This window comes from Eucyclogobius newberryi, unplaced genomic scaffold (genome assembly GCF_026437365.1).
Source record: "Eucyclogobius newberryi isolate DKJ021-1_F unplaced genomic scaffold, fEucNew1.0.hap1 SCAF_13, whole genome shotgun sequence".
Taxonomy (NCBI): Eukaryota; Metazoa; Chordata; class Actinopteri; order Gobiiformes; family Gobiidae; genus Eucyclogobius; species Eucyclogobius newberryi.
In genome coordinates this window covers 33544837-33616925 of record NW_027315757.1, presented here as the reverse complement: position 1 = coordinate 33616925, position 72089 = coordinate 33544837, and the positions used below count along the sequence as shown (strand labels likewise).

At 43.3% G+C, this 72089-nt stretch overlaps 3 protein-coding genes across 5 annotated transcripts; 2 read left to right on the top strand and 1 right to left on the bottom strand.

Moving 5' to 3' along the window:
* Positions 1-1083: 1083 nt before the first annotated feature.
* LOC140358669 (ornithine decarboxylase-like) lies at positions 1084-6184 on the top strand. 2 transcript variants are annotated; one of them, XM_072443671.1, is made up of 8 exons: positions 1084-1250; positions 1327-1500; positions 1566-1738; positions 1812-2028; positions 2985-3068; positions 3133-3295; positions 5718-5836; positions 5896-6184. In XM_072443671.1, exons 1-8 carry the CDS (start codon positions 1248-1250, stop codon positions 6130-6132), a joined length of 1170 nt encoding a protein of 389 aa, XP_072299772.1. In that variant the 5' UTR covers positions 1084-1247; the 3' UTR covers positions 6133-6184. The 2 variants fall into 2 exon arrangements, with proteins under 2 accessions (XP_072299772.1, XP_072299771.1); XM_072443670.1 differs by lacking the exon at positions 1084-1250 and having other exon boundaries at positions 1287-1738.
* Positions 6185-28621: 22437 nt separating this feature from the next.
* tanc2a (tetratricopeptide repeat, ankyrin repeat and coiled-coil containing 2a) lies at positions 28622-58312 on the top strand. 2 transcript variants are annotated; one of them, XM_072443661.1, is made up of 28 exons: positions 28622-28690; positions 29379-29486; positions 35284-35423; positions 35652-35820; positions 36108-36413; positions 40526-40651; positions 40727-40966; positions 41054-41190; positions 41453-41684; positions 41755-41927; positions 42556-42636; positions 42839-43039; positions 43312-43446; positions 43535-43731; positions 45284-45392; positions 45469-45591; positions 48074-48211; positions 49159-49257; positions 49738-49929; positions 49998-50082; positions 50332-50465; positions 50561-50684; positions 52047-52222; positions 52505-52637; positions 52876-52967; positions 54602-54736; positions 54876-54976; positions 55598-58312. In XM_072443661.1, exons 1-28 carry the CDS (start codon positions 28630-28632, stop codon positions 57180-57182), a joined length of 5532 nt encoding a protein of 1843 aa, XP_072299762.1. In that variant the 5' UTR covers positions 28622-28629; the 3' UTR covers positions 57183-58312. The 2 variants fall into 2 exon arrangements, with proteins under 2 accessions (XP_072299762.1, XP_072299761.1); XM_072443660.1 differs by lacking the exons at positions 28622-28690; positions 29379-29486 and adding an exon at positions 30760-31301.
* Positions 58313-59734: 1422 nt separating this feature from the next.
* Positions 59735-64052, bottom strand: cyb561 (cytochrome b561). The gene is made up of 5 exons (XM_072443678.1): positions 63836-64052; positions 61022-61120; positions 60837-60940; positions 60608-60765; positions 59735-59967 (listed from the first exon to the last, which is right to left on the bottom strand). The coding sequence occupies exons 1-5, from the start codon at positions 64038-64040 to the stop codon at positions 59775-59777; spliced, it is 759 nt and encodes a 252-aa protein (XP_072299779.1). The 5' UTR covers positions 64041-64052; the 3' UTR covers positions 59735-59774.
* Positions 64053-72089: the final 8037 nt, after the last annotated feature.

The following is a 72089-nucleotide window of genomic DNA, read 5'->3' as shown; positions in this document are numbered from 1 at the left end:
GAAAAAACTTTGTTTTGGCTGTGGTTTTGTCTGAATTCAACTCTAAATTCAAGAACTGCAATCAAGACTGCAGTAAGGATAAAGCAAACTAATGACTCGATGGCCCATTACAATGAGGTTGAGCAACAGCACATGATGTTACACAGATCATTAGACAAAGAGGTGCTGTGATTTCTGCAAAGGATTAAACGAATTTCTGCAAGAAATAAAGAGTTGAACAGTTTGTTTTGTCTCAAAAGGTGGATCTTCATTTACTTGTGCACAGTAAATAATCACTGTCCCTCCAGAACAAAGACAATACACATCCTTTTAAAGGCATTGACCCAAACTGACCCAAACTGACACATATGAAAATCACAATCAAATCTGCTCCGGAAGAGATAGAACCATCAAGGTCTCAAGATTTGAGCATCTCATTCAGAGGTGACCCGTCCCGCATGTCCCGAGGCTTTATCAGGGACATATCTGACCAGCACGATACAGAGGCCGGACCATCTTTATCAGGGACACATATCATCAATTTATCTGTAAACCAATAATAACATGGATAGAATGCCATGTTGTTTTCCGGTGAGAGCTCGAAACCGGTCGGAGCGGTTGGAATCCCTCCAGCTCCACGGTGCAATCCGGGATGGATTCGCTGAGACACGTCCCTGTAAAACACAACACAGGAGAAGAAGAAAAGTCTTGGTTTAGTCTCATCGGCAACGCCAGTTTGTTCAGTTTGTTGGGTTAGTGAGTTCACGTTGCAGAGGAAAATCCCAGGTAAGGGTTCGTGTGCCACGCTTCCTCAGCCGCACGAGGAAGGATACAGAACTCACCACTGTGACTGTCCTCTAAAGTAGGACGGCAATCAGGGATGTGAAAAGAGAACAGCTCTGTCCTTTTGTTTATATTTTTCATTTTTTTATTATTCTTTTTAGGCTGTGATTTTATTGTCTAAAATTAGTTTGAATGAATTGTTGTGAGCCTGAGCCAGACACTCCTGCCTTCAGTGGGAGGGGTTGGCTTGCCAGGCTTGTTAGGTCCATTCTTCTGTCTGCGCTGCTACAGGAGCTCCTGGAATTCATCTCTTCAAAATGGAAAGTCATAGTACGTATTTGAAACTATTTCTTTATTTGAATTGTTCTTTTTTTTTTTTAAACGATGCTATTGTGTCTTTAGTATCAGAGTCTACAAGTAACATCGAAATCTTAGAAACCTCAATTCACAATTTCATTGATAAGAAAATAAAAGAATCTAATTCAATGGTAAGTCTCGACATTTTCTGGTATATTTATATGTAAATGTAATACATGAAAATGTTGTGCTATTTAATGCGTTCAGGGCAGTGAAGTTCCTTTCTTTGTGGTGAACTTGGACGATATCTCTGAGAAGTTCCTCAAATGGAAGACTTTTCTACCCAGAATAAAACCTTTCTATGCAGTGAAGTGCAACGACACAGCAGCAGTTATCAGGACACTGGTGGCACTGGGAGCAGGTTTCGACTGTGCCAGCAAAGTAAGTACTATAAAGTACTTCATATACTCCTCACTGTTCCTTTTAAAACACATGTTATGTGTCAGAGGGAGATTGAGATGGTCATGTCTTTGGGCGTGACCCCAGACAGAATCATTTACGCACATCCAACCAAACCCCAGTCCCACATCAGACACGCCTGTGCATCAGGAGTGGACATGATGACGTTTGACAGTGAAGAGGAACTCCTCAAGATCTCCACGTGTCACCCCAAAGCAAAGTGAAGCCAGGTTTTTAATCAACTATGTGTTGAAGTTTGTTAAAGTCGTGTGAAAATGGTATTGTTTCCTCAGACTGGTGCTGCGTATCTCAGTGGATGATTCCAAATCTATTTTGAGATTCGGCACAAAGTTTGGAGCAAAACTCCAGAGTGTTGGTGACCTGCTGAAGCGAGCTCAAGAGCTGCACCTGAACGTCACTGGAGTCAGTTTCCATGTTGGGAGTTTATGCACAGACAGTGTGGCATTCAAGACGGCCATAGCAGATACTCGACAGGTCTTTGATCAAGCTGTAAGTAATGCTAAATATTCATTGACAAGGTCAAAAGGTCAATCAATCAAACTTATTCTAAAGAACTTTTCAAGTTTTTGAGTGTAATAACCAATGACAGAGAAATAAGGGGATGGAGCAGTTTACAGTATACAGGATACAGTACTACACAGACATACAGTACTACACAGACATACAGCACTACACAGACAGCAGTACTGCACAGACAGCAGTACTGCACAGACATACAGTACTACACAGACATACAGTACTACACAGACATACAGTACTACACAGACAGCAGTACTGCACAGACAGCAGTACTGCACAGACAGCAGTACTGCACAGACAGCAGTACTGCACAGACAGCAGTACTGCACAGACAGCAGTACTGCACAGACATACAGTACTACACAGACATACAGTACTACACAGACATACAGTACTATACAGACATACAGTACTACACAGACATACAGTACTACACAGACAGCAGTACTGCACAGACAGCAGTACTGCACAGACAGCAGTACTGCACAGACAGCAGTACTGCACAGACATACAGTACTACACAGACATACAGTACTACACAGACATACAGTACTGCACAGACAGCAGTACTGCACAGACAGCAGTACTGCACAGACATACAGTACTACACAGACAGCAGTACTGCACAGACAGCAGTACTGCACAGACATACAGTACTACACAGACATACAGTACTATACAGACATACAGTACTACACAGACATACAGTACTACACAGACAGCAGTACTGCACAGACATACAGTACTGCACAGACAGCAGTACTATACAGACATACAGTACTGCACAGACAGCAGTACTGCACAGACAGCAGTACTGCACAGACAGCAGTACTGCACAGACAGCAGTACTGCACAGACATACAGTACTGCATCACAAACATTTAAAATTCTCTCCTTCCGGTTCCAAGTCTGTTCTGCTCTTTCAGAAAACACTGGGAATCGACATGAGGCTGCTGGATATTGGAGGCGGTTTTGTTGGAAGGACCGACTGGCTCATTTCATTTGAGCAAGTGAGCTACTTTACTCTGAGCTCTATTGTGATCCCCATGTTGATTTGTGTTTTATATGGACTAGATGGCAAAGGGAATAAATGAAGCACTGGATGAATTCTTCTCCAGTGACAGTGGAGTGAGGATTATGGCTGAACCTGGACGTTACTTTGTGGACACAGCCTGCACTCTGGCTGTGAACATATTCAGCAAAAAGGTTGTCCAGAGTGATCCAACTCAGAGTAACGGTAAAGTAAAGTACTCAATGCTGTGGGACAAGAGAAAACAGTCAGAGGCACTTTGATTACCATTATAAATGTGGGAATGTCATAAATGAAGAGCCTAAATATGAACTCATAGCACAGTGTTAAATAAATGATTGCCCTATTAAAACTTGTATAGAGCTATCATTTATTTAACACTGCGATGTCATTATTCGTTGTTAGAGTAAAATTAGCCTTCACACTCTATTTTGATTATTTCCCAGACTTTGAATATAAAAAGTCTACACACCTCTGTTAAAAGACCAGGTTTTGCAATGTAATTTTTATTTTATTTTTTAATCCTTTGGGGGAGTAAAATAAAATGGAGCTAACATAAAGATGTTGCATTGTGTGCACGCCCTCTTATAACTGGGGATGTGGTTGTGTTCAGAATCAACCGATCACTTTCAAACTCATGTTATAGAGGAGTCAATACACATCTGTCACCATTTAAATTGCCTCTGATTAACCATAAATGAAAGTCCCGCTTTTCCTGACATTTCCTCAGTTGCACCAAAGCTGTTCTTTTTCTTTTAGACTTAACAGCTGCTTTTGACACAATGTCTTAACTCGCTCAGGGAAACGGCACTGGAGTGGTTCAGGTCCTGGCTGACTATGTAAAGGTTGGGGACTCCTTTTCTTCACGGGCCCCTCTACATTGTGGAATCCCACAGGGCTCTATTCTCGGACCTACGATATTCTTTTTTCTTTGTATCTCCTGCCGCTTGGTCACATTTTTTGAAAACATGGGATATCATATCATGATTATGCAGATGATTCCCAAGTCTATCTGCCAGTAAAAAATAGTTCCCTGGCACCCGTCCTGACATGTTTGGATGATGTCAAGGTTTGGTTGGCTATGAATTTCCTTAAAGGAATAATAGAGGATTTTTAGCCGATTTGAGAACTCAAGCGACTGTTAGTGCCTTTTTTTTCAAATGCGCATGCGCAGACTCACCCCCCACCCTCCTGTTGTTTCCACCTTAAGGTGTCAGTCAGGAGAAGGTACAAAATGCTTTAGTTATATCAAGGAACACAGTGAAGACACTCATCATAAAGTGGAGAAGTTATGGCACAACTGACTTTATCAAGAACTGGACGTCCCTCAAAAACTTCATTTAAAACAAAAAATATGGGAAGGAATCAGGTCAGGGAAGCTGCCAAGAGGCCGACAGCAACATTAAAGAGCTGCAGGAATGTCTGGTAAGCACTGGCTGTGTAGTACACGAGACAACAACCTCCTGTATTCTTCATATGTTTGGGGTAGAATGGCAAGACAAAAGCCTTTTCTTACAAAGAAAAACATCCGAGCAGGCTAAACTTTGTACTAATGTGGGGAAAATGTGTTGTGGTCTGATGAAACCAAAGTTGAACTTTTTTAACTCCAAAAACAACACTGCACATCATTAAAAGAACACCGTAGCCACAGTGAAGCATGCTGGGAGCAGCATCATGGAGCTGTTTTACTTCAGCTGGAGCTGGGGCCTTTAAGGTGGAAGGAATTATGAACAGTTCCAAATACCAGTCAAAGTTGGCATGAAACTTTCAGGCTTCTGCTAAAGATGAAGAGGATCTTGATCTTTCAGCACAACTATGGGTCAAAACATACATACAAATCAGAAAAGAATGGCTTCACAAAGAAGACTCAAGTTGTGGAATGGCGCAGTGATCTGAACAGGGCTGTGCACAGGAGATGCCCTCGCCATGTGTGTCACAACTGTGTTCAAAATACTGTTGTTACTCGTAGGTACGGTGTATTCTATACTATGCCACATCACAAACTGTAATCATACTTTGTGTCTTCTCCCTTGTTATTTAAATAGTTCATTTGATTTATTTCATGTCACTGGTGCTAGTTTTAGTTTTCACTGAAAAATCAAGAAGGCAAGTTCCACTTAAAAAAGGATTGTGTAAAGTCTTCACATTTTTCCCTTTGTCTTTTAATAATCCTGAAGAGCATTAGAACAAACTCAACATAAGCCCTTACCTCTATAACAGGCATGTCCAAACTAGGGCCTGGGGGCCAAATGCGGCCCTCAAACCAATTTGTGTTGGTCCTCCAGCTTCCTGCTATGTCGGCCCAAACAACAAAAAGTAGTACTTTTTACTGTGAAATTGGGAAAATTCAGGAATATTGATGTTATACTAACCTAATATTAATATTTTAGGTCTAATTAAAGGTGTGTAGTACGTGGAGGCTCATTGCAATTACGTCAAATGCCAAATTTCGACATTGTCAAGTTGTTTGTGCCTCTGCCCCGTTTAAGTTTCAAAATGCAGCCCTTGGTGAAAAAGGTTTGGACGCCCCTGCTCTATAATGAATTTGCTTCATTCAATCTGTGGCAGATAAAGACAGCTTTGGGCAGCATGTCAGTCACTCTTTGACTATAAACCTTTTTCTTTTCAGAAAGCGGGAAATGCTTGGACAAAACAATAATGTACTACGTCAGTGATGGAGTCTATGGCACCATGGCTTCTACAATATATGACTCTCTCCAGTTCACATTTTCTCCATTTCTTCATAAGGTAACATACCAATGCTGCTGTGGATCTTATTTGAATACGTATGTTATGATTCCTTTTAGCGTGTGGAAGAGCCGACATACCAGTCCATCATCTGGGGTCCGACATGTGACAGTTTGGACAGATTGACTCGCGAATTCTGGATGCCCGAGTGTGATGTTGGAGAATGGCTTCTTGTCCGTGATATTGGAGCGTACTCACTCACTACTGCAAGTGACTTCAATGGATTTGAAAAGCCTCAGATTTACTTTGTGGCCACGGCCCAAACATGGGAAATCCTGTCGCAGCATTTTTTCTAAGAACAGACCAGCTTTTATCAGAATAAAGGCCTTAATCACTTAGATAATACAACGCTTTTGCTTTTTAGATAATGTACTTTTTCTTTGAGTCAGAGTCAGACAATGTGTAAGACAATAAATGACCTACTAAACATGGACCGGCCTCCTGCTGGTGCCAGAGTCAGGACTAAACATGGACCGGCCTCCTGCTGGTGCCAGAGTCAGGACTAAACATGGACCGGCCTCCTGCTGGTGCCAGAGTCAGGACTAAACATGGACCGGCCTCCTGCTGGTGCCAGAGTCAGGACTAAACATGGACCGGCCTCCTGCTGGTGCCAGAGTCAGGACTAAACATGGACCGGCCTCCTGCTGGTGCCAGAGTCAGGACTAAACATGGACCGGCCTCCTGCTGGTGCCAGAGTCAGGACTAAACATGGACCGGCCTCCTGCTGGTGCCAGAGTCAGGACTAAACATGGACCGGCCTCCTGCTGGTGCCAGAGTCAGGACTAAACATGGACCGGCCTCCTGCTGGTGCCAGAGTCAGGACTAAACATGGACCGGCCTCCTGCTGGTGCCAGAGTCAGGACTAAACATGGACCGGCCTCCTGCTGGTGCCAGAGTCAGGACTAAACATGGACCGGCCTCCTGCTGGTGCCAGAGTCAGGACTAAACATGGACCGGCCTCCTGCTGGTGCCAGAGTCAGGACTAAACATGGAGCGGCCTCCTGCTGGTGCCAGAGTCAGGACTAAACATGGCCTCCTGCTGGTGCCAGAGTCAGGACTAAACATGGAGCGGCCTCCTGCTGGTGCCAGAGTCAGGACTAAACATGGCCTCCTGCTGGTGCCAGAGTCAGGACTAAACATGGACCGGCCTCCTGCTGGTGCCAGAGTCAGGACTAAACATGGAGAAACTGTGTTTCAGTTTTATGCAGCTAAAATCTGGAACATTCTTCCTGAAGATGTGAAATAGGCCTTTACTCTGACAATGTTCAAATTTAAGCTAAAAACTGTTTTGTTTTGCTGTGTTTTAAACTGTTTTGTGATTTCTGTCATGTCTTGATTTTAAAGCATCTTTTTCCTCTTGTGTGAAGCACTTTGAATAGCTTGTGTACAAATTGCGCTCTACAAATAAACTTGCCTTGCCTCAGGTTGAAGTGCACTTCATTGTCCTCACAGGGACATTTGTCCTTCAGCTGCTGCAGATTCTCCTCCGGAAATCTATTTGACAGTAAAAGAAAAGACGCAAAGTCAAGTGAAATATGGTTAATGGTAAAACATGAACAAAACATGTTGAGAGTTGGTCAAACACAAGGATATAGCGAGGTTTGCAGTAGAAATGAATGTATTGTTGAGTAGTTTTGACAGTTAAAAGTGTAGTAAACAGTTATACTAAAGTGATGAGCTAGTAACACAGTGTTATACAGACAAAATGTAATTGTTCTTTATTTGTTCTCTTACGTTGAATGACACGGAGACGAAGCACTAAAACTCAGCCCTTAGTTCTGGCCTTCTCAATTCGACTGGAAGTGTTTTTGGTAAATTCACAGATGTGTGTGATGATGCAAAGCGTATTCATGATAAACTGCTTAATATGTTGCCTGGTGACGTCGGGTTTTCTGAGGCTTTCGGCTCCGTATAAGTTTCATAATGTGGCCCTCTGTGACCCTCTGTGACACCCTGTGCTAAAGCCAACCAACTCTTGCAGGAAGATTAATATAGTATTATATAATATTGTTACTTCATACATGGACAGAGCACTGGAACGGTAAAATCAGAAAATATGAAAGCGTTGCAATCGTATACTCTTCTTCTAGTTGTATTTGTATTTGACTTATTGGAAACTACAGAGCATCGAGCATCTCTCGTGGACTTGGTTATGTTTTTGGAACGTCACATAAAAATGTCATCTGATCCGCTATTATATATATCCAAGATGCAACATCTGCAACATCCGGCACAAGGAGCAGCAACAACAGCCCCAGGCCAACACTGGCAAACGCTGTGAGAAGCAACTGAAACAGACCTTTCAGCCCTTTCAGGTGCTGCAACAGATGTTTTATGCATATTTTGTTTATTGTAAGTTTATTGGAGAATTGTCCAAATGTTGGTGGAAAGTCTCACTGAGAGAACATTGAAATGCTGCTCTGGCTGTTTGGGTGCAGGGCATGTGAGGCCACACTGTGAAAACCCTGCCAGTGGTCAAATATGTGGCTCATTGCATCATACCCTATTTTATTCTGAAAGACAAAATACAAAATATTTAACCCACTTGGAGGAAGTACCCAACACTCAAACATGTGGCTGTACTGAAGCTGGAAACCAACTGTGCTTTCGCTCTATTTGCCCTTCAAGTCAAAGTAAACAAAGGTTCAGAAAGAATCCTTCTGAACACTTCTGTTTCACCCCGGCAGGACTGCACGCTTTCTGCTCAGAAGAACTCGTGCACAAGCTCAAGATCACTGGGATGAAAACACAGGAACGAGTGGTACCTGCTCTCTCATTAAATGGATTAGAAGTGTCAGGATTGGAAAGAAGCATTTGTCCAGCTGCCAGAAGCAAATACCTGTGAACATGGATTGTATTGTACAGAAATGGATTTGGAAAGACGGACATATCTCTCAAAGGTCGAAATTCCAAGCATACAGACGAATAACGACCCCAAAAGTACTGGAACCCTGGGGAGGTAATAAACAGCCAAGACAATGGGCCGTATGCAATCAAAACCGCTTTGGGCAACACCTCATTCAAGTTAATGTAGAAAAGAAATATCTTAAAGGCTCAACTTACAACCACAGGACAAAGTAGAAGAGTTAGGTCCACTTGAGGTTAAAATAAGTGAACTGATATCTGAGTAAAGTAAAAGAGGTTAAAACATAACAATGATGAGCTCCGTGTGCAACTGAACAAACAAACTCCATTGAGAAACCGATCATAAAACTCTCTATGTTTGTGGATTCTACTTGAAGAGTGGCTCCTCCAAGTAATAGTTTAAAGAATTTTTCAAAAGTGTGAATAAGTATGGGGAGGGTCTGCAGGAGCCCAAACCCCTGAGAGAGATATAGTGTTGGGAGCGGCCACGGGGGTCGCTATGGGCTTTAGGTGGGAACTTTGGTGCAGGGGACAGGTTCATGGATCTATTGGACATCTGGTTGCAAGACGGACAAGCACGGTTTGTTGACCTCTTACGGTGGAACTGTTTATGTAGTGAAAACGTTATGGTGATTCTGTTTTTTATTGTAGATATGAAATGAAGCACTGCTTGGACTGGTTTTGATACTTTGTCTTTAATAAAGGATGCCATAAACCTGGAACTGCCTCAGTGAAGTTTCTTGGATGTTATTCTTGGACACAAAACAGCAAGCTAGCTACTAACTGCAACGTAAGTAGCTCAAAAGATTAAAAAGGCAAAAATAAATTAGGATATTACATTTTTTAAATCCAAATAAAAAGAGGATTATTGTTCAATATTATAAAAAAATTCAATTCACTTTTTTATGAAGGTTATTTTGTGTTTTTCGTACATTTTTTTTTTTACATCTATTTTATTTTTTTGACATCGATTTTTTTTTTTTTTTACATCAAATTACATATTTTTTTTCATCACCTCTTTTTTTTTACATATAATTAAAAAAATGACATCGGATTTTCTTTACATCGAATTTATTCATTGTTTTTACATCGATTTTTTTTTTACATCAAATTAAAAAAACAAATTAATCGTATGTATATACAATGGATATTTTTACTAGATAATATAATATGTTTACAATAAAATTCGATGCAAAAAAACAATAAAAACACTAAACACCCTTCACACTTGTCCATCTTCCACATGACCACCAGATGTCGCCGCATCACCGCTTTTCACCCGCTTTGTCGCCGCTTCCGCCTCCAAACCACCGCGGAGACACTGACCACGCCCCTTCATGAATAATTCAACACCTCCTGTCGAGGCGAGCGCAGATCGGACCAGGCTCGTGTCACCGGGAGCTCCTCACGCAGCTCGTGCCGTTCTCACCGGGGGGAAAAACACACACAAGAACCGCGCTCACCGGAGATTCCCCCCGCGTTGGTCCGCGAGTGGGAACGACAACACCCCGTGATAAATGGAAGAAGGGAGGAGAGCGGATCCGTTTCTCTACCGCTCGCGGGGTTCCATCGGGAAGGGCGCACGCAGAGGGGCAGACATTCACCCGACCGTGACCCACCGCGTCTCCTCTCCCGTCGCACGACACCGAGGTACGTTCATTTCTTCTTAATTGATCGGTTCGTGTTGGAATTCTTCGTTTGTTTCCCAAAAGCGCGAATGCCGTGGCGGCGCGCGCGCGTTGCGGACGGACGCCGACGGACACGCCTCTGACCGTAAAGAAACGTGAAGTGACAAGACCGATCCGTAGTCAGTGTTATTACCGTAGTATTTTCCTTTTTCATACCGTGTTTGGACGTGTCGTCGCTAGCTAGCCGTCCACGCCGCAGCCTCCGTCCAATCAGCTGCAAGCGCGAGACGCCGCTGTAGTAACGGCTGTGGCAAAGAGACGATATGTTTATTGCATTTTATGAGTGTTAAAATGCATAAAATAGGATGCGGTTTGGAATGTGATGCTGTCTTTGCCTTGTGTTGTGAGTGTAAACACGCGCGGACCGTGGCACAGACGCTCGCGCGGATGGAGGCTTCTTCCGGGCTCGCGCGCCCTCTTCTTCTCCTCTTCTTCTCCTCTTTGAACGTGAGGAAGAGTGATGGCACTTTTCTCACCTCCTCTTGCACATTTACCTCACATTTCTCACACTTTTGGCTCGTGATTCAAAGTACTTGATCTGCTCGTCCCCTGGAGCTGCAGCTGCTGGTTCACGGTTGTTGTGGCAGGAAGCAGAAATCCTTTGTGTGTTGTATTAAAAGGATTAAGTCTTCATAAGGAATGTGTCATTAATCTACAGGAGATCTCCTTATTCTGTGGATCGATTTGTAAAAGGTAAGTGGTGTTTCAGGTGGTAATGCAACCTCAATATTCTAATGTAGCATTTCTAAGTAAGTAAGTACATTTTATTTGTATAGCACCTTTCACAGACAGAAGTCACAAAATCCCATTATTTATTTATTTATGACAGTTTGCAGACATATTTTAACATGTGTCTGCAGATGATGGAGGTTTAAGTCCTGCACAAAACGTAACTGGAACATAAAATGAACCTGAAGAGAGCTGAAATATCACCTGTGTCCTTGTTTGGGTGATTACACTGGACGTTTTTGACTCTTTTTGTTTTAGTTGGGCATTCAAAAAGAGTTTTACTTATAGACCATATACTCGATATTCTAATTTAGCATTTCTAAGTAAGTAAGTAAGTAAATTTTATTTGTATAGCACCTTTCACAGAGAGAAGTCACAAAGTGCTTCACAAAACACAGAATAAAACAATAAAAACACAAAAAAATTACAGTCAGCAATACATATACAACAATATACAATAAAATAGTGATGTTTCAGGTGGTAATTCAATCACCGGATCGTTCTAATGTTGACACAATTTGAATAGACAAGTTTATGATCCACGCACAACAAAAAGTAGACAAACCTCAGTTATTTGTTATCAAGGAAAGTCATGAATGATATGGATAAAAGTGAAAATCCCATTATTTATTTATTTATTTATGACAGTTTGCAGACATATTTTAACATGTGTCTGCAGATGATGGAGGTTTAAGTCCTGCACAAAACGTAACTGGAACATAAAATGAACCTGAAAAGAGCTGAAATATCACTGTGTCCTTGATTACACTGGACGTTTTTGACTCTTTTTGTTTTAGTTCAAAAAGAGTTTCACTTATAGACGATATACTCGATATTCTGATTCCTCCAGCGATATTACACATTTTCTGATACATTCTCCGCCTCTGTCTCTCATCTATTGTTTTATTTTCTGGAATCTCTTTTTTTCCCTCCTTTAGAATCTTCCTAGACATTTGTGGTGCAGATTGGTTTAATCCAACGTTAATCCGCCAATCCGATGTATTCTGGGTCTATCACCACGACAATTTAAAGACCTCCCACTATGTCCGTCATTAGTGTAATTAGATCATTCTATAAGTCAGTATCGTGCTAATTAAGACGATACCAAACATATGGACTCGGTTACTTTCTGCCATTACTGCTGCATCAAATACATTGTAACTTGTCTGGTGGAAGGTTGCATGTTCCACAGTATGGCATTCAATTCGTATCCATGGCGACGGTAAAGACGTAACATCTCCATCTCAAATCACATCACGGTGTTAAGGAGATGTTCAGTATCAGTCTTGGACCTCAGCGTTGCAAATGGACGGTTCATGCTGGAGATGGAGTGTTAGGGGTGTAAATCACAGGTTTCCCGTGATACGTTATCGATTCAAAAAGACTGAAGATGTTTCGCCAACTTAGAACAAAATGCAGCGAAACAAAAGTGCACAACAGGTCTACAATCGCTCTTTAACTCTCGCCGGTCGTTTGTTTGTTGCACGATGAATATTCCACATTTGAGATGAGATTTGAGGCAGTGGCATGAGGTGTCTGTGTCTTTTGGCCTAAATGTCTCACTCTCCTGGACAGTTTTATCTCTTTATTTTTCTAAGGAAGAAACATGTTTTATCCTCGACGGGTACATGACACTGACTCATAATGTGGGGGTTACAGCGGGTACATGACACTGACTCATAATGTGGGGGTTACAGCGGGTACATGACACTGACTCATAATGTGGGGTTACAGCGGGTACATGACACTGACTCATAATGTGGGGGTTACAGCGGGTACATGACACTGACTCATAATGTGGGGTTACAGCGGGTACATGACACTGACTCATAATGTGGGGGTTACAGCGGGTACATGACACTGACTCATAATGTGGGGGTTACAGCGGGTACATGACACTGACTCATAATGTGGGTGTTACAGCGGGTACATGACACTGACTCATAATGTGGGGGTTACAGCGGGTACATGACACTGACTCATAATGTGGGGGTTACAGCGGGTACATGACACTGACTCATAATGTGGGGGTTACAGCGGGTACATGACACTGACTCATAATGTGGGGGTTACAGCGGGTACATGACACTGACTCATAATGTGGTGGTTACAGCGGGTACATGACACTGACTCATAATGTGGGGGTTACAGCGGGTACATGACACTGACTCATAATGTGGGGGTTACAGCGGGTACATGACACTGACTCATAATGTGGGGTTACAGCGGGTACATGACACTGACTCATAATGTGGGGGTTACAGCGGGTACATGACACTGACTCATAATGTGGTGGTTACAGCGGGTACATGACACTGACTCATAATGTGGGGGTTACAGCGGGTACATGACACTGACTCATAATGTGGGGGTTACAGCGGGTACATGACACTGACTCATAATGTGGGGGTTACAGCGGGTACATGACACTGACTCATAATGTGGGGGTTACAGCGGGTACATGACACTGACTCATAATGTGGGGGTTACAGCGGGTACATGACACTGACTCATAATGTGGTGGTTAGAGCGGGTACATGACACTGACTCATAATGTGGGGGTTACAGCGGGTACATGACACTGACTCATAATGTGGGGGTTACAGCGGGTACATGACACTGACTCATAATGTGGGGGTTACAGCGGGTACATGACACTGACTCATAATGTGGGTGTTACAGCGGGTACATGACACTGACTCATAATGTGGGGGTTACAGCGGGTACATGACACTGACTCATAATGTGGGGGTTACAGCGGGTACATGACACTGACTCATAATGTGGGGGTTACAGCGGGTACATGACACTGACTCATAATGTGGGGGTTACAGCGGGTACATGACACTGACTCATAATGTGGGGGTTACAGCGGGTACATGACACTGACTCATAATGTGGGGGTTACAGCGGGTACATGACACTGACTCATAATGTGGGGGTTACAGCGGGTACATGACACTGACTCATAATGTGGGGCTACAGCGGGTACATGACACTGACTCATAATGTGGGGCTACAGCGGGTACATGACACTGACTCATAATGTGGGTGTTACAGCGGGTACATGACACTGACTCATAATGTGGGGGTTACAGCGGGTACATGACACTGACTCATAATGTGGGGGTTACAGCGGGTACATGACACTGACTCATAATGTGGGGGTTACAGCGGGTACATGACACTGACTCATAATGTGGGGCTACAGCGGGTACATGACACTGACTCATAATGTGGGGGTTACAGCGGGTACATGACACTGACTCATAATGTGGGGGTTACAGCGGGTACATGACACTGACTCATAATGTGGGGGTTACAGCGGGTACATGACACTGACTTATAATGTGGGGGTTACAGCGGGTACATGACACTGACTCATAATGTGGGGGTTACAGCGGGTACATGACACTGACTCATAATGTGGGTGTTACAGCGGGTACATGACACTGACTCATAATGTGGGGGTTACAGCGGGTACATGACACTGACTCATAATGTGGGGGTTACAGCGGGTACATGACACTGACTCATAATGTGGTGGTTACAGCGGGTACATGACACTGACTCATAATGTGGGGGTTACAGCGGGTACATGACACTGACTCATAATGTGGGGTTACAGCGGGTACATGACACTGACTCATAATGTGGGGGTTACAGCGGGTACATGACACTGACTCATAATGTGGTGGTTACAGCGGGTACATGACACTGACTCATAATGTGGGGGTTACAGCGGGTACATGACACTGACTCATAATGTGGGGCTACAGCGGGTACATGACACTGACTCATAATGTGGGTGTTACAGCGGGTACATGACACTGACTCATAATGTGGGTGTTACAGCGGGTACATGACACTGACTCATAATGTGGGGGTTACAGCGGGTACATGACACTGACTCATAATGTGGGGCTACAGCGGGTACATGACACTGACTCATAATGTGGGTGTTACAGCGGGTACATGACACTGACTCATAATGTGGGTGTTACAGCGGGTACATGACACTGACTCATAATGTGGGGGTTACAGCGGGTACATGACACTGACTCATAATGTGGGGTTACAGCGGGTACATGACACTGACTCATAATGTGGGGGTTACAGCGGGTACATGACACTGACTCATAATGTGGGGGTTACAGCGGGTACATGACACTGACTCATAATGTGGGGGTTACAGCGGGTACATGACACTGACTCATAATGTGGGTGTTACAGCGGGTACATGACACTGACTCATAATGTGGGGCTACAGCGGGTACATGACACTGACTCATAATGTGGGTGTTACAGCGGGTACATGACACTGACTCATAATGTGGGTGTTACAGCGGGTACATGACACTGACTCATAATGTGGGGGTTACAGCGGGTACATGACACTGACTCATAATGTGGGGGTTACAGCGGGTACATGACACTGACTCATAATGTGGGGGTTACAGCGGGTACATGACACTGACTCATAATGTGGGGGTTACAGCGGGTACATGACACTGACTCATAATGTGGGGGTTACAGCGGGTACATGACACTGACTCATAATGTGGTGGTTACAGCGGGTACATGACACTGACTCATAATGTGGGGGTTACAGCGGGTACATGACACTGACTCATAATGTGGGGGTTACAGCGGGTACATGACACTGACTCATAATGTGGGGGTTACAGCGGGTACATGACACTGACTCATAATGTGGGTGTTACAGCGGGTACATGACACTGACTCATAATGTGGGGGTTACAGCGGGTACATGACACTGACTCATAATGTGGGGGTTACAGCGGGTACATGACACTGACTCATAATGTGGGGGTTACAGCGGGTACATGACACTGACTCATAATGTGGGGGTTACAGCGGGTACATGACACTGACTCATAATGTGGGGGTTACAGCGGGTACATGACACTGACTCATAATGTGGGGGTTACAGCGGGTACATGACACTGACTCATAATGTGGGTGTTACAGCGGGTACATGACACTGACTCATAATGTGGGTGTTACAGCGGGTACATGACACTGACTCATAATGTGGGGGTTACAGCGGGTACATGACACTGACTCATAATGTGGGGTTACAGCGGGTACATGACACTGACTCAATGTGAGGTTACAGCGGGTACATGACACTGACTCAATGTGAGGTTACAGCGGGTACATGACACTGACTCATAATGTGGGGTTACAGCGGGTACATGACACTGACTCATAATGTGGGGGTTACAGCGGGTACATGACACTGACTCATAATGTGGTGGTTACAGCGGGTACATGACACTGACTCATAATGTGGGTGTTACAGCGGGTACATGACACTGACTCATAATGTGGGGGTTACAGCGGGTACATGACACTGACTCATAATGTGGTGGTTACAGCGGGTACATGACACTGACTCATAATGTGGGTGTTACAGCGGGTACATGACACTGACTCATAATGTGGGTGTTACAGCGGGTACATGACACTGACTCATAATGTGGGTGTTACAGCGGGTACATGACACTGACTCATAATGTGGGTGTTACAGCGGGTACATGACACTGACTCATAATGTGGGGGTTACAGCGGGTACATGACACTGACTCATAATGTGGTGGTTACAGCGGGTACATGACACTGACTCATAATGTGGGGTTACAGCGGGTACATGACACTGACTCATAATTTGGGGGTTACAGCGGGTACATGACACTGACTCATAATGTGGGGGTTACAGCGGGTACATGACACTGACTCATAATGTGGGGGTTACAGCGGGTACATGACACTGACTCATAATGTGGGGGTTACAGCGGGTACATGACACTGACTCATAATGTGGGGTTACAGCGGGTACATGACACTGACTCATAATTTGGGGGTTACAGCGGGTACATGACACTGACTCATAATGTGGGTGTTACAGCGGGTACATGACACTGACTCATAATGTGGGTGTTACAGCGGGTACATGACACTGACTCATAATGTGGGGGTTACAGCGGGTACATGACACTGACTCATAATGTGGGGTTACAGCGGGTACATGACACTGACTCATAATTTGGGGGTTACAGCGGGTACATGACACTGACTCATAATGTGGGTGTTACAGCGGGTACATGACACTGACTCATAATGTGGGGGTTACAGCGGGTACATGACACTGACTCATAATGTGGTGGTTACAGCGGGTACATGACACTGACTCATAATGTGGGGGTTACAGCGGGTACATGACACTGACTCATAATGTGGGGGTTACAGCGGGTACATGACACTGACTCATAATGTGGGTGTTACAGCGGGTACATGACACTGACTCATAATGTGGGGGTTACAGCGGGTACATGACACTGACTCATAATGTGGTGGTTACAGCGGGTACATGACACTGACTCATAATGTGGGTGTTACAGCGGGTACATGACACTGACTCATAATGTGGGGGTTACAGCGGGTACATGACACTGACTCATAATGTGGGGGTTACAGCGGGTACATGACACTGACTCATAATGTGGGGGTTACAGCGGGTACATGACACTGACTCATAATGTGGGGGTTACAGCGGGTACATGACACTGACTCATAATGTGGTGGTTACAGCGGGTACATGACACTGACTCATAATGTGGGGTTACAGCGGGTACATGACACTGACTCATAATTTGGGGGTTACAGCGGGTACATGACACTGACTCATAATGTGGGTGTTACAGCGGGTACATGACACTGACTCATAATGTGGGGGTTACAGCGGGTACATGACACTGACTCATAATGTGGGGGTTACAGCGGGTACATGACACTGACTCATAATGTGGGGTTACAGCGGGTACATGACACTGACTCATAATTTGGGGGTTACAGCGGGTACATGACACTGACTCATAATGTGGGTGTTACAGCGGGTACATGACACTGACTCATAATGTGGGTGTTACAGCGGGTACATGACACTGACTCATAATGTGGGGGTTACAGCGGGTACATGACACTGACTCATAATGTGGGGGTTACAGCGGGTACATGACACTGACTCATAATGTGGGGTTACAGCGGGTACATGACACTGACTCATAATTTGGGGGTTACAGCGGGTACATGACACTGACTCATAATGTGGGGGTTACAGCGGGTACATGACACTGACTCATAATGTGGGGGTTACAGCGGGTACATGACACTGACTCATAATGTGGTGGTTACAGCGGGTACATGACACTGACTCATAATGTGGGGGTTACAGCGGGTACATGACACTGACTCATAATGTGGGGTTACAGCGGGTACATGTCATTGTAGTTGTGTGTCAATAATTCTCAATTAGCAGCGTTAAATCCTAAGCTGTAGTATTTGTTGCTGCTCCTGTCGCTGCTCCTGTCGCCCTGCTCCGGTGTGGCAGGGGATACGAGCTCGGAGGCACAATTTGATTGATTGCCTGCTGACGTGAAGGAAGTAGCATTTATCGGCTAAGGGACCGTGTCAGTGCAGCTCTATCCTGGTATTTTCACTGTATTATGGCCGTCACATTGGTTCTTTTTAGACCAGCCCTATTTAGATCGATGGTTCCACCAAAGCGATTGTTGAAATGTTTGGAGAATAATAGTCTCAGTGACAATATGCAAAGTGCGATGAACAAATGTCAGAATTAGAATTAATAATCCTCAAGATTAAAGTCTTTTCATCACAAAAGCCGCCCATTATAAGAAAAAGGGTTATCAAAACAAAAGTTAAATATCAGTATCATTGTAAGAATAAAATAGAAATATATCAGCCTAAACCCCTCTATAATGTCAGTGGTTGAGTTGAATCTGAGTCTTTAGCTAAAGTGTTCTTGTGGTCCAAATCCATACAGTTTAACTCTTAAGTTTACAGTAGGTTTACACAGTGACTGGAGTAAAATGTGACTTTATCATTTGTGCCTTTGTTTGTTACTCCATGGGAAGTTTCTTTGGTGTCACTAGTTTCCTAAATGTGGGCCATGTCAGGCTGCATGAGCGATTACAGGAAGTTGGGATTGGATTCTCTGAGGAAGAGAGATAACAGTCTGAGGTTGAGCTGAATGCAAAGCCTCTGCAGGTCTACACACAGGCCTATACCTCTGTCTGACAATGTCCTCTTTATTGTTCCAACAACCTTTTGTGCAGGAAATCCCCATCAAGTATTAATGGAAAGGGAACTTAGGAAAACCAGGGAAGCTAGTGTATCCCAGCATGCTTTGGAACATTTGAATACTTACCAGGAAATATCCTGCCGGTATCCTCTAATGATAGAAGACTCTAGCTGCAGCTTATGGGAAAGTAGAGCTCCACTACTGCTCTGGTGGAGTTTATTATCAACTGCCTACCCTAACACTAATGTTAAAGATGCATTATGTACTTGTCAGCTCCACAGATCACAGATCTGACCCGTAACATGGCCAGGTGGCAGGTCACTTGCTCGTTTCCATGGACATGAGAGCTGGGACAATATATGGTTTTTCAATATAAATCGTATTACGGTTTTGTTGTTATACACGTTGGAAACAATGCACTGCAATGACATCTTGCACATTAGTAAAGCTTTCACAGTTTATACAATTATAGTGACATGAATTCTGCCGGGACTGGAGAGGAGAGAAGTATTTGATCTGCCAAACATGACATTATACAGTAAAAGTACTTTTTCAAGCTGGTGTTGGTGTTGGAATCATTCATTCTTTGGTGCTGATTGGTTTAAAAAAGGGAAGAAAGCTTCTATTACAAATCCAGCCCTTATTGTGCGTTTTCCAAATATCAGATATAGTTATTTGCTAACGGTTTAAAACTGGACATTTGCATTTAATTTGAATTCTTTCAAGTACTGCAGTTCCTTTAATAATATTGAATGGTAATACATATTCACATCAGGCTCTACACTATGTATTGTGAGTGGACATAAGTTTAATGCCACACTGCAGAACATTCATGCAAAGTTATACCATCTCTAACCAACTTAACAAGTCCCTCATGAAAACGCGGGTCAAGAGGCGAGCATGCAAATAATGAATAATAAGATTAAAACAATGTAGCTATTGTGCTTTAATAAATGTTCCCAGCATTTAGAACATAACATTTGGCACCGGCTCTAACGCCATTGGCTCCAAACCCCTAAATACTGCAAATACTGCGGCTGAGGCTCCACTCTTGTCAAACGAACACACTGCATGTGGAGCTGCTCATTTGAATTTATTTACATGTTTTTCATTTGCTTGAATTATATACAATAGTTTCCGTTTTGAAACAAGGAAATTAGGAAAGATGTTTAAAAAGCGTTTCCCTCCACACACTAACCAAAGCCTCTAAAGCCTCGTGACGGATGAGATGGAGAACATGCATCACAAACACATGAAGGACATAAATTTACAAGTCTAAACATGTTCAGTGTATCACAAAAGATTTATCTCTTGTTACTTTACAACGCTCACACAGAGGCTAAAATGTACCACCAAAGACCATTGGATATGTCGCAACCATACGATGTGACTTAGTGTTGCTTTTACCACAGCACAAGTGAAGAATGCAGCTTGTGCATTTCAAGAAAAATAGTATTTAGTAATGGACAATTGAGCTGAGCTTTGTGGTGGCTCCATATTTAGCCTGTTCCAGTCGCTGTCGTGGTGGATCCACACTGCAGACTTCAATAAAGAGTTAGGATATGAGCTTTGCTGTTGTTAAACATATCGATATTGTCCTGTAATGTTTTTGGCAGAAGTTCTCCACACGATATTGTGTATTAGGCTGAGCAAAATAATATGTCTGTTTGCCGTAACCCGACCGACCCGGTATAAAACTAGCCGACTGGGGAAAAAAATATCAGCATTTTGTTCAAAAAATGTCTCATTCTTTTATTTTTCAAATATTTCGCCGACTCACAGACCGGCCTTTCCTAAAGCGCCATGTGGAATAATTTTATAGCGCTGGTAAACCTTTCTTTCATCCCAAGGGATAAATAACGCAATGCGCAACACACATGCGATTTCATTTTCGGTCCTCCATATGCTTCTGTATTAAACAGACCTGCAGGAGGGAACTTATATTGTCTTTAAAATGTTGATTAGTTTCTGTCAGCGCCACTGGACTGGCCACCGCTCATGCCGTTCTGCGTCATGGTGTGGCTTCATTTAAATTTGACAAGCGCATTGCATTCTGTGTGGGAAACTCGCCCAGCAGCGTCATCACAACAAACATGGCGGCGCCCCTGTCCCCCGCATGTTCCCCCCGCTCGCCTTCGCTACCAAAATAAAGGATACCGGCGTACAAAATGACCCCTGGACTGTTGAAGCCTGACCCCTGGACTGTTGAAGCCTGACCCCTGAACTGTTGAAGCCTGACCCCTGGACTGTTGAAGCCTGACCCCTGGACTGTTGAAGCCTGACCCCTGGACTGTTGAAGCCTGACCCCTGAACTGTTGAAGCCTGACCCCTGGACTGTTGAAGCCTGACCCCTGGACTGTTGAAGCCTGACCCCTGAACTGTTGAAGCCTGACCCCTGGACTGCATATATATATATATATATATATATATATATATATATATATATATATATATATATATATATATATATATATATATCATTTGGTAGGCGAAACAAACTGTTTGCAAACATTTCAATAGATTAAGCTTGTATCCTAGTATCAGAGGGCGAGACAGTAAACATGACATGATTCACCGTGAATCAGCTCGTGTATGTCATCGATCCAAGATTGACAAAAGACAAAAAGTACAAGCCCAAATGAAGACCTACGTGGCTCAAAACCTGTTGACCTAATAATGTAAATAAAGGCCTTGTATTTATACTTCTACTTCAGTGTGGTTTTACAGTATTTTTACTTGCTTTCATAGCTTTTCATAGATCAAACAATAATCAACATTGAAGTGAGAGCGTAACGAATCTTCTTAAAGGTTGAATGGACGATTTTTTTGGCCCAAATCTGAGTCTCATTTCCTCGTGGCGTGGACTGCCGATTAGTCCTGCCATGCATCAATCATAAAACAAACCTACCGCTCACCTGCAGCCGTGTCAGGCTCGTCCCCACGTTTCCGTGTGTCTAAGCGCATTGATCTATCATAATATAGTTCCCTCAGTGTACGGGACAAAATGAAGACGGAGAAAGACAGTTCGAGCTGACGAGAGATGCGATTCGATCAGTCGCGCTAATAAACAAACTCACGTGTGTGTTGTATCGGTCCGCACGGGGGAGTGGCATGAGCACTTCCGCCTGAGTTCGCAAATCGCCGAAAAATCGTCCATTGCGCCTTTAAGTATTCATTCTCATAGTAAGGACATCCATTTGTGTTGTGTGCACTGGGCCACAGCTACGGAGCTAAAACCTTTCAATACAACAACAAACCAACAGACTCGTGCATCAAATGAGTCCTAATTAATCCAAGAGGCAATCTGTGTCAAGTTGTCTCATGTTCAGTGATGTGTGTAAGTCTAGAATTAGCATGTGGATGTGCTAAGCCTCAGCATCACGCCTGCTCGTCCTGTTGTTGTGTATTATATGATAAAGAGTTTGTGGGGTCAGATGGAGCGTAACCGAGAACAGATGGTGTACGTGTGTGTGTGTGTGTGTGTGTGTGTGTGTACGTGTGTGTGTGTGTGTGTGTGTGTACACGTGTGTGTGTACGTGTGTGTGTGTACATCCATGGATTGACACACATGAATGAGCGTCTCCCCACGTCAGTCCTGCTGACTCACATTTACTGGCGGCACTGCTCGCCTGACTCAGACATTTAGTTTGCCGCAAATTTTCATACTTCCTGTTTTCGTCAACAGCCGCCAGGAGTGGATCGCTGTTGTGCGTTTCCAGAAGTGTTGATAATCTGAACAATGTGAAGAGTCCGGAGCTGTTTTTTTACTCTTGACTATTGAATAAACTTGATCAAATAAAAGCTGTACTGTTAGTGCCACAGCTCGACTTAAAACAGCAGAGACACTTTCGGAAGCAAATCATTAGAAACGTCATATTGTGTTTAATGCAGTTCTTTTCCTCACCCACTCTTCCTATTGGTCAGTCTCTGCAAGGCTCTGTATGACTGACAGGCGGCTTTAGCCATCCACAGTGTAGCATGAACGTTTAGAAGCAGATTACTTTATTTACCTTTCCAAAGCGATTTAAAGTGTCCAACTGTACATCAATCATGATAAACTCATAATCGTGGTGCTGCCTGGTGGTCGAGTGGTTAAGGCACAGCACACGTGCCAGGCTCCTGGTGAGTTAGAATCCCGACACTGACTCTTTGCTGCATGTCCTCTCGTCTCTTTAACCCCCCTTCGCTCTCATCTGTCCTGTCCAATAACGCCAGAGGGACAAAAAATCTAAAAAAACAAAAAAAGACTATTGTGATTTTTTTTTTGTTGGCATATTGCCCAACACTAACGAGCTGTGCACGAGGAAACCTGACCCAATTGTAATTATTCACACCCAATTGCAAGAATGAAACCCTCATAATGCCTTTGCAGACGGCGCCCTAGTAGCTCTCTGGAATGGAGCTACTATTTTATACCTGTCTCATTCCCAGACACAAAGCGCTCAATCCAATGTCTGATTTACATTGAGGGCATCGTGTTCATGTTCATGTCACTGAAACACCACTGTTCACTGCAGTTTGTGCAGTTGGACATTACACAGACTCAATCCTCTCATTTCTGCTCACTTGTCATGGTGGATTAACACACTGACACACATCGTAAGCACAGCAACATGTCAACAAAAGCTCTTTGGGGGTCACTCTCTCAGACAAGGATTCATTTTTTCAATTTATCTTTGAACCAAAAAGGATGAAAAAAAAGTCTAGTATTTCCTTTAAGGTTCGATTTCCGGGGAGTTGGAAACAGGAGAGCTTTATGATGCTCCCCTTTTGTCCAGGATTGGTTTTATACAAGTTCACGGCGTTAAGGCATCGAGTTTATATTCAAAGTTGATGTGGACACAGGTCCAGGGCGTCCAGCACGTCCAGGGCGTCCAGCACGTCCAGCGTTTTTACGGTATGTCCAGCGCAGAAGTTCCACAAAGCTGAACTTGTGGCAGCTGATGCGATGCAGCGACCAGATTACATATTTAATTTTCACGAGAAGGACAAAAACAAACAGTGGTTAGAATAAGGCAGACGCAGCAAAGTTTGAGTCATTTTGAAAATATGTTAACTGTATATTTGAATAACCCAAAGGATACACAAAGGCATTGTGACCTTTCCCTTTACACCTAGCAAGCAAAAAAGTGATAGACACAAATTATATTGACCCAAAAAAGGGAAGTACTAAGTCTCTCTTTTGTTCTTGTGGTAAACCGTCACATTTTTAAACATGAACACAATCCGATCATCATCAGATTATGTTTGGCTGTAACAAACCTGACTATACTGACTTGACTGATCATTTATTTCTCTACTGAGCATTTAAAACAGAAAGCACAGCCCTGTCTTCAGCTAAAATGGCTAACCGTGTCAGAAAAGGCTTTTATTAAACCAGGCCACTGTGTCACCGTGACACAAAGACCGCCTTGTCCTGTCCATGGCCGTCTGATAAAACAGTCATTCATGTGTGACAAGCGACAAACAGTCCGGCCTTAAAACTGGATAATAACATCTTCTATAATCCTTTGTGCAGAAAGGATCAAACGTGGTGATTCAAACTTGCTTGCCGTCTTCAGCCACTTGCAAATGGCTTTGGTTGAACAGGCGTTTGTGAGTAATAGCTGCCGGTCAGTAGAGGGGGACAGAGGCTTCAAAGTGCTCCCAAAATGTTCATGAAGTCCAGTTTCTGTGAGACACGGGCACAGTATTCTCTACAGTTTAAGTATGCTGCAGTGATTTTCTGCTCTGCTGCACAGGAGTTTTTAATGTAATTAGACGGACAGAGGCGAGGGGAGGATTATAACACTTTTAGATAGAAAAGTATTGTCTAAAGAGCAAAAGTGTTGAAACTATTAACTTTTGAATAATACCGGTACATAAAAACACGTTTTTAAAAAAATGCTGTGATTTTATATTCAAATTGGTTAAAATGACACTTCTAGACTCACGTTGGGCGTGTCCTATTGCAGTACAAGTCATTCAACACCTTTACGTATTCACTGAGTGAGTTATCATTTTAAAGGCCTAACGTCTGCAAGAACATTGGTCTTTGCAAAGCTTCAAATGCATATCTCACAAGTATCATTTAGTTTGGTTTGTTTCTTTTTCTTTTTTGTTGCTAATGCTAAGCGCTGTTATTATATTTGTTGTTTCATGTTTTTACTTGGCGAGGCAGCGGTTCTATTGAAACAGATCCTGCACTTTATGAAGGAGAGACAGTTTCAGATAAAGTCAGCCCATGTTTGCATATGCATGTGACATTAGCATGTGCAAATGAGAAGGAAGTGACTGTCTGCACCATTTAATCTGCCATCTGCTCACTGCTGGACTCTTGTCGTAAACACATCTTTCACACAAAATTCACACCAAGTCCACCTCATATTGGGCAGGCACAATATGGCATTTTACATTTTAATTTTAGTCTTTATACCATTGTCAATATCAGCTCCTGCTCCATAATGTATGGCTATGTATTTGATTTGGCATCAAGTAAACTTAAGATAAATATTTATGCATAAATAGCTATTTTTAATGATTTAAAATACCAGGCTGGATCTGTACATTAGACTGGTTTCCCTGGTGTTGAGGTTAGGGACAGAATTATGGGAGTTGAAGTGGCTTTAAAATAACTTATATAGACTATTATATAGACAAGTATAATAGCCCTCTTATTCAATCACACATATGTAATACAGTGTAAAAATACTACAAAAACAATGTTGATGCACACGATCAAATCAATGGTGATTACGGTATGTAAAATACCTTTGTGTTGACCACAGTTTTATATTGCTATTTAACTTGTCAGAAAATGACTAGAAGGAATTAGTTGAATTGTTTCACGGATGTTGTGAAAATGTCTTCCCATTTGGGACCTACATATTTGTCCTACATGAGACACTCGACCCCTCGGGAGAATCCTGTGGCAGGTGAGGGTGGTTACCTTACTTTCTAATATCTATCCTCATTAATGGATTGCTAAGCAACAGCAGCTGGTTGCCTAGCAATGGCATCAGTACGTGTTGGGTGTGCACAAAAGTCATGCTGTAGTAATGAAGGCGAGGGGGGGCGAGGGGGGGGATGAGGGGGATGGGGCTCTTATCTGTGAGAGGAGCCATAATTCCACACAGGGACAAATTGTGCCAAGTCAGCTCATAAACGTGTGTGTGTGTGTGTGTGTGTGCGCGCGTGCGTGCGTGCGTGTGTGCGTGCGTGCGCCTCAGCTTGGACCAAGGAGACGCCGTGCTCGGATCTGACACGTCTTGTACTAATGGTCAAAGTGCGTGTGTGTGTGGCTACGTGAATGTTTCAGCACATGGTTTTGAGCTCTAAGTCAGTGGTTCTCAAGCTTTTCCAGTTGCCACCCCCATATTATTAACAATTGGCTTTTACGACCCCAAACAAAAAGAAAACGTCTACCCACAAAATGATAAAGTTGCCTGATATTAAAATGTTTAATTGTATAGAATAAGTCTATTTAGAATTATTTTATAGGCCAATAACTAGAACTCTACATAGTTCTGCCATTGAAATTGTGCGGGGGTCGCGACCTCCAGGTTGAGAATCACTGCTCTTAACCACAAACCACAATAGTTGTTTTGTGTTTGGCAAAATTGCAAATGCTGACATCATTTTGACTCTGGTGTCAGTTTTATTGCAGACTCACGTCTTCTTGCTTTAGTTTCAACTTGTCTTTGCAGGACCGACTTTATTTAGACATTTATCACATTTGAATTGAAAATATGTGTCAGTTATTACTGGTGAAGAACGCAAGGTTGATAAATGTATATAACATGTCACATTTTCTGGGACCCAACACTATTTTTCAGAATGGTTTTGCATTTCACTTAATATCAGGGTTCAAATGTTCCACACTTTGAGACCTCGCAGCAGCTGTGGCCTGGAGCTGCTGAAGACGACTCAACTCTTAGACAAACAGGACTTAAGTTCTTCCGCTCTCGTAAAACGCCTGCAGCCCTTGAGTTTACACTGTGTAATCATTGTATTTAATATGGTGCTGTTTTTGTTGACAAGAAGAGTCTGTCCTCTTCTCTAAAGATAAAGAATGTAAGTGAAATAATAACCAAATAACTCTAGTTCTGTCATTTTACTTATTCATTCAAAAGAATTGTTTTTGGTCTGGCTGTTCAAGCGTGAGAGTCGAAGGGTAAATGAAGTCTGATGAACCAATGAGTTTGTGCTTTGGCCCTGACGGGAAGAGTTCACTCCTTCAAAGGACGACGAGTCTGAAGGATTCGTTTTTGGAAAGATCTAGTGTTTGTGAAGAGAAGACGGATGTGTTCTTTGCCATATTTTAGTGGTATTTTGGAGCACGACTGCAGACCCCCAGTATAAGGCTGATTTACCAACGTGAATGTACACATAAAAATACCAAACAACCTGGGCAATATATTCTATCCTCCCCATAGTGTTTGGCTGAATTACAGGGCGTCATAAATAGTCCCCCAAACACAATTGAACTATTTTTTTAAATGTCTCTTTATTGCCATTTATTCTAGTTCGCTCCATATTTAAATACTAATTCATAAAATATTGAAATTTTCCTAAACTCTGCCTCTTCATTTTTCCATTAAATAAACAAGTGATATTATTTTTAAGTATTATGCATCTGGTGTAAATATAGATCTCTGGTTACAAACATTTGAGAGCAATCGTTCGATGTCAGACTAGTACAAACTGCACTTAAGACGAGCAGCAGCAGGAGCGGGTCAAACTTGTGAATTAAATCCCTTCTATAATAAACTGTAGTCATTCAATTGTATTGGATCAATACATCCTTATCCTTATCCCAGCCTTCATATATTTGGTTTAATCGATCATTATCATTAGATTATTTGGTGTTTATACATTTTTCCCCTTTTTATCTTGTTCTAAAATTATCTTAATATTTGCTGTAATGGCATGTTCAATGTCACTTTAATCCAATGCTTAAAACTACATATTTCAGGGCCACAAACTCATTCACGAGCTGGTTTTGGAATGAAATGGTAGAAAAATGCATGTTATCTTGAGCTTCTGTTGACTTTTAAATGAATGAAGCACCTCCATGAAGTGAGGCCTAATGTTTGACCAAAATGTTGCACAAAACTCAATGAGAAGGTCGGATTAAATTACTACAGTATTTATAATAACTACACATCACTTATGCCATAACTCTTTGGGTGTCACACGGGGGAAGAAATGTGACTACAATAGTTGCTTTGTGCACATTGTGTGATTGCATTTGATTGATGTCTTCACTGCTTCATGATGGCAGACTTCTGAGCCTCTGGATAAGAGTCAGATTCAGGCAAAGCCCCTGTCCATCACTTGTTCACATCCATGTGTGCAGCTAATCAGGAGGCTCTGTTTGTTGTTTTGTTCTGCAGAAGTGTCCAGTCATGTTCCGGAACAGTCTGAAGATGCTCCTCGGAGGCAAAGGTCGCAAGAACACAACCAGTGGTGAGTTCATGTAGTGCAGCGGCTTTACTGCCTGTTCTGGGCTGTCGTGTGTGGTGCATAAATGTATCATATTTCATGCTTTTTTATTGCTAATGTTTCTAATGCACTTTTTTGTACATCATAAATTTAAAGTTGCATTTTGGGAAAATCTTGTCCGACACAATTCACACACATGTAGATACAGCACAGTTGTCTTTTGTTGCATTTTCCCTTTGACATGATGTAATTTATATACAATTTGTGTAAATAGAGTGTTTATTTGACCGTTATTATTAGTATTATTTTGTCTTGCGCTAGCGGTTTTTATTTTATTTTTATCTTTATTTTTCCCCTCCATTCCTAATTAAGAAATGAGAGATTTTGTCTATAGGAGTTTTTGTTTATAAGAGTTCTTCTATTAAGAGTGTTTTAAACTTCCTATAAGTTATCTGTCCTTTTCCTCTGTATCTACCTGCGTTGCAACAATGAAATTTCCCCAATGTGTGGACAATAAAGGAATATTTTATCTTATTTTGGGAAAATCTTGTCTGACACAATTCACACACTTGTAGATACAGCGTTGTTGTTGTTGTTGTTGTTGTTGCTGCTGTTGTTGTTGTTGTTGTTGTTGCTGCTGCTGCTGCTGCTGCTGCTGCTGCTGCTGCTGCTGCTGCTGCTGCATTTCCCTTTGACATGATGTGATCCTCAGGCGGCAGCAGCATCGAGTCTGACGGCTCAGACGCCAGAATAATGGAGGGATTCACTCAGTCACTGCCGTCTTCTCCTCTCCTTAATCTTCGGCTGACCAAGAGACCAGGTAAGAGCACTGCCCGTGTAACACGAGACACAAACAAACACGACGCAGCAGCACGTGAAGGAAATGTGAACTACATGCGTATTCTTTTTGCCATCATGTGTTTTGGCTTTGTTTTTATACCTTGTAAACATATATATAGTACATAATGTATATTGTACAGCTGGCAATCTTATCAGTGTACATATTTACTAACTTTAAAAAGAGTTTGAAAAGAGAACATCATTGTTTTTTGGTTTTTAACTTAATCATGATTCTCACTTACTAATACTGACTGTTACCAAGGTCCTGTGTTTTGTTTGTTTGAAGCTGGTTTGGGCCATAAGTGAGACAGAAGGAGATGCACAAGTGTAACCTAAGCCCATGGTTACACTGCAGCTCCTCCCCTTCCTCCTCCCCAGGGCTGAGCTGACACACTTCTCCTAAACATTAACATGTGTAGTCTCTCCCTGGGTCTCCCCTGTAGTTTCCTCTGTCAAAACACATGCTGCAATGTGGGACGCGGACCATCTCCACAGCTCCACTAACTCCACTAACTCCACCACTGCTCCTCCACCTAAAGGAACGAGCCGCTTTGCCCTTCTGCCTTCAGCCACGCATGAACAACCATTGAAAGATTTGTCACAATCAGATTATTTTATCTTGGGCTTGGAGACAACCCAAACAAGTAAAGATATGCCGGTCATTTAGCTCTTTCTATGCACAGTACACCAAACTAAGTCGAGGGAAGTATTACAACTACGGCACTAGTATTCTTCCCCCGCTGACCTCTTTAGATTTCAGTTTCTAGGTGAACTTTTCCTCGAATGCCTGGTTGTTACAGAGGACACAGCGTAGCTCCTCCCGTGGCTCATCCCGTCCCGTCCCTCTCGCTGCATGTCCCGTCCCTCTCGCTGCATGTGTGCGTGTGCAGTCGGGTTGGAGGAGGGGACTTTGTGATTTGCAGTGCAGTCAGACGAGGGAGGTCGCCTTTCAGCCTCGATATGGAAGTCCTGCTGTTGAGACCATAACTTTCTGAAGCCTTTGGACAGCGTTTTCTTGTGCTTTTGACCCACGTCATCTTTGGCAGAAATAGCTATACTTTTAAAACGTGCACGTCAGTGTTTTTTTTGTTCTGCAAGTTTTAAACTTCCTTGTGAGTGAAGAAGGATTTTTGGCTACATCATCTCTGTGCCGTGAGTTTAATACGGTTTTGCCCGTCAGTTCAAAGCTGTTTCAAACGCAGCAGTCGCCAATCTTTGTAACGTTGCTTTGCTGTACTTTCCGCTGTATCTAATAACGGCTTTTTTTGCTTTTTTTTCTGGTGGATTTTCCTTGTCCTATCACATTCTTGGCTCCCTAATCTACTCCCCCAATCCTTTGTACCTTTCAAAAAGGAGGAGCTCTGGACCAAAAGAAGAAAACACAGTTTGAACTAGTATTTGGAGGAAAACAATCAAAAAGTGATCAAAAAACTCTTGTGTACAATGAGTTCTCTTTAACTCCGCCGCTTCTTCAAAAACAACTTATCACACATTGGCTGCTAATTAGCCAAAATGGACTGCACAGCAACGATTTTAAAGGCTTGCACTCGCTCTAGAATTAAACTGTGCCGTCCTGACTGTTCCACACGCCGTCAGCGGAGACCGGAGGATGACTGCGGATGCTGCGGGGATGTGATGGCGACACACGTATTCGGTCAAGTTTGTTCGCTTCTGCAGTGCCTGCTGTTCTACGTGTGCTGCTGCCTGTCACATGACGAGAGCCCAGATCTGCACCGGGATTGGCTTGAATGCAGTAGCAATATAGCGGTGAATGGAGGAAGAACTGAACTGGAAGGTGGGCTTGACAATAAATTATTAATTATTACAGGTATGTAAAAAATGTACAACCGAGGAAGTCCTTTTTCACCTTGTTAGTCACTTGAAGTAGCTTTAAATTGTGAAACCTGCAATACCAGCGCCAGTCATAAGGGGGAACATATTCACCTTATTCCCCTCCGCGCACTGTTGTCATCTTTCTGCTACGCATCGGCACTTCTGCGGAAATTCCATTCATTTAATTGCAGAACGAGAAGTCTCACAAGTAAAATATCAAAGTGGATTCATTTTTGTAAAATGGTACATTTCCCTGTGCAACAGGTCAACGCTGCACTATTTCTCTGGGCGTCCTGAAAAGAGCTTTGTAATCCACCTGCCAAAAAATGCATAATTGAGAAGAAAAAAACATATAAGTTGCTCTGGAGGGTGAAATGCGGTTGCAAGTGTGAAAATAACAAATAATATCACATATAAGTCGCTCCAGAGTATAAGTATATGAGTATAAGTATAAGTCGCACCCCGGCCAAAACTATGAAAAAAGGTGCGACTTATAGTCCGGATAATACTGTAGAATGTATTTTCGAGACCGGCAGCTCTATATGAACTAATACTAGCACAATTCACGGCGTCAATAAGGTGCATTAGTTGAGGTCTCGGATTACTGAGAGCTTCTCAATATCCTCCATAAAAGTAAAAATGAGGTAAATTCCAGTTGAATGTGAGACAACTCCACTGACTTCGCCTGCTCTGCTCCGGCCGTGAGATCCAATAATATGGGTGCCTTTGTTTTATGGTCGGACTTACGCAGTCGTCAGGTCATCAAATCAATTTTAGACTTGCCAATGAAAAAGTCATTTGTCTTGCCAGTTGCCCACTGGTGGCCTCATTGCTTATTTATTGGTCCATCATCGTAATAAGTTTGGCCTTCCAATTGACAATGATATAGACTATAGGACTTCGCCTTTGGTGGAATGACCACATGAATCTTTGCTGGCCACACACAATCCTGCTGACAAATGAAACGCTGTTGGAGAATAACATACACCGATTTACACAATGTGCAGAGAAATATACAGATTTTATTCCTATTGGTCGCCAGGTCAAGTTTGGCTATTTTTCTATTAAAACAATAAACAAGAAATCTACTACGTTCCTAACTACAGAATGTCTTTATTTGATTTAGATGAAATTAAGGTGACTATAAATGCAGCTCTCAGCCTGTACAGTAACTAAAATAACTGAAAGAAAGAGACCAACATACCGTATTTTCCGGACTATAAGGGGCACCTTTTTTTTATAGTTTTGGCCGGGGTGCGACTTATACTTATATTTATACTTATATACTCCGGAGCGACTTATATGTGATATTATTTGTTATTTTCACACTTGCAACCGCATTTCATACTCCAGAGTGACTTATATGTTTTTTTTCTTCTCTATTATGCATTTTTTGGCTGGTACGACTTATTGTCCGGAAAATACGGTACATGTTTTCTCACGTTTTGTACATTCTTTCACTTTAGACAATTACGGCAGACGATTCTTCTGTGACCTTAACATAATATAGATCCCACTCACATAGACGTTGCCTGCAGATCAATCTAAATATTGTTTGTTCAGCACACAACCACAAACGTGACCTTTTGAAAACCGCTAAGCACAAAAAATACATCTGTACCAAAGTTTCACATAAAAACGAACAAAGAATATACGCAGTTTATGTTGTGTAGTCAGAAATCACAAAATGGAAGAAGTCGCTGTCTGTCTCTGATCCTTTCCACTTGATATTTGTCCGACTAAAAATGGCCAACGCACCCCGTCATTGGCTGACCACATGCATGTTTCTGCCTCTCTTTTTGTTTGCCTGGTTTTGCTCTGGGATGTTCCTGCCTCTGCTCCGCTCCGTCCAGAAGCCAGCCGTCCATAGCTGTAATTACAGAGACCGAGAATATGAGCTTTCATGCTGTGGCTGTGGCTTCTGTGTGCGTCGGAGCGCGCCAGCGTACGTCTATACTTGGCATATTTAGGTCATGATAGTGAATATATGAATGTGGAGATCAATCAGAGCGCCGTTCCACTGGGCGGTAGTTAGCCAGGATTTGTATGTATGCAAGTTCCTCCTTCACTTTGTTCTACATACTCGACTGAACTGATTCACTGATTTAACTTTATTTACCCATAATAGAAAGAGAGGCTTTTGAGTAACCATGGCAACAGAGTACATGGGTGGGGTTTTAAGATTACGAAGACTGAGGCAGAAATAGTTCAATCAAAGTTTGTGTTCAAAGTGTCCTCATGACACATTGTAGCTCCAACAATCTTTCATAATGATTGATTATAACTCAGATCTGTGAAGAGTTAGTGGAAAATAATGTGCAAAACAAATCAGTTCTACAACAACTAAAGGGAGGTTTTTAATGAATGAAGCTGGAGTGACGGTGGTGGATCTGTCTCCACCTCGTCCCTCTCAGGCTGTCACACATCACACACTCTCACACATTCTCAACTCATTTGTCATGTTAAAAAATATTATGAATGATATACTAGTACGTCTATAGTGCTAGTTTTAGATATTTTTAACAATTAAAATTGTTTTTTTCTTAGGAAATACTGCAGTACATCAAACTAGTTCATGTTTAAAGTTTTTTAAAATACTGCCAGTTGGATTTCTCAAAAGTAAGACTATGATCATATTTTCTTTTGACCAGTAGCTTAAAGCCTTAACCCCACAGCTCCTGGAACATGAAGGACAGACCAGCTCCCATCACACCACAGGACGCCCTTTGGATTGCTGCATCAAATATACATAACATTTTATAGATTTATAAAGTAGAGAGAAACTTGTACATTTATTAATAAAGAATACATATATACTTTTGCCAACACCTTTTATTAACTGTTATTTAGTCTCTGACACAATTTGTCCTTGACATCATCACATTACGAGGAGGCTCAAAAACATTTATTATTTTCTAACTTCTCCCCCCCCCCTTCCCCTCAAGGGTCCTTTTAATTGTGTCTCTGACACAATTAACTCATTCTTGAAAAGTTTGAAGTCACATCAGGACAATTTAGTGTTTTTTGTAACAAAATAAATATATATTTATGAAATGAAACCCAATTTCAGTCTAAAACTATGTTCACTTTATAGAAGACATTTTGTGCTGAGTTTAGGAGGAAGAAAGTCATTTGAAAGTGACAACACAAAAAATTCACATCTATGCTGGACCATGAGTGTCGCCCCCTGCAGGACACTCTGTCCCTAACCCAGTGACAGACTGGTCCACCCTCGCTGTGTGAAGGAGACGTTTCACAGACGTCTTTCCTTCTGCTGCTGTCAGACTCTACAACAAACACTGTGTTGGCCCTGAACACGTCACTCAGCTTCATAATCATGTGCAATACTGTGACATAATGTCAATCAATATTTTCTGTCCATATAATAGCTGTAAATAAGACTGGATTTTAAAAGTTATTTATAAGTTATGTTTTTGTTATAATACTTAAACTTTATTCGTCCCAACACAGATTATCTAATCTTATGACAAAATCTTGGTCAGGCCAAAACCCACAGACATTCATACAACTCAAATCAATCCGCAATTTGAGGATGTGCAACTGTCCAATCGCCAACTCTGCAATCATTAGGTGGAATAATGCTGTATTTGTATTCAAAATAAAAGCAATAAAAAAGTAACTCTCTAAAATGCATGGCTGTTTTTTTGGTAAGTCTTAGTTCAGTCTTCTCTCATGTTTATGCTCCAGGACGGGTTTGAAAGGAGAACTCTGAACAGAATACTACTTTTATATCATAAAGCTCAAATCTTATCACAATATTGTCACTAATCCTAACCCTTCGATTGTATTCCAAAATTGTGCAGCTCTAAAATTCACAAGCTTTCCGAAATATATTGAACATTGTAAGAAGGAATATATAATGAGAAAGCAGCTTATTCAATGGGCCACTAAAGCTTTTAACACGGGTGTGATGTGGTTTCCAGGTGAGGAGCAGGAGCTGGGGCCCCCGCCCTCGGTCGATGAAGCTGCAGACGCGTTGATGACGAGGCTGGGCTTCTTATTGGGGGACAAAGTCGTTGCACCAGACTCAGAGCCGTCTTCTCACTCCCAGGAGGACGAGCAGGTACAACAGCGCTCAGAAACACATTATGGCACTTAAACATATCACAAGTAGATCTACTGTTTACACGCTTTAACTCTCATTATTAACACCCAAATGACATTTCTTCTTGGCTCATACTACGCACTGTTGTAATTAAAGCGATTGAATGAGCCGTGCTGCTGCTCCTTGTCCCTCATTGTAATTCTCTATTGATTTATCACTTCCACTGTCTGCTTTTCTTCTCCCCAGAGGATCTCGCCATCGTCCAGCCTGGCCAGCAGCAGCACCTCCCCCTGCGCCACACTGCAGCCCCCTGCTGGAGGAGAGAGTAACAACAACAACAAGCATGCCCCCTCCAACTACCCCTCCGTCACCTCCCCCTCCTCCACACTGGACAGCAGGGACAGTGGCATTATAGGTGACATCCTGAATTATAATGGACAAAGTCATATTACATCTGTTATAAATTAATAGTTATTTATTTCAAATGTAGTGTTAGCTTGAAGAGGATTGGAAAATATGCATATTTATCAAGGGTTATTTATGTGTGTTTTTCTACAGTAAAAAAGTATTTATTGTTGAAAATTGTGATTTATTGGATGTATTTTTTAAAAAGATCGGGTCATTATTCTTTAGTATTGAATTTGAGTTTGACTTTGTGGTGTCGTGACAACATGACCTATAATTAAAACTTTTCTGCTGTAGCCACATTGACCAGTTACTCTGCCGAGTCAGCCGTGGAGAGACATGACAGTTGCAAGTACCACGGCAACGGTTTCCACGGCAGCAGTCTCAACCTCTGGCAACAGGGCGGCGGACGACATGTGGTGGCCTCTTCGTCCTCGTCCAGCATGGTGGCACCCAGAGGCGGGAATAACGGCTTCCTGTACAGAAACGACGACAACATGTCCGCCTCCACCTACAGCCTCAACAAGCTCCACCCAGACCGCTCCTCAGGCTCCACCCACTCCATCCCGCTCTACCTCATGCCCCGCCCCAACTCTGTGGCCGGTAAGAAGTGGTTGTTTGCGTGTGTGTGCACCTCTGTCCCATCAGAATGCTCCGTTTCCTGTTAGGAAGGAAATATATCACTCACTGTCACTCCATATGAGCAGAGTCCGAGTTTATGCTGCAGGATTTACTGCTATAAACTGTGGCCAACTCAGTCATCAAACTGGACCTGATTAATTAAAGTTCTGACTCGTCATATTGATGCTGGAGTTTAACATTAGTCAAATGGAAAAAAGGAGCCACACGGGCCTCTCTCGCTCGGCCCAGTAACTGCTGAAAGACTGAGCTAAACTCTGCATCTTTAAATATGTAAGTGGAAAAGACTAGTACACTACACTACACACTACACTACACTACACACTACACTACACTACACACTACACTACACACACTACACACTACACTACACACACTACACACTACACTACACACACTACACTACACTACACTACACACACTACACAACACACTACACTACACTACACTACACTACACTACACTACACACTACTACACTCTACTCTACACTACACTACACTACACTACACTACACTACACACTACTACACTACACTCTACTCTACACTACACTACACTACACACTACTACACTACACTCTACACTACACTACACTACACTACACACTACTACGCTACACTACACGCTACACTCACTACACTACACTACACTACACTACACTACACACACTACACTACACTACACTACACTACACACTACACTACACTACACACACTACACTACACTACACACTACACTACACTACACACACTACACTACACTACACTACACTACACTACACACTACACTACACACACTACACTACACACACACACTACACTACACACACACTACACACACTACACTACACACACTACACTACACTACACTACACACACTACACTACACTACACACACTACACTACACTACACACACTACACTACACTACACACACTACACTACACTACACTACACTACACTACACTACACACACTACACACACTACACTACACTACACTACACTACACTACACTACACACACTACACACACTACACTACACTACACTACACTACTCACTACACTAGACTACACACACTACACTACACACACTACACTACACACACTACACTACACTACACTACACACACTACACTACACACACTACACTACACTACACTACACTACACTACACTACACTACACTACACACACTACACTACACACACTACACTACACTACACTACACACACTACACTACACACACTACACTACACTACACTACACTACACTACACTACACTACACACACTACACTACACTACACTACACTACACTACACACACTACACTACACTACACTACACTACACTACACACACTACACTACACTACACTACACTACACTACACACACTACACTACACACACTACACTACACTACACTACACTACACTACACTACACACACTACACTACACACACTACACTACACTACACTACACACACTACACTACACACACTACACTACACTACACTACACTACACTACACACACTACACTACACTACACTACACTACACTACACTACACTACACTACTCACACTACACTACACTACACACACACTACACTACACTACACTACACTACACTACACTACACTACACTACACTACACTACACTACACTACACACTACACTACACTACACACTCTTCTTTAGTCGCAGCAGCTTCTCATTTCTTGTTCTTTGTATTTTGCTGCCAGTGAACTCAAACTTTATGACTCTATTACAACCGTATCAACTGCATCTCAAAACTATTTACTATCACTTACTACACAATTATATTGTGCAATATGGTTGCACAATGTATCACAAAATTATAGACATTGCGATATTGGTTATTGCAATAATGCATGTAATGCATGCTTTAATGCAGTAATGTTGAGACATATTTTAAAATTATGTTCAAGCAGATTCTTACCATATTTCATATGAGATTTGAAATGTTTGAGATGTTATAGTGACATCTGTTTCTTTAAAGACGCCATAAAACTTGTTGTAGTGCGGCTGCCTCATGTGTCAGGAGTAAAACCAGACAATTTTGCATATGGGACGTAAGAGTGTAATATTAAAAAAGGTCTGTAATATTAAATACCTTAACTCATTCATTAGCTATAAAATGTTATACAATGTAAATCTAGCATTACATCACATTTAGTAGATTTTTCATCCCTTCCCTCTTTTGTTGGCGCTTATAAAAAGTAGAACCCATGAGCGTTCCAGAGGAAGGAAGTGACATGTGCAGCGTTACAGTTCACACACACACACACACACACACACACACACACACCACACACAGGATACAGGGCACTTCACTCACTCAGAATGGATCTGGAGTTTGCATGTTTTCATTGGTGAGTTTTGGGAAATCTACCACTTCATTTTCTTCCACTTTCTTTTCTTTTTTCGGATTGTGGATGTTTGTGTGAATGGAAAGTGTTTCCATTTGAATGAGAATGCAAAGTTAGCTAATCTTGTTGTTAAATGCTCGGATCCTTCATTGAGCTTCAAAATCCTACTCTAAACTGAAAGTCTGGATACTCTGTATTGGATACTCGGGTACTCTGTATTGGATACTCGGGTACTCTGTATTGGATACTCGGGTACTCTGTATTGGATACTCAGGTACTCTGTATTGGATACTCAGGTACTCTGTATTGGATACTCAGGTACTCTGTATTGGATACTCAGGTACTCTGTATTGTGGAATGATTAACCAATTAACTTGCTATTCAATACTACATAATGTGTGTGTATTAAGTGCTGCTTTAAGAGTTCTGATCACTTATTGTCTAACTCAACTCATCATCTGTAACACGGTCCTCACACCAGGGATGTTGTGAACATAGACTCAGGGGTATGTAGGGTATGTAGGGTAGTGCTGTGGTTAATTTATTAATATCGTGATATATTGTGGCAAACTTTTGGACAATACATGTATCGATACAGATATGGGCATCGTGATACTTTTACAAAATAAAACAGAATAAAGTCCACGTTCTACACTTCTGAACCTACAGACTGCTGCATGTTAGGGTTGAATCTTAGGAGTTAAAAGTGTGACTTAATCATAAGACAGTTGGATTCCGATATTGAGGACAGTGTGAACATGAAATTCAAATGCAATTAGTTATTCTACTTAATCAAAACATAATTTTAACTTAAACGTACATTCCTCCTCCTGTGGTTTTTAACACCAGTTTTAACAGATATGAATCAGGACGTGTACCGTATCATCCCATTTTTTAATTGCCATATTGCCCAGTCCTTACTCTTTATTTATTTATATGTATTTATTTATTTATTTTGATCTTTACTTCCCCATCAGCATCGACAGTGCTGCGTCAGATACTTTTCCTGGGGTCTTTTTAAATTTCAACTACCAGTATAAGAATTCATGATTGTAAGCAAATATCTACAACTTACAATCCATTCAAATTATTTTTCACCGAAATACACCAAAACTTGCTGCTTAGATACTGTTCAAAACAAATGTAATACATTGATTACAGGTCAATGTGAGTTCATCATGCGTTTTCACATCGCTTTGTTCCTTTATATTGTGTGTCTGCACGGCTCCAACCATCACTGTACGTTGGCTCTGACTCTTTTTACATTTTGAGTAAAGCGCTGCCCTTCTGAATGCCTTGTAGAACGTAGATTGTGTTGTTGCGACGCTATAAAAACAACAAGTTGGTCAGTTGAGTTGACGTCCAGGAAGTGCTTCTGTGTCCCACTACTCGCAAGCCCTGGCATTTAAAACCTCTGTCATTGTCCTTTTACAGATTGTTAAATTTGTAAAGCGTTCAGCCGGAAAAAGCCTGTGTTGGCTCTTTGTTTACGTACTTCAAGGTCAATGCTAATAAAATCGGTCAAACAGACTCTACGGATGCGTGTAAAAGATCAACCCTTAAATCTGTTCTAACATTTGCATTCATTTTATCATTTTATGGTCTGGTTCACATTAGACACCCAAGCGCTTTATGCTTAAATGGGTTTGAGGAGAATGATACTGAACAATTTTAATTTCATTGAATCCAGCCACCAGCACTGCCCACCTTGAAGATCTGGCTTATCTGGACGAACAACAGAGACACGCCCCGTCCAGGACCTCCCTCAGAATGCCCCGACAGAATTCTGGGAGTCGTAGTCAACAGGAGCATAGAGGTAATCACATACATGGACCTGTTTTAAAAAGATTCACTACAACGATGTAATATTGATGTTGTTTTTCCTCTTTAGTGCGTTTTACTCCATCCCTCAACCTCAAGCCCTTTCACTTTGAGATCCCCGGGCTGGCCGGTGATTGGTTGTTCACGGGGAGGGAGTGGCTTTTCCAGGAAGTCGACGCCTGTCTGCGCAGCACGGATCCCGCTCAGAGCCGCGGCGTGGTCATCGTCGGCAATATGGGCTTCGGCAAAACGGCCATCATCGCGCGCCTCGTGGCTCTAAGCGCCGTTAATAACCAGAGCGCACCAAAATGTGGGAGAAAAGGACACCTGCACTTTGAGTAAACGTGTTTTATTAATGTATTTTGACATTTTATTTCCTCTAATGAATTTACTTTAGATGCTGAAAATGCACAGTTCTCCCACAATTCAATGGGACGAGGTGAAGGAGTGGATGAAGGACGGGAGGGAAGCTGCCCGGGCACTCCAGAGCTGAAAAGAAGACAAGAGGAAGCTCTGAGGAGGCTCGCGGGACAGGTACAATCGAAACTCCTCCAATGTCAATACTGTCGAGCGTATTAAGCATTAGATTAATATTTACTCATGAAGGGCAGATCATATCAGGGCTAGTCATTGTTATGATAGTAAAGTTGTTGTGTTGATACTAGACTCAAAACAAGGACAAAATTTCATACAGTATACAATAATAAGAAGTTGATAAATGTTCTCAAAAAACTTTCGAAAAATGTTCAATACTTCAGCCGGGAGTCAAAGCTTCCACGTCCTTGTCTGTGTGCAGGTGGTGTCCTATCACTTCTGTCAGGCGGACAACTGCCACACCTGTCTGGTCCCCGAGTTTGTCCACAACATGGCCGCCATGCTCAGCTCCAGTCCTCAGCTGTCCTCATACCGAGAGCTGCTCCACCAGTCGCCCCAGCTGCAGAGCATGCTCAACCTGCGCTCCTGCATCCAGGACCCGCACGCCGCGCTAGTCAAGGGAATACTGGAGCCACTGGACCTGCTCCACAGAGGTGCGTTCAGTGCCATTAGATGCATGTTTGACAAAGACCGTGCGGTGGCATTCGGTGTGTTTTTCTCCAGAGAGGAAGATCCAGGCTGAGCGGACGGGCCTCATCGTCCTGATTGATGGGTTGAACGAAGCAGAGTTCCACCGTCCAGACTACGGCGACACCCTGGCTTCCTTCCTCAGTCGGAACATTCATAGATTTCCTCCCTGGTTGAAGATCGTCACTACTGTCCGCACTGGCCAACAGGTACAAACCAAGACTATTCAATAATAAGTGTCTATTAATACGTTTACAGTGACAAAGTTAGTTAATTATACGGAAGTAAGTGAGTTGGCTAGCAAGGCAAGTTTTAGTTGTTGAGCGTAATTCATACACAAGGCAATTCAAAGTGCTTCACACAATAGAGAAAAAAAAAACATTAAAATCACAAAGACGCGACAGAAATCACAAAACAGTTTTAGTCATAAAAGAGAAGAGTGCAAAAAACATCTTTTCAATCATATGCCTAGCTAAACAAAACTTAGATTTGAACATTGCTAGAAGGTGATGTACTGTACTCAGGCTTTAGTATTTTAAAATGTGGACGGCCATTTTATTAAAAAATCTTAGAAAAAAAGGGAATATTATCATTCAAATTAGCATGCTGCGCGCTGATTGGTCGACAAAATTGGTGTGCTTTGCTCTGATTGGCTGCCAAACCGTGGTCTGGAGAATGCCGAAGCTACTCGTTTTTCGCCTAGTCGTCCCCCGCACTGGACGGAATGTTTTCAAATCTAAAAGCCTGACTGTACTTCATGTAACTACAGTTCCAGTTACGGTAGAAGTTTTGTTCTTTTCAATATAATGTAATTCTGTGCGACGCCTTCTTATTCAGGACATCACACAGTCTTTGCCTTTCCACCGCGTCTCACTGGACCAGATGGAGGAGAACAGCGCCATCGAGCAGGACCTGCAGGTGACACGGCCACTTCCTGTCTTCTCTCCACGTGTGCTTTACCCGCTGCTGACGTGTGCTTTACCCGCCGCTGACGTGTGCTTTACCCGCTGCTGACGTGTGCTTTACCCGCTGCTGACGTGTGCTTTACCCGCCGCTGACGTGTGCTTTACCCGCCGCTGACGTGTGCTTTACCTGCTGCTGACGTGTGCTTTACCCCCAGGGCTACCTGATGCTGCGGATCCACAGCAGCGCAGAGATACGGAGCAACGTGTCCCTGGGTAACGGTCGCCTGGACAACGCGGCCCTGGGCAAGCTCATCAGCCACCTCAAGAGTCTAAGCCGGGGCTCCTACCTGTACCTCAAGCTCACACTGGACCTGATCGAGGGCGGCTACCTGGTTCTCAAAAGCTCCAGCTTCAAGGTGCGGAATGGCTCTGGGAGAAAGGAATTACAATATATGTATAAATGGAAATGCGATACATTTGAATATCAACAGTTTATGTTGAGTTGAACTCAATCACTTTCGGTGGCAAACATGACTGACACTTTTGAAAGTATCCAATGACGGGGCCCTTTCTATTCTGTCAGAAGACATTAGGACTAACCAAGTGTTTCTTATTATTTAATCCTAATGCTATCAGTTTAATTACAATTGTAGCTACTCCGATTTGACTTGTCACTCTGGTCTTGAAGGTGGTTCCTGTGAGCCTAGCCGAGGTTTACCTGCTGCAGTTGAACATCAGATTCCCCACACAGTCGTCCTTCCAGAGAGTCCTGCCTCTGCTGAACATCACGGCGGCCTCTCTCCACCCGCTCACAGACCAGCAGGTACAGCACAGACGTCCTCACGGTCTTTCGCACACGTGACACGCTTGTATTTTACGATCAGCGCTTTTACCGCTCGCGTTTATTATAGCTGTTCGAGGCGGTAAATGCGAGCGCTGTGGCCGGGGGGACCTTGAACTGGGCGGAGTTTGCGCAGAGGCTGGACCAGCTCTCCCCGTTCCTGGTGTGGAGGAGCGACGGGGGCCGGATGCTGAAGCACGCCTCCTTCAGAGAGTGGCTGGTGTGGAGAGAAGAGGGGCAGGACGACCGCTTCCTCTGCGACCCCAGGTACACACGGGAACACTGGGGTACACACGGGAACACTGGGGTACACACAGGAACACACACGGGAACACCGGGGTACACACGGGAACACTGGGGTACACACAGGAACACCGGGGTACACACGGGAACACTGGGGTACACACAGGAACACACACGGGAACACCGGGGTACACACGGGAACACTGGGGTACACACAGGAACCCCGGGGTACACACGGGAACACTGGGGTACACACAGGAACACACATAGGAACCCCGGGGTAAACACGGGAACACCGGGATACACACGGGAACACCGGGGTGCACACGGGAACACCGGGGCACACACGGGAACACCGGGCACACACGGGAACACCGGGCACACACGGGAACACCGGGGTACACACGGGAACACTGGGGTACACACGGGAACACTGGGGTACACACGGGAACACTCAAAGGAACACCGGGGTACACACGGGAACACTGGGGGACACACTGGGGTACACACGGGAACACTGGGGTACACACGGGAACACCGGGTGACACACTGGAACACCGGGGTACACACTGGAACACTGGGGGACACACTGGGGTACACACGGGAACACCGGGGTACACACTGGAACACTGGGGTACACACTGGAACACTGGGGGACACACTGGGGTACACACGGGAACACCGGGGTACACACTGGAACACTGGGGTACACACTGGAACACTGGGGGACACACAAGAACACTGGGGTACACACAGGAACACTGGTTGGGGTACACATGGGAACACTGGGGGACACACGGGAACACTGGGGGACACACAGGAACACTGGGGTACACATGGGAACACTGGGGGACACACGGGAACACTGGGGGACACACGGGAACACTGGGGGACACACGGGAACACTGGGGGACACACGGGAACACTGGGGGACACACAAGAACACTGGGGTACACACAGGAACACTGGTTGGGGTACACATGGGAACACTGGGGGACACACGGGAACACTGGGGGACACACGGGAACACTGGGGTACACACGGGAACACTGGGGGACACACAGGAACACTGGGAGCGAATGAAGCAAACTGTGGCTACGTTTTGACCTGACAGTGTTGGGACAGGATGGATGCATGTTCTTTATTTAGTTCATGTTGAAGTTTTTATTTAATTTGTATATGATTTATCCAACAGAAAAAAGCTAAAACTAAATTCGACCGTAGTCTATTTTTTATTTTTTTTTTAAAGATTGAATTAAGTTGTATTTATCTTGATTTAAGTATATTTTGACTTTCTTGCCAATAGAAATAGTTACGGTAAGCTATATATTTTTGCTCATTTAAATATGAGCAAGGTTGTCAAAATATACCAAATACAAAATAAATACTACTTATTTCAAGTACTTTTTAACATATTCTCTATAGATGGACATTTTTCCAGTGTAAAATGTATGACATAGGCCTTCAGTGTTTTAGTTCCTATATTGTTCATCCATTTATAATCTGTGTCTTAAGTTATGTTCATTAATTTTTGGGTTATTGTTTTGCTGTAATTGTTGTAAATGTGTGTGTTCAGGAGCGGTCACACTCTGCTGGCCTTCTGGCTCTGCAGGCTGGAGGGCAAACTGACCCGGCAGCAGACTCTGGAGCTGGGACACCACATCCTCAAGGCGCACATCTATAAGGTGCACGAACCGCCCCGCACAGCTATACATCCAAACATCACAGCCGCAATAACCGTTCATCATCGTGCCTCCCCAGGGCCTCAGCAAGAAACTCGGGGTCTCCTCCTCCGTGCTCCAGGGGCTGTGGCTCTCCTACAGCACGGGCAGTCTGAGCCCGGCGCTGTCCTGTCTGCGAAACCTCTACACGCCCAACATCAAGGTAACGTTTTGACTGTGAGGCTGGTCGTGACTGTGAGGCTGGTCGTGACTGGGAGGCCGGTCGTGACTGGGAGGCCGGTCGTGACTGGGAGGCCGGTCGTGACTGCTGTGAGGCTGGTCGTGACTGCGAGGCTGGTCGTGACTGCGAGGCCGGTCGTGACCGTGAGGCCGGTCGTGACCGTGAGGCCGGTCGTGACTGTGAGGCCGGTCGTGACTGTGAGGCTGGTCGTGACTGCGAGGCTGGTCGTGACTGCGAGGCTGGTCGTGACTGCGAGGCTGGTTGTGACTGACTGCGAGGCTGGTTGTGACTGTGAGGCCGGTCGTGACTGTGAGGCCGGTCGTGACTGTGAGGCCGGTCGTGACTGTGAGGCCGGTCGTGACTGTGAGGCCGGTCGTGACTGTGAGGCCGGTCGTGACTGTGAGGCTGGTCGTGACTGTGAGGCTGGTCGTGACTGTGAGGCTGGTCGTGACTGCTGTGAGGCCAGTCGTGACTGTGTGAGGCCGGTCAGTGACTGCGAGGCTGGTCGTGACTGCGAGGCTGGTTGTGACTGACTGTGAGGCCGGTCGTGACTGTGAGGCCGGTCGTGACTGTGAGGCTGGTTGTGACTGTGAGGCTGGTTGTGACTGTGAGGCTGGTTGTGACTGTGAGGCTGGTCGTGACTGTGAGGCCGGTCGTGACTGTGAGGCTGGTTGTGACTGTGAGGCTGGTTGTGACTGACTGTGAGGCCGGTCGTGACTGTGAGGCTGGTTGTGACTGTGAGGCTGGTTGTGACTGTGAGGCTGGTTGTGACTGTGAGGCTGGTCGTGACTGTGAGGCTGGTCGTGACTGTGAGGCCGGTCGTGACTGTGAGGCTGGTTGTGACTGTGAGGCTGGTTGTGACTGTGAGGCCGGTCGTGACTGCTGTGAGGCCGGTCGTGACCGTGAGGCCGGTCGTGACCGTGAGGCCGGTCGTGACTGTGAGGCCGGTCGTGACTGTGAGGCCGGTCGTGACTGCTGTGAGGCCGGTCGTGACTGTGAGGCTGGTCGTGACTGCGAGGCTGGTCGTGACTGCGAGGCTGGTCGTGACTGCGAGGCTGGTTGTGACTGACTGTGAGGCTGGTTGTGACTGTGAGGCCGGTCGTGACTGCGAGGCTGGTCGTGACTGTGAGGCTGGTCGTGACTGTGAGGCCGGTCGTGACTGTGAGGCCGGTCGTGACTGTGAGGCCGGTCGTGACTGTGAGGCCGGTCGTGACTGTGAGGCCGGTCGTGACTGTGAGGCTGGTCGTGACTGTGAGGCTGGTCGTGACTGTGAGGCTGGTCGTGACTGTGAGGCTGGTTGTGACTGTGAGGCCGGTCGTGACTGCTGTGAGGCCAGTCGTGACTGTGTGAGGCCGGTCAGTGACTGCGAGGCTGGTCGTGACTGCGAGGCTGGTTGTGACTGACTGTGAGGCCGGTCGTGACTGTGAGGCCGGTCGTGACTGTGAGGCTGGTTGTGACTGTGAGGCTGGTTGTGACTGTGAGGCTGGTTGTGACTGTGAGGCTGGTCGTGACTGTGAGGCCGGTCGTGACTGTGAGGCTGGTTGTGACTGTGAGGCTGGTTGTGACTGACTGTGAGGCCGGTCGTGACTGTGAGGCCGGTCGTGACTGTGAGGCTGGTTGTGACTGTGAGGCTGGTTGTGACTGTGAGGCTGGTCGTGACTGTGAGGCCGGTCGTGACTGTGAGGCTGGTTGTGACTGTGAGGCTGGTTGTGACTGTGAGGCTGGTCGTGACTGTGAGGCCGGTCGTGACTGCTGTGAGGCTGGTCGTGACTGTGAGGCTGGTTGTGACTGTGAGGCTGGTCGTGACTGTGAGGCTGGTCGTGACTGTGAGGCCGGTCGTGACTGTGAGGCCGGTTGTGACTGTGAGGCTGGTTGTGACTGTGAGGCTGGTTGTGACTGTGAGGCTGGTCGTGACTGTGAGGCCGGTCGTGACTGCGAGGCTGGTCGTGACTGCGAGGCTGGTTGTGACTGACCGTGAGGCCGGTCGTGACTGTGAGGCCGGTCGTGACTGTGAGGCCGGTCGTGACTGTGAGGCCGGTCGTGACTGTGAGGCCGGTCGTGACTGTGAGGCCGGTCGTGACTGTGAGGCCGGTTGTGACTGTGAGGCTGGTCGTGACTGTGAGGCTGGTCGTGACTGTGAGGCTGGTTGTGACTGTGAGGCTGGTTGTGACTGTGAGGCTGGTTGTGACTGTGAGGCTGGTCGTGACTGTGAGGCTGGTCGTGACTGTGAGGCTGGTTGTGACTGTGAGGCTGGTTGTGACTGTGAGGCTGGTTGTGACTGTGAGGCTGGTCGTGACTGTGAGGCTGGTCGTGACTGTGAGGCTGGTCGTGACTGTGAGGCTGGTCGTGACTGTGAGGCTGGTTGTGACTGTGAGGCTGGTCGTGACTGTGAGGCTGGTCGTGACTGTGAGGCTGGTTGTGACTGTGAGGCTGGTCGTGACTGTTAGGCTGGTTGTGACTGCAGGTGAGCCGGCTGCTGGTCATGGCCGGGGCGGACGTGGACCACCGCTCGGACGTCCTGAACAGCGCTCCTCTGCTGTGTGTTCACGCGCATCTGGGACACAGCGACGCCGTGACTCTGCTGCTGGACCACGGAGCTCAGGTCAATATGATAAACCAAGGACCCATGTTTATAGATATTTACTTACTGTTTATGAATGAATTTATTATTAAATTATTATTATTATTATGTACATCCTTTTATCGCTACATAAATGACACTACTTGTTCTGTGAGTTTGCATAGTTACTAGTAAGGCAAGGCAAGTTTATTTGTAGAGCACATTTCATACACAAGGCAATTCAAAGTGCTTCACAAAACAGGAAAAAAACATTAAAATCACAAAGAAATGACAGAAACAGAAATACAATAAAATTAACTAAATAAAAAATAAAAAAACGCCTAGCTAAATCCAAATTTATCGGACCACATTGGCAGGCATTCCAGACACTCCTTCCCATATTTCCTATCTAAATAGTAGTTTTAGAATTGTAGATGATTTCTCTAAAGAAAGACCTTTTAATTTGAATAAATTTAAAAGGTGCTTTTTTTAAGCTAAAATTTAAAGGTGTAGGGTACTACCTCAAAATAGTACCAGATACATCTTTTAGTGTTTAAAATGTCAAATAAATAATAAATTAAATAAAAAAGGGTAACGTAGTAATAGGGCAAATGATCAAACTGTGATTTTGCTATTTCATGGTAAACCCGCCCACACACTTAAACATCTAACATTATAAAACTGAAACCTGATCTGATAAACTAATCCAAGAATCCAATGTATTTCAGAACATCTTTGCACAGATTACAGTTATCACAGAGTTATCACAGAGTTATCACAGAGTTATCACAGAGTTATCACAGAGTTATCACAGTTATCACAGAGTGATCACAGAGTGATCACAGAGTGAGACAGAATATTTGAGTTGTAGCCCTGACCAGTGCTGAACACAGTATGACTTTGTACATAGTGTTTTGTGTGTTTTTAGCGGCTTTAAGCACTGAACCGTACATGACTCTGACGTCGTCTCTTCCGTTCTCTTTTGTCAGGCGGATGCTCAGTCTAATGATGGGCTGACCGCTCTGGGATTTGCTGCTGCTGCTGGACATTTGGATATTGTGACTACGCTGAGTCAGCACAGAGCCAAGGTAACGCTTCTGCTTAGCACGGATTTCACACAATCCAAACCTCAGTGACCACACCTTTTCTTAACAAGACTGGAGCAATTCAAGTGGGGGAGAATCATTATTATCACTATTTAACTATATGTTTTGTTGGATTCATTTATGATATCCACATATAGAAATAGCGAGGGCAAAAGGGCCCCGTGTTTACAACGTTTCAGGCGCCGTGTTGATGCATGGAGCGTATTATAGTGGACCAAAAACACAAGCTCCTCGTGTATAAATACAACGGACTATAATATTTCTTCTAGCTTGCCTTCTCTACACATGACATAGTATTAATTGGGGCTGAGAGGGTTGAATCAATAATCAATGAATCACTAGTTTCCACTGCTCATGCCCGACACCGGTTTTACAGATACAGTCTCTGTCCTTATGATATAATAATGATGCTACACAGTTGGCTGTGGTTGTTCTGGTGTGAAAGTGTGTCTGTCTCCTCAGGTGGGACATGTGGACGGCTCAGGCCGGTGTGTGCTCGTCCTCGCTGCTCAGCGCGGACGTCTGGAGGTGCTGCACTTCCTGCTCAAATCTGCGGACTGGAACTGCACTACCTGCTGCGGCCAGCGGGGAGCGAAGCGAGCCCAGGCTCTACAGCAGGCTCTGACAGCAGGAGCCAGCATGGGACACACGGAGGTACAGTCACAGCAGCTGTGGGGACAATGTGAAGGAGTCTGTGTGTTACAGCAGATGCTTCTGTGCAGACGGTGTCATTTCTGCTGGAGTTACCAGAGGAGGAGCCGGACCGGCCTGAGGTCAACACGTGGGATAGTTTGTGGGGAGAGACAGGTAAAGTGCTGATCAAGTCAAATTCTAATTCCCATTCTTACTTCATACTGTGGAGGAGTCAAGGAGGGACTTGAAATGTCATAAATTGTCTTGTTTTATTTTCGTCCTGATTTTTTATAGTTTGTTTCATTGTACTCAATACTTGCCAAATTACTCATGAAAATAATTTCATATTGAAAATAAATGGCATGAAAGATTTGCGTGCAGACGCCTCAGATCAAAATCTAAAGTGCACAGCGTTTTTCTCAGCACTGACCGCTGCAGCGGGCAATGGCCGACTGGCTGTGTGCAGACTCCTGCTGGATCGAGGAGCCGCTGTGGAGAAGACAAACCACAGAGGGGCCGCCCCACTCTTCAGCAGTGTGAGGCGGGGCCACTGGCAGGTGAGGCCTCTGACACATGAGACTGCACTCTAAATGAGAGTATATACTGTATATACTGTATGTACTGTATATACTGTATGTGTCGTGTGGTGCAGGTGGTGCAGCTGCTGCTGAACCGTGGAGCAGAGGTGAACATGGCTGACCCTCAGGGTCGCACTGCACTCATGACGGCCGCCTCTGAAGGACACATGTCCACGGCACAACTGCTGCTCGACCACGGTACAAGTATAACACACGTATAACATGCATACAACACGCATACAACACGTATACAACACACGTACAACACACAAACAACACATATACAACACGTATACAACACACGTAGAACACGCAAAAAACACACGTACAACACACATACAACACGCATACAACACACACAACACACGTACAACACGCAAAAAACACACGTACAACACACACAACACACGTACAACACGCATACAACACACACAACACACGTACAACACACACAACACACACAACACACGTACAACACACGTACAACACACGTACAACACACATACAACACGCATACAACACGCATACAACACGTATACAACACACGTACAACACACGTAGAACACACATACAACACACGTACAACACGCATACAACACACACAACACACGTAGAACACGCAAAAAACACACGTACAACACACATACAACACACACAACACACGTAGAACACGCAAAAAACACACGTACAACACACATACAACACGCATACAACACGCATACAACACACACAACACACGTACAACACGCGTACAACACGCAAAAAACACACACACAACATGCATACAACACGCATACAACACGCGTACAACACGCGTACAACACACGTACAACACACATACAACACGCATACAACACACGTACAACACACACACATAACACACGTACAACACGCATACAACACATGCATAACACACGCACAACACACACACACATACATAACACACCCATAACACACATACAACACACACAACACACGTACAACACACGTACAACACACGTACAACACACATACAACACGCATACAACACGCATACAACACGTATACAACACACGTACAACACACGTAGAACACACATACAACACACGTACAACACGCATACAACACACACAACACACGTAGAACACGCAAAAAACACACGTACAACACACATACAACACGCATACAACACACACAACACACGTACAACACGCGTACAACACGCAAAAAACACACACACAACATGCATACAACACGCATACAACACGCGTACAACACACGTACAACACACGTACAACACACGTACAACACACGTACAACACACATACAACACGCATACAACACACGTACAACACACACACATAACACACGTACAACACGCATACAACACATGCATAACACACGCACAACACACACACACATACATAACACACCCATAACACACATACAACACACACACAACACACATACAACACACGATGATAAAACAATGGGACAGTAGTAAATATGTGGATAGATATTGTTTTATCTCTACTTAAAGACATGATTAATATAGAACAAAACACTGTCTGTGTGGTGCAGGTGCGTCTCTGGACCTGTCTGACCGGGAGGGGCTCACACCCCTGAGCTGGGCGTGTCTGAAAGGTCAGCTGCCATTGGTCAGAGAGCTGGTGGACAGAGGAGCTGACACCACACACGCTGACCGCAGTGGACGCACACCCCTGGACCTGGCTGCGTTCTGTGGCGACCCTGAAGTGGTAAATATCATTACTTTTGTCACTCTTAAAAAGAAACAAACTGCCTGACATATTTAGCACCAAAAAAATATATTAAAATGCAGTATAAAAAAAATAAAAAAAAGTTATTAGACATAGCTTTAGCTGTACTGCCATCTGCTGACCAAATGGAACACCTACATCTTCTATTTTATGCACTTATGGAAGTAACTTTATATTTCAGCACAACATTGAAAGCAGTAATCTGTGTGTTTTTTCTTGTTCATCATAATAAAACTCTGTACTTTTACTGCTCTTCTTCAGGTGCAGTACTTGGTGGATCACGGAGCGTCAGTGGAACACGTGGACAGCAGTGGGATGCGTCCTCTGGATCGAGCCGTCGGCTGCAGGAACACGTCCGCCGTCATCGCTCTGCTCAAGAAGGGAGCTCAGATCGGTACGACTTATACACGGAGATGCAGCGTCGCCTCATTAGCTGTAGATTATTCCTATGTAATATTGTGTAACATTTCATTTAACAAACGGCACTAGTTCACATTTTGGTCACATAAACATAAAATGCATTGATCAGTCATACAAATAAATCTATACAATAAACAATATGATGTGATAAAATGCCAAACATTCATTACAGATGAAATACAATAGTGTTATGAATGTGTTTGTGTTTGTAGGACCTGCCACGTGGGCCATGGCCACGTCCAAGCCTGATATTCTGATGGTTCTGCTGAGCAAACTCATTCAAGAAGGAGACCGTTTGTACAAGGTAAGAGCCGCCAGTGTCACCAGTGTCACCAGTGTCACCAGTGTCACCGGTGTCACCAGTAGCACCAGTGTCACCAGTGTCACCAGTGTCACCAGTAGCACCAGTGTCACCAGTAGCACCAGTGTCACCAGTAGCACCAGTGTCACCAGTAGCACCAGTAGCACCAGTAGCACCAGTGTCACCAGTAGCACCAGTGTCACCAGTAGCACCAGTGTCACCAGTAGCACCAGTGTCACCAGTAGCACCAGTAGCACCAGTAGCACCAGTGTCACCAGTAGCACCAGTGTCACCAGTAGCACCAGTGTCACCCGTAGCACCAGTGTCACCAGTAGCACCAGTGTCACCAGTAGCACCAGTGTCACCAGTAGCACCAGTGTCACCCGTAGCACCAGTGTCACCAGTAGCACCCGTAGCACCAGTAGCACTCGTATCACCCGTATCACCCGTAGCACCAGTAGCACCAGTATCACCAGTGTCACCAGTAGCACCAGTGTCACCCGTAGCACCAGTAGCACCAGTGTCACCAGTAGCACCAGTGTCACCAGGAGCACCAGTGTCACCCGTAGCACCAGTGTCACCAGTAGCACCAGTGTCACCAGTAGCACCCGTAGCACCAGTAGCACTCGTATCACCCGTATCACCCGTATCACCAGTAGCACCAGTGTCACCAGTGTCACCAGTGTCACCAGTGTCACCAGTGTCACCAGTGTCACCAGTAGCACTAGTGTCACCAGTGTCACCAGTAGCACCAGTGTCACCAGTGTCACCAGTGTCACCAGTGTCACCAGTGTCACCAGTAGCACCAGTGTCACCAGTAGCACCAGTGTCACCAGTGTCACCAGTGTCACCAGTAGCACCAGTGTCACCAGTAGCACCAGTGTCACCAGTGTCACCAGTGTCACCAGTGTCACCAGTAGCACCAGTGTCACCAGTAGCACCAGTGTCACCAGTAGCACCAGTGTCACCAGTAGCACCAGTAGCACCAGTATCACCAGTGTCACCAGTGTCACCAGTGTCACCAGTGTCACCAGTAGCACCAGTGTCACCAGTGTCACCAGTAGCACTAGTGTCACCAGTGTCACCAGTGTCACCAGTAGCACCAGTGTCACCAGTAGCACCAGTGTCACCAGTAGCACCAGTGTCACCAGTAGCACCAGTAGCACCAGTAGCACCAGTAGCACCAGTGTCACCAGTAGCACCAGTGTCACCCGTAGCACCAGTAGCACCCGTAGCACCCGTAGCACCAGTAGCACTCGTATCACCCGTAGCACCCGTAGCACCAGTAGCACTCGTATCACCAGTAGCACCAGTGTCACCAGTAGCACCAGTGTCACCAGTAGCACCAGTGTCACCAGTAGCACCAGTAGCACCAGTAGCACCAGTGTCACCAGTAGCACCAGTGTCACCCGTAGCACCAGTAGCACCCGTAGCACCCGTAGCACCAGTAGCACTCGTATCACCCGTAGCACCCGTAGCACCAGTAGCACTCGTATCACCCGTAGCACCCGTAGCACCAGTAGCACTCGTATCACCCGTAGCACCAGTAGCACCAGTATCACCAGTGTCACCAGTAGAGTAGCACCCGTATCACATAACTCAGCATCACAATGAGCTGAACAAACCCGTATGTTCAGCTGGGGAAGGTGCGCGAGGCGGCCGTGTCGTACCAGTCGGCGCTCCAGAAGTTTCCGAGCGACGAGATGAAGACGTTTCGACAGCTGCGAGTGTCCGTGCTGCTCAACCTATCACGATGTCGCCGCAAGATGAACGTAAGGCTGTTTTTTTGTTTGATTTGAAAAGAGGACGCATAAAACATTTTGATGTGACATGTTTTTTTTACAATATGATTATTACATGATCAGTTTGGAGGAAACAAAAGACTCACAGAATAACATGTGTTTGTTTCAGGATTTCACTTTGGCTGAGGAGTTTGCCTCCAGAGCTCTGGAGCTCAAAGCCAAATCATATGAAGCCTTTTACGCCAGAGCCCGGGCCAAGCGCAGCCGAAGGTAACTATGGCAACATGAAGCTTCACATTCTGAAAACTAAACATAAATAGATTTTGTGTATTTATCCACTAACAGTTGAAATGATCTAATATAAAAATATGCTAAATAAAACAACTTCTTTCAATGTAAAATTACATATTATGTAACATAAGTGACGCAAAATCAACTTTAATGAGCTTTAATAGTAAACTATGTTCCCTTATCATTAGTTTTACTCAAAGTTAAATTTGTATTTTATTCCATATGTTAGTAGTAATTCTGTTTTGTCCTGCAACCGACTCCGAGTGACACATTTAGTTCTACAATATTACACAGTCACATTTGACATACTGTGAAATGTCACTATGAAGAGAGAAGTTTATGAACCTGTTTCTTTGACTTATTTTTAGATCAATGTCACTGTTTAACATGAACAAATGTAAAATCATGATCTTAAAGTTAATGTGCTTGAAAAACAGAGGGATAGAAACCATAAAGCAATTGACTTCTAATAATACTTATATTTAAATATGTCCTGTTATGTAGCCATGGTACATTCTACAGATTTAGATAAATATGTTACACACAACATCCTCACTAATATTTCAATATTGTCTAATGATGTCTCTCCTGTCTCGTCAGGCAGTACCACTCTGCCCTGGAGGACCTGTTAGAGGCCAGCCGCCTCTGTCCATCAAACCGCGAGATCCAGAGACTGCTGTCCCGAGTCAAAGAGGAGTGTCGCCAGGCGGCGCAGCAGCCGCAGCAGCCGCAGGACCCCTCTGCTGTCCCCCCCCCACAGCTTTACCAGCACAAGGTCTTCAGAGACGAGGACCAAGAAGAAGACACCGTCCCCGTGGACGCTGTCATCCAAAGTCTGGACTGCCACAGCGTCCCTCATGGTCCTTCTCCAAACTCTCTCTCTCCAACTCACATGTACCACCACGTTTCTAGCCCCGCCCACTCACCGTCCTCGTCCTCCTCCCCAAGCCACGCTCGCCATTTCAGCCCCGCCTCCTCGCCAGTCCACCAGCAAAGACTTAGCCCAATGTCAGAAAGTCTGCCTCAGTCCATGATCGGGATGCACCACCCGGAACTCCTCCAGAATCAGAGGTCTTTTCAGAAGCAAAGCACCGTGCAAGGCCAATGGCTCCAACCGGCCGCGGCTCAACTCGTCCGGTCGAGCCAGCCCACCGCCGCCGCCCACTCCAACATGGTGTTCGGGGGCTCCGCCTACTCGCAGTTTGCCCATTTGCCCAAAGAACTGGCTGAACTCGGTGAAGGTTTTCAACTCCAGCCTGGTTTGTCTTACCAGGATGAGATGGATTGCCAGCCCAGAGCTGCAGCGGCGTTCGGACGAGGGATGAACCGCTACAGCCAAGGCGCCCAGTTCGGTCGGAACCAGTCCAAAGCGGCGTATTACCCGATGGAAGTGACTGAAACCTCTAATGCAGGTCCACTCGAGTCGTACAACGATTACCAGTACCAATCGCAAGGAGGGCTGCGACGACCGCTCAGCGCACACCCGACCACTTCCTCTGCGGCCGCCTCGAACAGGCCGTTAATCCATTCTCAGAGCGTCAACGTGCGCAGCCTCGCAGGGCAACTTCCTCCGCCAAATGTATCCACGTTCCGGACTTCCGCCTCGGCTCAGCACGTGGACGTCCCACCGGACCCGCCGTTCACCGAAACTTACCACGATGATCCGTTTTTAGGCTCGAACGCTCAATCTGATCTGGGAATGATTGGGGGCGGTACTTATCCCGGGGAGGCGGGGCGTACCTCACGGAACACTCCATTTATGGGCATTATAGATAAGACGGCGAGGGTACAACCCCAATACCAGCCACAGTCCCCGCCCGCTTCATCGTCCTGTCTGAGTCCTTCTCGCTCCTGGGCCGTCTCCTCCGTAGACTCTGTCCTGACGTCTCCAAGCAAAGCTCCGCCCACTCAGCCATTTCCTCCTTCCATCGCGTACCATAACCGCAGCAACAACAATGCGCACAACGGCCATTATTACAACAACCAAAACGAGTACTTTGAAGTTACGCCGGTGACGGTGGAAAGCTCAGTCCAAATAGTCAGTCAGAACCCGTCGTATGTGGATGTCCGGCTCGCCCGCACGATGCCGGTGACGCACAGCTGCTCGGACCGGCCCTCTGAGCGCAAAACGGGCCCTACCTCTCCTGTCAAACCAAAAAGACCCTTTGTGGAGTCCAATGTATAGAAAACTACAGCTATAATGTGACTTTGGAAGGAATAGTACATGCAACGCTTTGAACAAACGAAGCTGAAGGAACGATGCAATAATTGTACAGACGTTTGGTTTGAATCGAGGGACAAACGGAGGACGAATCTGAAAATATGGTTCATTACGTTGAAAGTCGGATTCCAGTTCCAGGCGTTTTTGTAACGACTCCGCGGGAAAGGCGTGGCTGCTGAGCGCCAAAGTGCAGCCGTTTGGTTTGGGGCGTCTTGAACCAGACGGCGGCAGCACGTCATATCAGAAAGCACAACGAGTGACCCAGGAGTGAGATGAAAACACAGATCTGTGAAACTTCTTAGAGTTTCCACAAGCGAATAAAAGATGGCTGCGCGGCGCTGACGCCAGAGCCACGCCCCGCGCCATAACGTCTGAGGACGATGGAGTTATCGAGTAAAGCACTGACTTACAACAAGAAGAGTACGTGTTATTTATCTTTTTAAGTTATGTATGTGACTTTTGCAATGTAATGTATATTATTTTTAATTTCTTTGTGTTTTTTACATGTTTTTATTTCCGTGATTCCTAAAAGTGGCAATATTCAAACATCGTTCGTTACTCGCTTCAGTCCAAACGACTTTCCCAAATGCTGCTCTTTTCTTTCTTCTTATACTTCACAGTGCTAATTTTATGCAATGGCTAGCTAAACCATGCCTTTTACACGCGTTGCCATAGAGACGGTGCTGACGCGCTTCATTCCCCGGAGGCTTGACTGACAGATGGTGTTCAAAAGGACGTTGACTTAAAGATACTCATGCTGCTCACAGATGCCTGCTTTTGTATCGGTTCTGCTTTTTCCAGTCAATATTAATGCAAATGTTCCTTTGTCACGGTACAAACGCCAGCTGACCTCTGACCTCTGACGTTGAAGCGTTGAGTTGTGGCCGGGTTTGGTTTTTGTTGGACTGTTGCAAAGGCCCATTGCTAAAACACATTATTAGCATGTTGGATGTTCAAAGACTTGCTGAAAAAAAGATTAAAATGACCTCAGCTGATGAAAATGTATGTATTTGATTTAATATTTCAGACATGGGAGAATTAAGAGCCACAAATGCAGTCGACTACACAAAGGCCCGTTATCCATGATCTGTTCAGAGTGAGTCTAGTCCCATTGCCATAGCAATTAACAATTTGTAACTAAATAATAATATAGCTTAGTAATGGGCTAAAGTCCTCAAAATATCAGCTGTAAACGGAACTGAAACTCATGAATGGCCTGATCTGTAGAATCCATCATTTATTCTTTTCACTGACGTTTGAAATTGGTTTAATCAAAGATCAATAACATAATTAAATTTTCCAGAGGAACTAAAGTAAATGGCTTTTCATCCAGACATTTTTCTTACATTTTGACTTGTATTTTGTACAAATGTTGCTAAATAGCAAACACACTAATGACAAAATTTATTGAATATAAAGTCATTGTTTCTGCTAAACTTTCCCTGACAGTTCTTACAGAACATTCACAAGCCCGTGTCCTCTGACAGTGAAGTGTGACCAAATCTAAAAAGATGAGACAGTTTTAACATAATGCAGCTTTATTGGGATGTATTCAGATGCAAGCGACCAACAATATATTATACTATACTATACTACTGCCAGTAATCCACCGGAATGTTCTTGCACAAATAACATTTCCTTTATTGTTACATAAATAAAATGAATCCAAAGACATGAAACTACTCTGATGCAGAGGCATAATACAGTCAATCACATGAACGTCACTCAAATGAACAGCACATCACTGCAGTTCTGACAGGGGCTGCACAGGGGCCCGCTCTGTTGTATTAATGGGGCCCCACGTGACGTCTTCTGTGGGAGGACAATGACACAGGCACAAACAAGTTCAGGTTCTGAGTTCTTTGTATGTGCTTTGTCCTTAAAAAAGACAAGATTTAAGCCAATGTATTCAAAGTTTAGATGATGTCATTGGAAAGAGGCACTCGGGTTTCATCTTCAACAATCATAAACCGGAATAAATCATATTGTTATAGGAAATGAACCAAAAGTCTGACATTTAAAATGACAAACACTGTGTGGAACATCTAATACTTCAAAATAATATCACTCTAGTACAAATACAATGCAGTAAGAGTAAGTGTGGCTGTAAAACCTGATTTATAATAAAGAAAAATGAAATCTTTTGTCACAGTGGGAAGAAAACTTTTAACACAGGTAAGAGTACTGTTACTTCAATGAATACATGACCTCCCAGAAGGTCAAAGTGCAGTATAGGACCTGAAAGCTACTCCCCACCTCTGGATCTGAGGCAGGTGGAAGGTGCTACAGCCGCAGTCTTATTATGGCAACACCAAACATCAAAAATCACATGAATATTCACCAAACATTCAGCAGTTTCCGCTTTGATTCTGAAAATGCTTTGCGATATTCACCTTTGGATTTGGATTTGAAGCTTACACCTCCATTCTGACTCAACCCCAGTCAGTGACATGAAACATCTTTTAAAAGTGGAACTACAGCGGGTTTCATTGACCTCCCTGCACTGTTGGTTCAGGGCGTGGCGGTTCAGGGCGTGGCGGTTCTGGGCGTGGCGGTTCAGGGCGTGGGCGAGGCCGCGCCCTCTGTCAGGGTCTTGAAGTGCACAGACAGAGCCAGCTCCTCTGGGTTGGGGGGGCGTCTGTACTCTTCGTTGGTGATGATAAACGTGAGCAGGATGCCAAAGCACACCAGCACCACCCCCAGACTGTTGGCGAGCACGCCCTCTGGTGGCAGCGTGGAGTACGTCGTCCTGTCAGGAGAAGGACGGAGACTCAAAACATCATTGATTCATCTCTGACATGCTCATTCACTCATTTTCCATTGTTATTGGCCACTTACTTGTCTCCATGGAGATATTATTGCTTGGAATGTTTCTCTCACATTATGGCATTACACTTAATTATCATGATCAATTAACTCAGTTGACTGATTTCAAGAGCCAATCATATTTAATACAATTATTACTATTAGTATTGAACTATTGCCTGGGTCACGGGTTTATTGTCAATTATAGAAATGATCCGGTTCAGCATTTGTGAAATATGTTTTTTTTGTTTCATATTTCATTGCAATTAGAATGTAATAAATAGGCAAAACTGTCAGGGAGAAAGATGCATTGTGGGTGTTCGGATTCACATTCTGGAATCTGAACACCAACAATGGAATGAACTACAAACAAACAAGTAATTCAATCATGAAATCATCGTGAATGCTCTGATTGCAATTAGAGCCCTCACTATTGTTCCCTGCACGTGTCACACATCATCAGCCATTTACTGGTGGGTTTCAGGAGGAACCGGCCAAATGATAAAAGGTTCAACAAGTTCAACATTTCTTTTTTGCCATAAAGTTCAGTCTCAAATCTAAAACGGCAGAAGCTCCAAACGTACCTGATGCTGAACAGCAGCTTCTCCGTCATCCCCAGCAGGCAGCTCCCGATGGCCATCACCAGCAACACCACTCCGCAGAAGACGTGCAGCGGGAGGTACACGGCCCGTAACCATGCCGACGCCACAGGGAACAGGAAAAACATCAGGCCGAGCACCCACTGCGGTCATAAAGAGGACATTATGGCAGCGCTGAAGCAGAGGAAGCGTGTGTTCTGTGCGAGCCGCTCACCTGTGCGCAGAAGAGCACGAGGGTGGCCAGGCCGCACCAGCTGTGGAGCGAGTACATGTCCGGGATCTGAGACGCTCTGTGGAAGTCGAACACGGCCGCGATGCCTGGACAAGACACAAAAGAACTGATTACAGAGGGTGAACAGGGGAAGTGTGTCGTTTATTCATGACGCGTTGGGGTCTTACCAACGATGCTGACGATGAGGGCGAGCAGGTGGATGGTCCCGTGCAGCAGCTTGACACTTTTCTTGGACTCGTTGCGGAATACTCGATACACCAGGATGGCTGAAGGAACAGAAAGCACACACACAGGATTTGTTGGCAGACTTTTTGATAGATTGCTGAGCTTTTCTGTCCATCAGCCAATCACTAAGTCAGATGTGTTGGTGTCTGTGCGGCTGAAGTGGATTTTAAACCATTAGAATGAGTTTTGAAACTATTAGAATGAGTTTTGAAACTATTAGAATGAATTAAAGACCACTTTTGGACTAACTAATACATAACAATCACTAGATAAAGGAAGTTATGGATTCAGTCAAATCCGTTGAGCAAAAATCAGCCCAGTTCTTTTTTAAGAACTCTTTCATTTTAATCATGCTCAAAATCTGTGTGAAATATTAAAAAAATAATTCAACTGGTAATTCAATACTTCAGTAGATCTTTTTATGTGATACATTTGTATTTGTACTGCCTGTAGCTGTACTTTTACTTTAGTGACTAACTTCTATCCATTCACTAAACTATTGAGTGCACATCACTCATTTGTGCCTGTTTACGTTTCTTAAAAATACAAGGATTTCTTTGACTAAAAGTATTTGCATAGTGTGGGGAAGATAAGAATCGACACATATTGACTGCCTGTGTGTACTTTGCACGGCTCGTGAAGCGTAAAACTGGTTCAGGTACAAACCCAGGCAGTTCAAGCGTTTGTGTGATGGATGTTTGTGTGAGCCATGACCAGATGAAACCAGCTTTAGAGCGCTTCTGGCTCCCTCGGGTGCTTCTGTCTCTGCCTCAAACCACCTGATGACCTTTAGCTTTTATTGGAGTAATTCAATGTAATCGTGTAAAAGAACAGCTGCAGCAGGACAAACTGTGGAGAGAATTGTGTTAATGTTGTTTGCACAAGCACCAGGCGCTGTAGGTGTCAAAGCTCTGACAAAGACATGATTAGTACAAGTTTAATACTGTTTAATACAAATATTAGACATATGAGGAGGTATACTGTTTGGATATTTGTACAACTATTATTCAACAAACTGTAACTGAACTGAATGGTAAAGGAACGCCCAACACTCTCTGGTAAGTGGTGTTCTAAAAAGCAATAACCTCATGTTTCTCATCACATTATAGCTAAATAATCATTTTGGTTATTTTATATATTTATATATATCTCTATCTATATATATCTGCAGTCCCTGGTTTACCAGAATAAATTATACAATCATTTACACCCAGTTAACAATAAAAACAATTCTCCAAGTGCACTTTCTGCCCCAAACACACAACCACGTGATTAATACAACATGATCAACACAACCACATGATCAACACAACCACATGTTTAATACAACCACAGCATCAGAATTAAGTATTAACACTTTTATCCTTTGTCTTTTCTGTATTTCCCTTTTGCTTCACTCATAGATTACATGATCACAATTTTATATCTATATATTATTATATATTATCCTTTATATATATTTTCTTACTAATGTGTCATATTTACAGTGACAAATCTATTGACGAGGAAGAGCATTCTAAGAAGTGAAGTCTCCTGTAAGATAAAGATAAATGGGATTTGAGCTCAAACACAGTGTGTTCAGGGCAGACAGAGCAGTGTTAGGACGATCTGGACAATGTTCTCTTAATGCATTAAGTCAGGGGCCCGCGGCGAGGGCCCAGTCATGTCAATCACTCCACTTAAACCCTCCAACAGGAAACAACAGGAAACAACAGGAAACAACAGCCATGACATTGTCCTGAAGCCGCAGATCTATTGCAGCCGCAGTCATATTTGGTATTTTCATGCGCATTATAAAAATTGGACTTCATCAAATATGATTTTTAGGTGGTGAGAATTTTTCTGACGTCTTTTAATTCAATCCAATACATTAATTCATAGTCATAGCCACTTATTGCACATAGTAGTTTTGTGGCCTTATTTTTACTCTAGTGCTTTTTTATCATCATTAAGCCGAGCTACTTATCGACACTTTTGTTATATTAATTTAAAACATTTCAACATTCATCTCTCACCTTTCAATACGTTTTGTGCACTGATGTTTGCAGATGCTATTTGTATTTTTTTTTAACCTTTTTTGAGTTGCAGCTTATTTTATGTTTGAAAAGATTCCACTGTACATCACCTATTAAAATATGACCAAATCAACCCTTTTGGGGAAAAGATTTGTTCATGGAAAATATTGTCTGTGTCTGTGTCTGGTTCTTTAAATTAATGCTGATTAGATTTTCTTTCATTTTGGTGCAGAAACAGGCTCAGAACACGTTTTTCAATCTCAGGAACTGGACCCGACCCAGAGCCTCCCAAACACGCTCCATGAGTGACCGGTCCGAGTCTGCTGGACATGCAAGAACTGGGATGTTTTCAATGTCAAGGAAATGTGTCCAGATTCTTGCTAAACGGGGCTGTGCCATTATCATGCTGCAGCATGAGGTGATGTGGATGAATGGCACTAAATGGACATGTCCCCCATTGAGCATGTTTGGGGTGCTCTGGATAAGACCTCCTGCCAATATCCAGCAACTACAGAGGCCTTTTTGGTGGTAACACAGGATACGGAACTTTTCAGACCCCCACAACAAAACAAAAGTGAACATTTCAGAGTGGCCATTTATTGTGGCCAGCCTAAGGCACACCGGTGCAATATTCATGTCGTCTCATCAGTATTTTTAATGGATCGTCACAGGCCACAGGCCACTGTCGCCCGGGCCTCCCTGCTCAGACTGCTCTTCCTGAAGTGCAGTAAACTGACTCACCATCGCCCTGGAGGAAGACCAGCCCTAGCACCATGCAGAGGGGGTGAAGGTTGAACTCCTGGGCTGAACCGTCCCAGGCAAAGCCGCCCCTGTAGCGCCCCATCCACACCCCGGTCAGCACCACCGCCACCAGGCCTAGGACCTGGGACCCCCCGACCAACCACGTCAGCATGGAGCGGCGAGGGTTCGGGCCGCACTCGTCCATGGTCTGAAACACAGGACTGACCACAGGACTGACCACAGGACTGACCACAGCAGGGTCTCAGAATCTGGAACACACATTCAATGATCTACTTTTAGAATAGTTTCATCAATGTTTATATCTCTTCTTTGGGTTTTTAGGTTAAATCAGATGAATGTATTTGACAAAACAGAAGAATAAACATGAGTAAAAAAGACAGAATTGGACTAAATGCTACTTTACATGTCTAGTCCCCAGGCCATGATGTTAAATGGTAAATATAATACTGCCAGAGGGTCTCCACCTGTATTTGAGGATAAACTTAACCCCAACAGTATCATGTTTATTATGTTAATGAGAACTACAGCCTGATCACATAATGATGCCATCAACCAAAAAACATGATTTTAACCTGTTCATTTAGGATTTAGAAAATAACTCATTTGTGAAAAGACTGTAAACATGTTAATAAAGTTTAGACATAGCCTATCTAATCAGTGACGTGCAATAAATCGATAATATCATTTAATGCAGAAAAGTATAAGAGGAAAATAGCTGTGTCAAAGAAGAAGAAAAGCAGAAATAATCCAATAACACACGGGTTTCAGAATGATGAGACACTGTGGCCGAGCAAAACAAAATGCTGTATCTTTGGAATTGGGCACAAAGTCCTCAGAATGTTTCATATATAAGACGCATAAACACCAGGACGCGCACGAGCCCAATGAGCCATAATGAGCCATTCACGATCTTTAATTCCCCCGCGCGCATTTACTATTAGAGACTTTCCCCCGTTACGGCTGAATGAAGCATCTCCAAACGAATATTACTGGTTATTTTTAGTATATTTTGAAGAGAGTAATTGAGTACTCACCGGGAGTCAGATCCGCCTGTGTCCGTGTGTGTTTTGGAGCCTCCTTTATGGTCCTGCCCATGTGACACTGAGCAAACAACAAGAGGAAGAAGAAATGAAGCGTTTTCCACGTTTGTGCTGGAGTTCTGGAGAGACCAAAGCGTCAGCGCCGCGGGGTCTGTCGGGTGGGGTCGGGTGAAGTGATGACTAACATCTCTGGAGGTAAAGGTGGGTTGCCATGACAACCCCCGGAGAGCGTGCGAGAGGGGGGATGGAGGAGAGGAGAGGAGGAAGGGTGAGGATGACTGGGGACATTGAAAAGAGCATTATATTAGGAACGAGTGAGACTGAATGCAAAGTGCAGATTAAAGAGGACAGAAGCTGATTAGAAAGATGCTTCACAATGAGACATATGAATATGAAACAGATGTCTGCATGTCTGACAGGTGCAGGGCGACCTGACAGGTGCAGGGCGACCTGACAGGTGCAGGGGGCATTTGTCCCTAACCTGAATACTTTTGAGATCAATATTGTGGCTTATAATTAACAAAATGTAAATTGTATGTTATCGTTTAATGCTAAAAACCCCAAAAGCATCATGTCATCTAAAAACACATTAATACAGGGGGATAATTGCATCATTGCATCTACTCATTTGACCAAAGATAGAGTATTGTGCTTTAAAAGTGCTGATGGTTTGTATGTATACATTATATATATTATATAATGTATATATATGTATATACATTTGAAATATAGCTCTCTGTTTTGACACTAGTCACTGAGACACGTTTATAATGGAGGACATTTGAGCATTCCAAAAAGTATTTTTATATAATCATTACAGGAGAAAGATGCTTGTTCCCGTTAGGGGTCGCTATGGTGACTATGCGGGTTAGCCTAACACAGTGACTTTGGGCCTTTGGCGGGGCACACCCTGGACGGGGACCAGAGACATAGACTCACTGACAAACATACAACATCCACTCTCACATTCAATCACTGGGGCCAATTTAGAGGTGCCAATTGTGCCTCACACATGCATGTGTTTGGACTGTGGGGGGAACCCAGAGAGAACCCAGAGAGAACCCAGAGAGAACCCAGAGAGAACCCAGAGAGAACCCAGAGGGAACCCAGAGAGAACCCAGAAAGAACCCAGAGAGAACCCAGAGAGAACCCAGAGAGAACCCAGAGAGAACCCAGAGAGAACCCAGAAAGAACCCAGAGAGAACCCAGAGAGAACCCAGAGAGAACCCAGAGAGAACCCAGAAAGAACCCAGAGAGAACCCAGAGGGAACCCAGAGAGAACCCAGATAGAACCCAAAGAGAACCCATAAAGAACCCAGAGAGAACCCAGAGAGAACACAGAGAGAACCCAGAGAGAACCCAGAGAGAACACAGAGAGAACCCAGAGAGAACACAGAGAGAACCCAGAGAGAACCCAGAGAGAACCCAGAAAGAACCCAGAGAGAACCCAGAGAGAACCCAGAGAGAACCCAGAGGGAACCCAGAGAGAACCCAGAAAGAACCCAGAGAGAACCCAGAGAGAACCCAGAAAGAACCCAGAGAGAACCCAGAGAGAACCCAGAGGGAACCCAGAGAGAACCCAGAAAGAACCCAGAGAGAACCCAGAGAGAACCCAGAGAGAACCCAGAAAGAACCCAGAGAGAACCCAGAGGGAACCCAGAGAGAACCCAGATAGAACCCAAAGAGAACCCAGAAAGAACCCAGAGAGAACCCAGAGAGAACACAGAGAGAACCCAGAGAGAACCCAGAGAGAACACAGAGAGAACCCAGAGAGAACACAGAGAGAACCCAGAGAAAACCCAGAGAGAACCCAGAGAGAACCCAGAGAGAACCCAGAAAGAACCCAGAGAGAACCCAGAGAGAACCCAGAGAGAACCCAGAGGGAACCCAGAGAGAACCCAGAAAGAACCCAGAGAGAACCCAGAGAGAACCCAGAGAGAACCCAGAGAGAACCCAGAGGGAACCCAGAGAGAACCCAGAAAGAACCCAGAGAGAACCCAGAAAGAACCCAGAGAGAACCCAGAGAGAACACAGAGAGAACCCAGAGAGAACCCAGAGAGAACCCAGAGAGAACGTGCAGGGCCAGGTTGCGTGGATTATGTGTCTATACTTCTCTGATTGTTATGTTGATTTATATTGTAATATTGTTATATTGTTATATTGTTATATTGTTATATTGTTATCTTGTTATCTTGAATATTGTTATATTGTTATGTTGTTATATTGTTATATTGTTATGTTGTTATCTTGAATATTGTTATATTGTTATGTTGATTTATGTTGTTATATTGTTATGTTGTTATGTTGTTATATTGTTATGTTGTTATGTTGTTATATTGTTATATTGTTATGTTGTTATATTGTTATGTTGTTATATTGTTATGTTGTTATATTGTTATATTGTTATGTTGTTATATTGTTATATTGTTATGTTGTTATATTGTTATGTTGTTTTATTGTTATGTTGTTATATTGTTATGTTGTTATATTGATAATTATGTTGTTATATTGTTATATTGTTATGTTGTTATGTTGTTATATTGTTATATTGTTATGTTGTTGTATTGTTATGTTGTTATATTGTTATATTGTTATGTTGTTTTATTGTTATGTTGTTATATTGTTATGTTGTTATATTGGTATGTTGTTATGTTGTTATATTGTTATATTGTTATATTGTTATATTGTTATCTTGAATATTGTTATATTGTTATGTTGTTATATTGTTATGTTGTTATGTTGTTATATTGTTATCTTGAATATTGTTATGTTGTTATGTTGTTATATTGTTATATTGTTATGTTGTTATATTGTTATGTTGTTATATTGATAATTATGTTGTTATATTGTTATATTGTTATGTTGTTATATTGTTATGTTGTTATATTGTTATGTTGTTATGTTGTTATATTGTTATGTTGAATATTGTTATATTGTTTTGTTGTTATATTGTTATGTTGTTATATTGTTATGTTGTTATGTTGTTATATTGTTATGTTGTTATATTGTTATATTGTTATGTTGTTATATTGTTATGTTGTTATGTTGTTATATTGTTATGTTGTTATATTGTTATGTTGTTATGTTGTTATATTGTTATGTTGAATATTGTTATATTGTTATGTTGTTATATTGTTATGTTGTTATATTGTTATGTTGTTATATTGTTATGTTGAATATTGTTATATTGTTATGTTGTTATATTGTTATGTTGTTATATTGTTATGTTGTTATATTGTTATGTTGTTATATTGTTATGTTGAATATTGTTATATTGTTATGTTGTTATATTGTTATATTGTTATGTTGTTATATTGTTATGTTGTTATATTGTTACGTTGTTATATTGTTATGTTGTTATATTGTTATGTTGTTATATTGTTATGTTGTTATATTGTTATGTTGAATATTGTTATATTGTTATGTTGTTATATTGTTATGTTGTTATATTGTTATGTTGTTATATTGTTATGTTGTTATATTGTTATGTTGTTATATTGTTATATTGTTATGTTGTTATATTGTTATATTGTTATGTTGTTATGTTGTTATATTGTTATGTTGTTATATTGTTATGTTGTTATATTGTTATGTTGAATATTGTTATATTGTTTTGTTGTTATATTGTTATATTGTTATGTTGTTATATTGTTATGTTGTTATATTGTTATGTTGAATATTGTCATGTTGTTATATTGTTATGTTGTTATATTGTTATGTTGAATATTGTTATATTGTTATGTTGTTATATTGTTATATTGTTATGTTGTTATATTGTTATGTTGTTATATTGTTATGTTGAATATTGTCATGTTGTTATATTGTTATGTTGTTATATTGTTATATTGTTATGTTGTTATATTGTTATGTTGTTATATTGTTATGTTGAATATTGTTAGATTGTTATGTTGTTATATTGTTATGTTGTTATATTGTTATGTTATGTTGTTATATTGTTATGTTGTTATGTTGTTATGTTGTTATATTGTTATGTTGAATATTGTTATATTGTTATGTTGTTATATTGTTATATTGTTATGTTGTTATATTGTTATGTTGTTATATTGTTATGTTGAATATTGTTATATTGTTATGTTGTTATATTGTTATGTTGTTATATTGTTATATTGTTATGTTGTTATATTGTTATGTTGAATATTGTTATATTGTTACGTTGTTATATTGTTATGTTGTTATATTGTTATATTGTTATGTTGTTATGTTGTTATATTGTTATGTTGTTATATTGTTACGTTGTTATATTGTTATTTTGTTATATTGTTACGTTGTTATATTGTTATGTTGTTATGTTGTTATGTTGTTATGTTGTTATATTGTTATGTTGTTATATTGTTATATTGTTATGTTGTTATATTGTTATGTTGAATATTGTTATATTGTTATGTTGTTATATTGTTATGTTGTTATGTTGTTATATTGTTATATTGTTATATTGTTATGTTGTTATATTGTTACGTTGTTATATTGTTATGTTGTTATGTTGTTATGTTGTTATATTGTTATGTTGTTATATTGTTATGTTGTTATATTGTTATGTTGAATATTGTTATATTGTTATGTTGTTATATTGTTATGTTGTTATATTGTTATGTTGAATATTGTTATATTGTTATGTTGTTATATTGTTATGTTGTTATATTGTTATGTTGAATATTGTTATATTGTTATGTTATGTGCAGATCTCTGATGTGAAGCCCATGTCAGATCATCTGTTGTGTCGTGTTTTCTGTGAAGGGTTTTGGATTGTATTCATTGTAAGTTGGCATTTTTGGACATAAGATCAATATTTTTTACAGATTTGGATCCAGAAGTTGGCATGAGGAGAAGTTGAAAGCTCATGTTCTGGTCTGAAATGACTTTGATATTATTGTTATAGCTTAGAAGAAACATTAATAAAGTCTGATTTTGAGAGTTCTACATTTGTGGCTCTGATGATTATTTGTTCCATAACTGATGATTGGATTTGTAGGTATTAAAAAAAACAAAGATTGCTCCTGACGCCAAACTCCTGGACCAAGTGTGGATCAATCGGATCAATGCTGAATTGTACAGCCGTCTCTCAGCATTCAACAGCTGGTTATCCAGATGGTGCCCTCAAAACAACGTTGTCTTTATTGATAACTGGAGTGCGTTTTGGGGAAAGCCCGGGCTCATACGCAGGGATGGCATCCATCCGACTTCGGAGGGTACATCCCTATTAGTTCGGAATTTGACCGATAGTCTTAGTCGTGTTAAGTGACCATCTAGGGATGAGCCCCAGGTGCAGAGCAGCAGTTCAAGACGCTCCTCTGTCGCTGAACTCTCGCCCGTTCTGTTACATGTGAAGTGTTCAGATTCAAGACAGATAGAGACTGTGTGTGTCCCTCGTGTCCCTCGTGTCCCTCGTACAAATAATGCCAAAAAGTCACATCTCAGAAAAAATATTTCAGGCGTCAGACCAAATAACTTAAGGAAAATAACAATCACAAATGACACAAATACACAAATGAATAAACACGTAAAATGTGGACTGCTAAACATTAGAGCAATTTCCTCCAAATCGCTCTTAGTTAATGAATTAATTAGTGACTATAACATAGATCTTCTAGCTCTAACTGAAACGTGGCTTCAACAAGACGACTACGTCAGACTAAATGAGTCCACCCCACCCACCCATGTAAACCCCACCCACCCATGTTAACTTTCAGACCGCCAGGAGCACAGGCCGAGGTGGTGGTGTGGCAGTGATCTCCCACTCAAGCCTCCTTATGAGCCCTAAAACTAGCAATGCATTTCACTCATTTGAAAGCCTTATGCTGTCGATCACATGTCCAAATATGAAAAACCAAAAAGGAGTTTTGTTCATAGTTATCTACCGACCCCCTGGTCCCTACTCAGAGTTTTTAACAGAGTTTTCTGACTTTATATCAAACTTAGTGTTAGCCTGGGATAAAATAGTTATAGTTGGAGACTTTAATATCCACGTGAACATGAGTGATGACTCTCTCAGTAATGCCTTCAGCGCCTTGTTAGACAGCATTGGTTTCACTCAGAATGTAAATAAACCGACTCACACTCACAAGAACACTCTGGATCTTGTCCTAACGTATGGAACAGAGATTAGTGACCTCATTGTCCTCCCTCAAAACCCTATATTGTCAGATCATTTCCTAATTACCTTTCAGTTTATTCTTAAAGATCATCCAGTCCCACAAAATAAAGTTATAATGAAAAGGACAATATCTGAAAAATCTATCTCAAAATTCAAAGAAATAATAGAGCCAATATTCAGTGACATGTCATGTGATCATGTCATGTGATCGTGTCATGTGATCGTGTCATGTGATCATGTCATGTGATCATGTCATGTGATCCTGCTGAGAACAGCTTTAGTCCCAGTTTAAGTGATCAATGTGTCGACTTGACCATGAATTCTCTGAAGTCTGCTCTTGACGTTGTAGCGCCGTTAAAACAGAAGGTCATTAGGCCAAAGCGCGCCTCCCCATGGTACAACCAAGAACTGCGTTCACATAAACAAAGAGTTAGAAAGTTAGAGGGATTATTTCGTCGCTCTCACACCGAAGAATCCCTAAAAGCATGGAAAAGCTGCCTGCTGTCCTATAAGCAGGCTCTGCGTAAGGCCCAAACCAGATATTATTCAAATCTAATAGAAGTCAACAAAAGTAACACTAAATTCCTTTTCAGCACTGTAGCTAGGCTAACAAACTGTCACAGCGCAGTAGAGCCCTCAATCCCAGCTACACTTAGCTCTGATGATTTCCTCCTATTTTTTAACAATAAAATAAAAACAATCAGAGATAAATTAGATGAAATTACCCCCGCTATTAGCCCTGAACTAGCCCAAGCTGTAAATCTAACGTCTCATATAAATCCACCTGTAAACTTAGAAGTTCACAGCTGTTGATCAAGCAGAGATAACTTCAGCCATTATGTCCTCTAAAAGCTCAACTTGTGTCCTAGAGCCCATTCCAAGCAGACTCCTCAAAGACATTCTCCCCCTAATTATAGACCCTATTCTTAATATAATAAATACTTCACTCCAAAGTGGCTATGTTCCACAGTCCTTCAAACATGCAGTCATTAAACCTCTTCTGAAAAAGCCTAATCTAGATCCCGACCTATTGGTAAACTACAGACCTATTTCAAATATTCCCTTCGTCTCTAAAATCCTT

What these genes read in the sequence shown, in the direction of transcription:
- LOC140358669 (XM_072443670.1), top strand. Translation starts at nt 1,386, where the DNA reads ATGGAAGACTTTTCTACCCAGAATAAAACCTTTCTATGCAGTGAAGTG. An exon ending in GACAGGTCTTTGATCAAGCT is followed by an intron (nt 2,029 to 2,984) that starts GTAAGTAATGCT and finishes CTGCTCTTTCAG; the next exon opens with AAAACACTGGGAATCGACAT. An exon ending in TTTCTCCATTTCTTCATAAG is followed by an intron (nt 5,837 to 5,895) that starts GTAACATACCAA and finishes GATTCCTTTTAG; the next exon opens with CGTGTGGAAGAGCCGACATA.
- tanc2a (XM_072443660.1), top strand. Translation starts at nt 31,019, where the DNA reads ATGGACTGCACAGCAACGATTTTAAAGGCTTGCACTCGCTCTAGAATT. An exon ending in AAGGAGACCGTTTGTACAAG is followed by an intron (nt 52,968 to 54,601) that starts GTAAGAGCCGCC and finishes CCGTATGTTCAG; the next exon opens with CTGGGGAAGGTGCGCGAGGC. An exon ending in GATGTCGCCGCAAGATGAAC is followed by an intron (nt 54,737 to 54,875) that starts GTAAGGCTGTTT and finishes TGTTTGTTTCAG; the next exon opens with GATTTCACTTTGGCTGAGGA.
- cyb561 (XM_072443678.1), bottom strand. Translation starts at nt 64,040, where the DNA reads ATGGACGAGTGCGGCCCGAACCCTCGCCGCTCCATGCTGACGTGGTTG. An exon ending in CCTCATCGTCAGCATCGTTG is followed by an intron (nt 60,941 to 61,021) that starts GTAAGACCCCAA and finishes TGTCTTGTCCAG; the next exon opens with GCATCGCGGCCGTGTTCGAC. An exon ending in AAGCTGCTGTTCAGCATCAG is followed by an intron (nt 59,968 to 60,607) that starts GTACGTTTGGAG and finishes TTCTCCTGACAG; the next exon opens with GACGACGTACTCCACGCTGC.